Genomic DNA, 58413 nt, shown 5'->3' with positions numbered 1-58413 from the left:
ACTGGAGTGGGGTGAGATGTTTTTGATCCTTCAGGCTTTTGATTATGGGAGAAAGTCCTAGATCAAAGGGAACCTCAGAATCCTTTCTTTGTGTCCAACAATAGAGATCAAATGTGAATAGGAAAGGTCAAGTAAGGGTCATCTAGGAAATCTGATGGAGGGGGAGACAGTGAGGGGTGAGGGGATAGGATGGCCACAGAAGGACGAGTGGCTTGAGTCCCTCAAATCTGGATTCTGATTAAGGGCCATGAAGGACTGAACAAAAGGGACCTCTGAAAACTTTCCCTGCTTTGGTTATAACCTAGTGTGCCATTCAGAGGCCATTTTTCATCCCCTAATTTGTACTAGGGCTAGGTCTTTTTGAGATTTTCAGGGTCAAATTTTTCCAGTTCTTGATAATATAGTCATGGGGTGAGTCTGAGAGAGGCTCTTGGGACCTACCAGAATCAGCTCTTAGCCTGCATGCCGTAGAATGGGAGTTCTGAGAGTCATTGGCTGACAGATCCCCAGTGATCTCTCCATGAGGGTAATGGCACAAAATGGCTGTCCCAACAGTCAGGTCTGATGGTGAGAGGTGACGCCTGGGAATTGTGTAGCTAAGGCACCATGTGTTAGTTCTAGGAAACCTAGAAGACCTCCTATAACTAAGACCAAAAGAGATGTTCTATTCACCAGTTGGGATTGGAATGCAAAAGTAGGAAGCCAATAGATACCTGGAGTAATAGGCAAGTTTGGCCTCAGAGTACAAAATGAAGCAGGGCAGAGGCTAACTGATTCGGCCAAGAGAATGCACTGGTTATAGCAAATATCCTTTGTCAACAACCCAAGAGACGACTTTACACATGGACATCACCAGATGGTCAGTACTAAAATCAAATTGATTATATTCTTTGTAGCTGAAGATGAAGAGGCTGTACACAATCAGCAAAAACAAGACCTGGAGCTGACTGTGGCTCAGATAGATCATCAACTTCTCATAGCAAAATTCAGGCTTAAACTAAAGAAAACAGGGAAACCACTAGGCCAGCCAGGTATGACTTCAATCAAATCCCCTATGAATATGCAGTGGAGGTAATGAACAGATTCAAGGGATTAGACCTACTCAACAGTGTGCCTGAAGAACCAAGGATGGAGGTTCATCGTATTGTACAGGAAGCAGCAAACAAAACCACCCCAAAGAAATGAAAAGCAAGAAGGCAGTGGTCATCTGAGAAGGCTTTACAAATAGCTGAAGAAAGAAGAGAAGTAAAAAGCAAGGGAGAAAGGGAAAGGTATATCCAACTAAATGCAGAGTTCCAAAGAATAGCTAGGAGAGACAAGACAGCCTTTTTCAATGAACAAGGACTATAGCTAGAAGAAAACAACAGCAAGGGGAAGATTAGAGTTCTCTTCAGGCAAATTGGAAATATCAAAAGAATATTTTGCCCAAGTTCAGTCACTCAGTCGTGTCCAACTCTCTGTGACCCTATGGACTGCAGCATGCCAGGCTTCCCTGTCCATCACCATCTGCTGGAGCTTTCTCAAACGCATGTCCATCACGTCAGTGATGCCATCCAACCATCGCATCCTTTGTTGTCCCCTTCTCCTCTCACTTTCAGTCTTGCCCAGCATCATGTTCTTTTCCAATGAGTCAGTTTTTCACATCAGGTGGCCACAGTATTGAAGTTTCAGCTTCAGCATCAGTCCCTCCAATGAATATTCAGAACTGACTTCCTTTAGGATGGACTGGTTAGACCTCCTTGCAGTCCAAGGGATTCTCAAGAGTTTTCTCCAACACCACAGTTCAAAAACATCACTTCTTTGGAGCTCAGCTTTCATATAGATCAACTCTCACATCCATACATGACTGCTGGAAAAACCATAGCTTTGACTAGACTGACCTTTGTCGGCAAAGTAATGTCTCTGCTTTTTAATATGCTGTCTAAGTTGGTCATAGCTTTTCTTCCAAGGCTTTCCTTTCTTCACCTAAAGATGAGCACAATAATGGATAGAAATGCCTAGTAGACATTGAAGAGATCAAGAAGAGATGGAAAGAATACATGAAAGAACTGTACAAAAGTATCTTAAGGAACTGGATTACTATGATGATGTGGTCAGTCACCCAGAGACAGACATTCTGAAGAGTGAAGTCAAGTAGGCCTTAGGAAGCACTGCTGTTAATACAGCTAGTGGATGTGGTGGAATTCCAATAGAGCTATTCAAAACCCTAAAGGATGATGCCATCAAGGTGTTGCATCCAATATGTCAGCAAGTCTGGAAGACCCAGCAGTGGCCACAGGACTGGAAAAGGTCAATCCTCCTCTCAATTTCCAAGAAGGGTAGTACAAAAGAATGTGCTAACCATCGGACAGTTGCAGTCATCTCCCATGCTAGTAAGGTCATGCTTAAAATCTTGCATGCTAGGCTTCAACATTATGCAAACCAAGAACTTCCAGATGTCCAAGCTGGGTTTAGAAAAGGAAGAGGAACCAGAGATCAAATTGTTAACATTCACTGGATCATAGAGAGAGCAAGGGAATTTCAGAAAAACATCTACCTCTGTTTCATTAACCATGCTAAAGCCTTTGACTACATGGATCATAACAAACTGTGGAAAGCTCTTAAAGAGGTGGGAATAGCAGACCATCTTACCCATCTTCTGAGAAACCTGTATGCAGGTCAAGAAGCAACGGTTAGAACCCTGTATGGAACAATGATTGGTTTAAGATTGAGAAAGGAGTATGACAGGGCTGTCTGCTGTCACCCTGTTTTGTTTAGCCTATATGCTGAGCACATCATGAGAGATGCTGGGCTGCGTGAGTTACAAGCTGGAATCAAGATAGGCAGGAGAAACGTCAACAACCTCAGATATGAGGATGATACCATTCTAATGGCAGAAAGCAAAGAGGAAGTAAAGAGCCTCTTGATGAGGGTGAAGGAGGAGAGTGCAAGAGCCAACTTCAGACTAAATATTTAAAAAACTAAGATCATGGCATTTGACTTCATTACTTCATGGCAAATAGAAGGGGAAGAGGTGGAAGTAGTAACAGATTTCCTCTTCTTGGGCTCTAAAATCACTGCAGATGAAGACTGCAGCCATGAAATCAGAAGACAGCTGCTTTTTGGCAGGAAAGCTATGACAAACCTAGACAGTGTGTTGAAAAGAAGAGGCATTACTCTGCCAACAAAGGTCTGCATAGTCAAGGCTATGGTCTTCCCAGTGGTCGTGTGCAGTGGTGACAGCTGGACTATAATGAAATCAGAATGCCAAAGAACTGATGCCTTCAAACTGTGGTGCTAGAGAAGACTCCTGAAAGGTCCATGGACAGCAAGGAGATCAAACTAGTGAATGTTAAGGGAAATCAACCCTAAATATTCATTGGAAGGACTGATGCTGAAGATGAAGCTCTGGTATTTTGATCATCTGATGCAAACAGCTGACTCATTGGAAAAGTCCCTGAGGCAGGGAAAGATTGAGGGTAGAAGGAGAAGAGAGCATCAGAGGATGAGATGGCTGGATGGCATCACTGATGCAATGGACATGAACTGGGGCAAACTTCAGGAGATGGTGAGGGACAGGAAACCTGACATGCCGCAATCCATGGAGTTGCAAAGAGTCAGACATGACTGGGTGACTGAACAACAACAAGGAACCATGTGACTTGGACAGGGAAAGACAGAGATTCCTGGGAGTAACTGGGTGACTCACCATTTGGTGATTCCCTGAAACATGGAAGGCACTCTCAGGATGGCTCAGAGGCAACAATTAGGTACTTGTAAATCAATCCAGACTGAAAGGGAATGAAGTGAAAGAGACAGGGAAGATAGGCTGAAGAATCTGTCTTACAATCCTATAGAGGAGACAGTGGCCAGGGGTGGTGGACTGTGATTTGTTTGAACCAATATGTGCCTGATATGGTACACCGAAGTTGTCTTGCTAGGGGTGGATGCCCTTGCGGCCTTATCCATTCCATGACCTCCCCCCGCCCCCAACCCATTATCCTTTCACAGAAGCCTTCCAGTGACAGGTGCCCTAGTGGCTTTTAAGTGCCTGACCTGTGCCCGCACAATATTGATTGGCCTAGTTAGTCCTCAGTTGGAAAGTAGTAAACAAGAGAGACCCTCACTCCTTTGGGTGGCAGCTATGGGACAGATTGAGCAGTGGGGCCTTTGGAACACATCAGAGGGTAAACCTGGCCAGAGTTCCTCAGCTGCTTCCACAGTCACTTGCCTGTTCATAGAGGGTCCCTACGAGAAAGGAGAGGCAAGGAGGTGGGGAAGAGACTGCAAGTCCTTGTACAGGCTACCAAAATGTTGTGGTCCATGCATGGGTTGGAAAAGAATTTCCAGACATGAGGCAGATTGAACGGAGAATAAAGTTGATTAGAGTGGGAGATGCTGTTAGAACAGTGGACTGGTTCAAGGGAGAGCTAAACCTTTTCACAGGCTAGCTGCCAATTTGTATAGCCTCAAGATGCAGAAAATTCCTACTGGAATGGTGGCATTAGGTGACTGGTTAAGATGCTATAGGGTGGGTATTTTACCTAATGTGGGATCAGGCAATCAGCTGGTTTGGATCCAGAGGCATGGCAAGGGTTGCTATGGTGCCTGGTCAGTTCCAGAGATTTTTATCCTGTGACTTTGGTACAGAGCTCCACACCTGTGACCCTGGTATAGGGCTCCACAGTAATTATCAATATGTATGGTCCTATTACCATTTTCTTAATTGTTTTGGATTTATTTTTTATAGGTCTTTCCCTTTTCTTGTGTTTCCTGCTTAGAGATGTTCCTTTAGCATTTATTGTAAAGCTGGTTTGGTGGTGCTGAATTTGCTGAACTTTTGTTTGTCTCTAAAGCTTTTGATTTCTCTGTCAAATCTGAATGAGTTTTTCTGGGTAGAGTATTCTTGGTTGTAGTCTCTTCCCTTTCATCATTTTGAATATATCATGCCATACCTTTCTCTCTCTCTCTCTCTCTCTTTTTTTGCCTTTCATATTTTCTTTGTATTTCTCTTCAATAGTTGCTTGATCCAACATCTTTCTGTCTGCTCTATACAATGAAAATACAAACTAAATGAGAATAGAAAAAATAAATAAAGCACTAAATTGTACGAATTACAAGTCTGTTCCAAAATATATTTACATTAATAAAATACACATTTCAGTAAGAGATCTACAGTGAATGACTCTGCATCCTGCGAAGCTTCATAACACCTAGGCAGGGCTGACATTCGTGGGAGAAGCTAAGAGACTTCACACCAATCGCAGTTTGTGGGGGGTTTCTGATGGCCAATCTGCGAACTACACTGAGCATGTCATGAGCATCACCTGCAGGGACTGACGGGGGGGGGGGGGGGAGGGTGGGGAAGAGAAGCAGCTCTTACCTCGACGCTGAGTTCATTCTCATCAACAGCCTATTCAGTACAGTTTCAAAAAAGTAAACATGTTAAGGTAAGCAGACAACTGTTTAGAACCCCAGACACATTTTCTGGCTGTGTTTATGCAGAACTCTCCAGCTACAATGGGTGGTCGTGAAGAGGTTCTTCCTCACGACAACATGGTCACAGGACTCGGATGACCCAGCGGGACTGAGGGGAGCCGAGGACTGGGATACAAGTCCAGTTTTGCTTTGAGACACTCTTCTCATGCACAGTCCACGGCCCTGCAGTCCTCTCCTCCTACCATCTGGCATGGCACTCCATGTAGTCTTCAGCTTTATTCCAGAAGTCCTCCTTGTCCCACAAATGATGTTCTACAACTTCGATATTCAATGGATCATCAAAATTCAACAGATCAATAAACAAAGAGTTTAATCCCCAAACAACATGGTTCAGTGTCCTCGTAGGGGCCCAGCCAGTGCCGTCAACTGGATGTTCTCTCAGTAAACTGAGACATATCTCTCCTGTCTCTGTATGTTGAGGTGCCAGATCCAGGTCAAGCATTTCACCTTGGGGGGCACCATATTGTATGCATTGGGGACTTCAGTTTCTAACTGAAATTTTCCACCCTGGTAGTAACCCTTCTCTGGGGTGACAGTTAGCTGAAAGCAATGAAGCTTTTTGGATCAGGAAAATGCACTTTATACATACAAGGCAAATTAGCTTCAAGTTCTGCAACCTCTTTAACAAGCAGCCTGTCTCTCACAGACACCCACTGAGCGGAGTCAGTGGCTGTGGCTGACTCTTCAGCTTGCTTGCCAGCATCGACATTACTACTACCTTTGTCCTGGGCACCCCAAGACAGGCAAGGCAAACCCAGTGCCCAACACTATGCCCAGCTGGCCACAGGCAGCAAGCCATGGCCCCTCACAGCCACACCAGCTCTGGCCATGCCATTCCCTTCTTGCTTGTAGAGTTTCTGTTGAGGAATCAGCTGATAAGCTTATGGCAATTCCCTTGTATTTTATTTGTCATTTTCCCCTTGTTGCTTTTAATATTTTATCTTTGTCTTTAATTTTCATGTTTGGTTGCTATGTGTCTCGATGTGTTCCTCCTTGGGTTTATCCTGCCCAGAACTGTCTGTGCTTCCTGGACTTGGTTGACTATTTCCTTTCCCATGTTAGGGAAGTTTTCAGCTATTATCTCTTCAAATATTTTCTCAAGTCCTTTCTCTCTTCTTCTCTGGGACCCCCATAATGTGAATGTTGGTGCATTTAATGTTATGCCAGAGGTCTCTTAGGGTGGCTTTATTTTTCTTTTTCATTCTTTTTTCTATATTCTGTTTTGTAGCAGTGATTTCCACCATTCTGTCTTCCAGGTCACTTAACCATTACTCTGCTTCAGTTATTCTGCTATTGATACCTTCTAGTGTAATGTTTGGAGAAGGCAATGGCAACCCACTCCATTTGCCTGGAAAATCCCCTGGGTGGAGGAGCCTGGTAGGCTGCAGTCCATGGGGTCGCTAAGAGTCAGACATAACTGAGCGACTTCACTTTCACTTTTCACTTTCATGCATTGGAGAAGGAAATGGCAACCCACTCCAGTGTTCTTGCCTGGAGAATCCCAGGGACGGGGAAGCCTGGTGGGCTGCCGTCTATGGGGTCGCTCGGAGTTGGACACGACTGAAGTGACTTAGCAGTAGCAGCAGCAACAGTGTAATGTTCATCTCGGTTTGTTTGTTCTTTAGTTCCTCCAGGTCTTTGGCAAACATGTCTTGCATCTTCTCCATTGGTTTTCTGAGATCCTGGATCCTCTTCACTATCATTATTCTGAATTCTTTTTCTGGAAGGCTGCCTATCTCTACTTCATTTAGGTGTTTTTCTGGGGTTTTATCTTGTCCTTTTGTGTAGGACATAACCCTCTGCTTTTTCATTCTGATTGACTTCCTGTGATGTGGTTTTCATCCTAGCTGCTGTGGAATTAGTGTTCTTCTTGCTTCTTCTGTCTGCCCTCTGGTGGATGAGGCTAAGAGGATTGAGTAAGCTTCCTGATGGGAGGGACTGGTGGTGGGAAAAACTGGGTCTTCTTCTGGTGGGCAGGGCCATGCTTAGCAAAATTTCGATCCACATATTTGTTGATGGGTGGGGTTGTGCTCTCCCTGTTAGTTGTTTGGTCTGAGGCAAGCCAGCCCTTGGGTCTGTGAGCCCTATGGTAGGTTAATGGTGACCTCCAAGAGGGCTTATGCCAGCATCTTCAAGGACTCCTGCTCCCATGCCCCTGTCCCCATGGCAAGCCACTGCCAAACCACACCTCCACAGGAGACCCTCCAACACTAAGGGGAGGTCTGGTTCAGTCTCTCGTGGTGTCACCGCTCCTTTCCCCTGGGTCATGGTGCATGCAAGGTTTTGTTTGTGACCTCCAAAACCTCCTTTGTTTCCTCTAGTCCTTGGCCATCCTATAATCAAATCCTGCTGGCCTTCAAAGTCAAATTCCCTGGGGATTCCCAGTCCCTTTTTCAGATCCCCAGGCTGGGAACCCTGACATGAGACTCAGAACCTTCACAACAGTGGGAGAACTGCTTTAGTATTAGTGTTCTTCAGTTTGTGGGTCGCCCACCCAGCAGGTATGGGGTGTGATTTTATCATGACTGTGCCCCTTCTACCATATCACTGCAGCTTCTTCCTTGTCTTTGGATGTGGGATATCCTTTTCTGGTGGGTTCTAACATCCTCCTGTTGATGGTTGTTCCACAGCTAGTTGCAATTTTCATGCTGTCACAGGAGGAGATGAGCATACATCCTTCCACTCCGTCATCTTGAATCACCCAGCCTGTATCTTACTACTTTTTATATCATATATCCTAGAGATATTTACTTATCCTCATTGGAAAAGATTCCCTCTTGCACTATGCCATGGTTTATTAACTTGCATCCTAAAGATGAACACCTGGGTTATTTCCAATATTTCCTGTCTTATTTTCAAGTGAGATCTAGAGTGGGAGTTTCATTCATGCCAGGCTGCTCTAATCAGGACAAGGAAAATGGCAAGAGGTGGTCAGTACACAGGAGATAAGAAAACCAAGGATAACCAGAAAAGAGCAAAAAACCCAGAAAATTTAGAGAAAATGAGAGAATTAAAAAAAAAAAAGGCAAAACAGGATATGGGCAACCACACAAAACAGGAAGGAGACAGAACAGAAGGAGAAAAGGGAACAAAAAGAGAGGGTGAGATGAATGGGGAGGGATGTGAGTAGGGAGAGAGAAGAGACAGGAAGAGGACATCGGAGCTTGGTAAATATGCTTCCGGTAATCAGAGAGGATCAGAAGTCCCCAGGCTAATCCTCAATCCCTACAGAAACCTGGTGGGCCCAGTATACCAGGCCAGCCACGTATATCAGCAGGTTGAGGGCTGTCAGAATGGCCACAGCCAGTTCCTCATCCCAGGTGCAAATGTAATAGGTGAGCCCATCGACACAGTCCATGTAATTGGATCGCTGGGGCTGCCCGCCAAACTTCTCATTGAACTGGTAGAGCAGCCAGAGGACCAGAGCGCTGACATAGAGCAGGATGGAGAGCAGGGTCAGCAGAAACCGGAAAATGGGGAAGGTCACAGGCAGCCTGTATTCCCATCCAATCAGGTTCCCCAGAATCGTCAGGGCTGCTGGGAAGAAGCAGATGGAGTGCACAGCCACGCACCACTCCAGGGCTGGCTGGTGCAGGCACAGGGAGGTATGGCTAAGGAAGGTGAAGATGAGACAGGCCACAAAGGTCTCCAGCACTTTCAGCAGGCCTGGCATGGTGTGCACATAGCAGGGGATCTCACTGAGCTCATAGTACTGCCACAAGCAGGCCACTTCCGTGGCATAAAGTACAGAAGCAACACAGGAGAAGGCAGTGGCCTTGATGGCTCGGTCCCGGTAAGGGCCATAAGGCAGGAAATGGACATGAGTGGTGGCATAGATGATGAAGGCCAAGAGGCAGAGGAGGGCAGCGTAGCAGGCGTAGATGACGGGTAAGTTGTACCAGAAGAAAGGAAAGCGGGACTGGAGCTTACACAGCTCTACAATGGAGATGATGAGGGTCATGGCGAGACAGAAGCACCAGATGGACATGGACCAGTTACCTACGGCCCCCTCAGGATGCCCATGTTGACCACGAGGGAGAAGGCCATGCAGGTGCAGAAGAGCTGCCGCAGGCGGAGGAGGCAGCACGTGACGCCCAAGGCACCTTGTCTCGAGACGTCACTCTGAAGAACATGGTGTTGTGATGGTCAAGCAGGTCACAGTCACCAACATGGCAGTCGTCTTCCCTGAGGACCCATCAGAGAAAGATCCGGCTCTGGAGGTGAATTAAGTCAGATTCCTGGAAAAGGCTCAGAGTCCTGTGATGGCTGAGGCCCGGGATCTGTGGAGTTAGAACCAGTGGCTCAGACACCTGGGATAACAGAACAACTGCTCCAGAATTATATTCCCCACCCATCACCCTTGACATTGTCAGGAGACCTGTGTTATCCCAAACCTTCTACTGGGTTAGGTCTGACCTCAAACCATTAACGTTTTGGACCTCTTGTGCTATGTGAAATTATCTATGGGGACCCAAGGCAAAACGGTCCTTATATTCAATCTGAAAATTTCAAGCCTCTCCAAATTGAAAAAGATATTTTTATGTTATTTGGTAAGCAAATTTGATCAAAATACACATGAGACAATTTATGGTCATTATTTACATCACTTACTGTTAATGTTCCAGACTGCAGTTGCTGAAACTCTAATGTGCTTCATTAGAAGGTGCTTTCAGACTCTGGGGTGATGCTATGTTCTATAGAGAACTATCTGGTCATCTGTCTGAAGCTGAAAAATTATGAGCTCTAGAGCATACTTGACCCCAAAGATAAAGGACTGTGGATTCTACTGCTATTCCCATGTATTGATGAGGGTTAGCTGAGAGACTCAGGTGCCTTCCCCAAGGTCAAAGGTTAGGAGTGAGAACCCAGATAAAAACACCAAAGCCATGGTTTGGGCACTTTGCTCTACAGCCCACATGTCATCAGGGCCGTGGGTGGGAGCCTAGGACCAAAGCTCGGGGCTCTGAGACCCGACACACCTTCAGGGCCATGGCCTCCTTCCACAGCAACTTGGAGACACACGTGCCCCAGACCTGTCCTCCCTACAGCCATCACTTGAAGGAGCTGCCATCTGAGGGGACACAGCCTCACCTGGAGGAGGGCAGCTTCAGAAGTGAACAGGGTGGAGCCATGGGGTGAGAGCAAGACCGTGGGGACAAGATGATGCGGGAAGTAGGGACTGTTCTGAATCCCCTCTCCTAATTTCCCCATCACATGTGACCCTTGCCCACTGGGGAGGGGAGACTTCAACCCAGCATGACTCCAGGGTGGGGCCTCATGGAGGAAACACAGAATAAATTAACATAATGTTTGGCTCTTAAGGTCCAAAGCTGCCATCCAGATGGGAGTCTAGAAAGATTTAGGAGTAGTCCTACCTGTGAGGATTCTCCTGGACTGGGAGACTGGTTAGCAGCTTCCAAGCTGGGAAGAAGGGATTAGAAGTGAACAAGGATGCTGTGTCTGAGGCTGATGCATAGTCTTTCAGGGCATCCCAGGGAGGGGGTGGGGATGGACAGATGATTGGCCCCCTTTTAAGGGCAGGAGCTGAGAGAGGAGGCCCCTGCAGGACCCCTGAGAGGCGACAGCCGTGAGGATGCACCCGGGACTGGGGTGGGCGGGGGGCAGAGTGGAGGTGACTGGGGGATCCCAGGGTCCCAGGGGCCCTGAGGCAGCCCAGCAGGGGTCTTCTGACCCAGAAGGGATGCAGGCATGGAGCCAACCTCCCCATGGAGGAGGGGCCTGGACTGGAACTGAGACAGGAGAACAGGGGCCTGAAGGGGCTTCAGGGCTGTGACAGGGACACGTGGCCAGAGTGGCAGGGCCCCTGGAGACCATGGAATTGCCCAGGTCACCTGCCCAAGACAGTCCCGCCAGCCAGGGCTGCAGTCCCACTCACACAGGGGCTCCTTCAGGGTCCAGTGTTTGGGGAGTGAGCCCACCCCCTCCTTAGGGACAGCTGCCCTGCTTCCAAGGGACTATTTGCTGAGAGGCCCCAGGGCGGAAGGGCCAGCAGCCTGAGCCCCAGCCAGCTTCCTGCCATCAGGGGATTATTATATCACCTTTGCTGATAATAAACCCTGGGACAAGCTGAGGCTGAAAGAGAAACACAGAGCAAACCTGAGACCCTCCCTGGACTCACAAAGCTCCTTGAGCCCCAATTGCCAGTGGAGCCCTGGAGCCTGCGGGCCTCCCAGTGGGCACTGCCAGGGTGGGGAGGGGCACTGGGGTGAGGGAAGCAGGGGGTGTCATGCTGCCTACCCCCAATTTGATCCCCACCTAATTCCAGGTACAGTTCCACCTAAGACTACAAAAGATCTTTGGATCCTTTTAATGCTACAAAGGGAGGGGTGGAGAAGCAGAGGTGTGGGATTCCAGCTGGGTGACCCTGGGTAAGGCCTGTGACCTCCCTGGGCCTTAGTTTCCCACCCTTGAAAAGTAGGAAGTTTACTTGAGTCTCCCCAGCAACCCCTCCTCCAGTAAAGCATCTGCCTACAGTGTGGGAGACCTGGGTTCAACCCCTGGGTTCAATCCCTGTGTTGGGAAGATCTCCTGGAGAAGGAACTGGCAACTCACTTCAGTACTCTTGCCTGGAAAATCCCATTGATGGAGGAACCTGGTGGGCTACAGTCCATGGGGTGGCAAAGAGTCGGACACGACTGGGCGACTTCACTTTCACTTCTTTCACTTTCCCCAGCAACCCGTCCTCCACTGTAATCTGTGAGTGTGGACATGGTGCCCCCATCAGAACACAGCCTAGATGTGGCTGAGCCCTGCCTGCCCAGCAGCCAGGCGTGTGGACTGGAAGACAGGGAGCCGGGAAGGTCATGGCCCGGACAAAGGAAGGAGAAGGAAGTGAGATGGACACTCGGTTACAGGGAGACGTGGGGCCTGGAGGAGATACTTTAGAGGTGGAAGATACTGGGGAAGTTACTCATTAGAGCCTCAGTCTTCCCATCTTTGCAATGGAATTAATCCCAGCTTTCTGTCAATTAATGAATAAAAGCATGTGGAGGACCCATCAGAGGATCTGGAACATGGCACACTCAATCCATGCCCGCTACCTGTCCCCCTCCCCCTCACAGAGGACCCAGAAGGCCCTGGCCCCACTCTGGACATCAGCACATGCAAGCTTGATTTGTTGCAGATCAGGGGCTGCAAACCAGTTTGTACTGCAGGTGGTCCAGGGATGTGCTTGGTGTTTCGTCACAGTGTTTTCAGGAAGAGATGGTGTCGAATCAGTATTATTTCTTCCCTAAGTGTTGGTGGCTGCAGTGGTTTAATTTCACATGAAAATCCAGATTCCCAGCTGCTTTTGAAGCCTCAGAAGATTTGGAGTCAGTGGGCTGTGTGCCCTCAGGATGGGGGGAAAGCGAATGGAGCTGAGCAGCTGCTATGTCCTTTATGTTATTTTTCATTTTCATCTTTGTGTAATTTTCTATATTTTCTTATTCTCAAGTATAATTGACATAAAGCAGGACTATGAGTGTCTCACATGTGCTCAGGTTCCCCACCTTGGTACGGCCAGGCTTCTTGCTTCCTCACAGGAGTGTCCACCCCTCTATCCAGGGAGCATCCGTGTCCTCAACTGCATGTACAGCCTTCAACAAATTTCACATGCTCTGATGTCATATGTAGACGTGTGTGTATATACATGTACATATGCATGTAGTGAGTACCTGTATCTTTTTTTCCTGTTTTATAAACACAAGACCATATCATCACACAGCATCTTGCTTTTCCACCACCCCAGACAGGTGCAGCTGATCCTCTCCAGGGGCCCTAGTCCTCTCCATCCCTTTACTTATTTCCTTCCCTCCCAGCTCCTGTGAGTGTTTGGACTGACCATCCTTCTCTAGATCGGTGGACCCTCCCCTGTGAGTTTCAGACACTGGGGGACACAGGGGGTCCTGGATGCATGTGGCCATCATACTCTGGAGCAGGAGGTCAGGACGCTTTCCTGGAAAATTTATTAAAATTATGACATAGAGTATACTTTTCATTTTTAAAATTTCATCTTGGCTTCCTAGGGCCACTGCAGCAAATTATGACAAGCCAGGTGGCTTAAAACAACAGAAATATGTTCTCTCACAGTTCTAGGCATCGTAACTCTGAAATCAAGGTGTCAGCGGGGTAGTGCTGTCTCTGATGCCCAGGGGAGGGTCCTCCTGGGACCCTCTTTTAGCTTCTGGAGGCCCTTTAGCTTTTGGCTGTGTTATCAAATGCAGGCTTGGCTGCTCATCTCTCAAGAAGCCAAATACTGAGAGATGAGTGCTGGGCTCTGTATGGGATAAGGTGCCACTCCTCTGCTGTGAACACAATCATCACCCACGCCCTGTGTGTCAGCCCATGTCGGATGGTGGGTTGAAAAAAATACTAATGAACCATTTTTTGTGGAAGAGCTCGATATGGAAGAATGGCATTTTTCCAGTTTAGTAGGTGCTAGGTGGAAAATGGGGCATAAAATTAAGCAATGGCTGTCCAAAAGGCAATCCTAGTAGGGATACCCCAGTGGGTCAGCTGGTAAAGAATCACCTGCCAATGCAGGAGACCCGGGTTTGACCCTTGGGTCAGAAAGATCCCCTGGAGAAGGGAATGGCAACCCACTCCATTATTCTTGCCTGGGAAATCCCATGGACAGGCTACAGTCCACAGGTGGGCTGCAGTCCACAGGTGGGCTACAGTCCACGGGGTTGCAAAGAGCTGGAAATGACTGAGCAGGCAAGCACGCAGGGCTGTCCTACTGCACTCAGACCTCCTGCAGGGAACTGTCCCAGTGAAAATCTACTCCCCCCCTCCCCCACCGTCCCGGCCCTGTAGGGAACACACTCTGGGCAAACTGAGTATCCTGTCGGGTCTTAAAGAGAGAGACTACTTCAAACCTCCTTTCTTCCTCACGCTGTGGGGGCACTGAGGTTCTCCCCCTCTCCCCCGACCCCACAGTCCGCCCCCCCCCCGCCGTTCCTGCCCCCTCCTTCCAGAGACTGGGGGGAGGGAGGCTGAAGGCTCCAGGCTCCCCCTGCCTGAGGCATCAGGATAAGAACCGCAGGATTTGGGCTCTTCCTCTTCTTCCCCATCTCAGTCAATGGCACTGCCTTCCTGAATGCTCTTCACAAAATACTTCGAATCCACCCACTCTTCTTCATCTCTAGAGCCACCTGGTCCAGATCCATCCATCCCCTCACCTGCTCTACTTGCGTCCTCTATTTCCATCCTTTACCTCAAAGATGAATTTGAAATAAAGTCAAAGTAAGATATTTCGAAGGCTTCTCTTTGTTCCCTTAGGATGGAACACAGACTCTAAAACGTCACTTCCAAAGGCCTGCGAGTCCAGACTCCTTTCTACTTTTCCTGCCTTATTGCCTCCCTCCCTTCAGGCACTGAGATCATCCTCCAGTTCCTCTTGGTCATCTCAGGGCCTTTCCCCTGACATGTCTACACATCCCCTAACCCTGTGCCCAGTCACTCCAAACCTCAGTTTGCTCATCCAGAAAATGGAGATAATAGCCTTCAGCAGCAACAGTCTGACAAGGTGACTTATTTCCCCTATTTCATTTTATCTTCAGGGATATTATTGTTGTCATCCCCATTTAACAGATGATGAGACTGAGGCTTAGAGAGTACATTAGATCATTTTACTCAAGGTCATATACTTACTCCCTGACAGAGCCTGGATTTGAATAAACATCTGTCTCCCTGCAAAACTCACCAGGTAATAGAACCTCAGGAAATGCTGACATTTACTGAATGCTGACCCCCTTCTCTTGGGTCCAAGAATCATCTTCTGCCTCCTTTGGGTCTTGATCTGGCTGCAATGCCCTCAACTTGTCTAGACTTCCTGTTAATAAGCCAGCCAAAAAATGCCAGAGAGTGTGGAGACTTAGAGAGATGCTGACTGGACCCTCACTGGATTCTCCTCAGCTCACTGGCCTCCCTACAGGAACCTTTAGACAGGAGCCAGACACACAGACAAGGGCCACATGGATTGGCCATCTGCACTGGCCCCCAAGGCAGATAGCCAGGTCTCTGAGAGCCCAGGAGGGAGTGGCCCACTTCTCTCTACTCATCGGAGGATTGAGGAAGGTCGACTCTGTGATTTTTTCCAAGAAGCTGGTCTAGAGCGATGGAATGGAAACATCTGTGCCCCAGGCTCTGTTCTGGATGCAGCTCAGGACACAGTCTGGTGGAGGTGAGGGGGTGGGGGGAGCGGCTGGGAGGGGGGTACGCCAGCTGGAGTCACCCTGCCTGGAGGAGGCTCTGGCCAGCTGAGGAGGGAGCCTCTGGCCACTGCCCCGGAGACAGGGAGCCCAGGCCAAGCAGGGAGCAAGCGAAGGGCCTGAGGCTTGGGCGCCAGGGGTCTTCTCCATCAACTGTGTGTACTAACGGGCTGGGGCACCAGATCCCTGCATCCAAGGTGCCTCCCTTCCCTCTGCCTTTGGAGACAGGTCTGTGAGGGCATCTCTCAGCTTCTCCCCCAGGCTTTCTCCTTGGGAATCAGACCCACATGAGACTGCAGAACTATGGTGTACTCTGGGTCTGCCTCTCTCTTCACTCTGGGCTTCTGTTTCATCTTCCCCTGCTTATGGCCAGCCCCTTTATACACTCTGCAGAAAGGACTTTGCATTCCCTAAAGGAACCAGCTCCCTAAACAGGGGAAGACCACTTGGGCTGCTGATTCGGACTCTGAAGAAGTGAATAGTCAAGGATGTGCAGGAATAAGGGAGTCTGGGAAACCTCAGACTATGGGTCCACCTGGAAGCAGTTTGTGTTTTTGACAAGAATCACTGGAGAGTTGGACCCCTGGGAAGTGACTGAGGAAACTCAGGTTGTGAGAGAGAAACATGGTCCCCACCAAGCAGAGGTCGTGGGGAAGGAGGGTCTGTGTAATCAGGAAGGATGTGACCAATAAACAGGGCCCAGCAGCCAAGAGGAAACAAGCAGAGAGGGTGGACAGAGGGGAGAGAGCCGGCTGCCATCTCCACCTCTGAGTCTCCAGGACTGGCAAGTCCAGGCGCCCCGGAAAGAGGGGGGCTGGGAGGGACCAGGGTCTCTGGCACCCCTCCCCACTCTAGCAGATGAGGAAACTGACTCAGCAGCAGTGAGTGCCCTCCTCAGGGGGACGGGGCAGGTTTGTGCAGAACGAGGGTGGACGGGGCAGAATCCCAGCCTGGAGGATGCTGCTGCCACACTTGTCACAAGCAGCGTGGGGCCATGAATGGACAGCTGGCCTGGGGACAGGACACCTGGGTCCTGACTCTGACTCTGCCACACACAGGGTGACTCTGGACAACTCCTGCCCTCCCTGGGGTCCAGCTGCACCTCCCCTATGATGAGAGGGTTGAACTAAGTAGAGGACCTTCACACTCTCTTTTGAGATCCACAGTGAGGGGACTGGACCTTGTCTTGGATTTGTGAGAAATGACCCTTAACCTCCCAACAGGAGGGATGGTGTAGCCACCCTCATGAACCAGGAGGTTTGGACAGTGAGCCCCTCAGGTGAGCCAACCCTGGGCAATTTTTGTACTAAAGCACAGAAGCATCACCATCTTCCTGCGAAGTGAGCTCCCAGGGTTGTGTTCTATATTTTTCAGAAAAATAGTAGAATATGAGATTCTTCCATCCAGATTTGTGGGGGTCAATGCATATTTGCTTTTATCAATGAAAAAATTAATCAATAGTTAAGTTAGAAAGAAAAGGAAAATTTTATTCAAAGTAACCTGAGGAGTAAAGCTGCTGAAACAGTCTCTCAGGAAGCTCTGAGAACTGTTGAGAAGAGTACGTGGGGAGCAGTAGGTATGTGACTTAGAGGAAGGGAGACATGCCACCGAGCACACACCTTGTTACAGGTTACTGCTCTTCCAGGACAACAGCCATCTTGTCTAATGGTTTTAGTGCTTTTCTAAATATGGGATGAGATGGCTGGATGGCATCACCGACTCAATGGACGTGAGTTTGAGTAAACTCTGGGAGTTGGTGATGGACAGGGAGGCCTGGCATGCTGCAGTCCATGGGGTTGCAAAGAGTCGGACATGACTGAACAACTGAACTGAACTGAACTAAATATGGGAAGATGCAAAAATGTGTTATTGAAAATTCCTCTTAAAACATCTATCTGAGGGCTGGTTCCCCCAGTTTTCCCAGAGCACAAAATGCTTCATCCTGATTTTGGCTTTGAATTCTTTTCAGGGTAGACTGTACGTCAGCGACCACAGGGGCTAATGGCTTTGTGCTTGTAGAACTGGGTGGTGGGCAACATTCTCTATTACAGTCCCCTCCTTTTCTGTCTTAACTTCAACCAAAGTTTGGGAGACATTTTGGACCAGTCTGTCCCAGGGTGCTAAGAATGTTCATTCCCAGGTCATTGAGGGATTTCTTTGATAAACCACTCAAGTGCTATTACTCATCTAGTTCTCTTAATAGTGAACAAAAGCATCTGGACCACCTATCTTTCTAGTCTATCAGCTTCCAGAAAATGGTTTCCACTTTCTGCTTCTTCCCATATCTATTGTCACACTATTACAGTCAAGGATCTTATAGAACTATGCTGCTGCTGCTGCTGCTGCTGCTGCTGCTAAGTCGCTTCAGTCGTGTCCAACTCTGTGTGACCCCATAGACGGCAGCCCACTAGGCTCCCCCGTCCCTGGGATTCTCCAGGCAAGAATACTGGAGTGGGTTGCCATTTCCTTCTCCAATGTATGAGAGTGAAATGTGAAAGTGAAGTCTCTCAGTCGTCCCCGACTGTTAGCGACCCCATGGATCAGGTCAATTGTTTCAAGTAGTCTAGGCACCATTATTTTTTAACCATAAGGTTGATAACACATTTGTTAGTGCAAGAAACGAAACTCTTGTAAAATAGGCAGAAAATAGCTAGGGACGCTAATCATGTAATAAGTAAGCAGTGTTATCTTCTAGTTACATGGCTGGGACCAGAGGAATAAAGTGATCTTTATGGCTGAGCAGGTATTTCTGCCGTCGGGGTGGGCTGGTTAATACAGATGCACAATGTACGCTGGAGGGGAGTGCAGTGCAAAGTGCAAGTCACTGTCGTGTCCGACTCTTTGCGACCCCATGGACTATATGGTCCATGGAATTCTCCCAGCCAGAATACTGGAGTGAGCAGCCGTTCCGTTCTCCAGGGGTCTTCCCAGCCCAGGGATCAAACCCAGGTCTCCTGCATTGCAGGTGGATTCTTTACCAACTGAGCCACAAGGGAAGTCCCTAGAAAGAAAGTTTTCCCTGACTGGGAATCTAACCCTGGCTGCGGTGGTGAAAGCACTGAATCCCAGCCACTAGACCACCAGGGAGGGAGGAACCCAATTGGGCAGAGAAAAATTTTTATGCTTATACTTTTCTTATCCTAGCCTAAAAATATGAGTCTTACTTCATTGTTTCTTAAGATTTTCCTGCCATGGGAACCTCCCCCTGGGAGCCCTCCACCTCCACCCAACCTGCCACTGGATGAAAATCACACGCTTCATCCCAGCACAGGACTGAGGGGCAGCAGTGGGGGTCCTTCCCCTCCTCTCCCCACCAGCTCTGCTTGCCTGGCTTGCCTGCTGACACTAGATGCTGGGCTCTGAGCCTCTGAGGTTGAGAGCAAGAGAGGAAGAAGGCTTGTGATGCCGTCCAAGCCACCAGTTACTGCAAAGGACTGCTGGTCTCGATGCAGGCGAGCACAGACACACACACACAAACACACACACTGAGCATGCACACAGGCACACAGTTTAAAGAGAGGCATCCAGGTGCTGCCCCCTTTATGGGTTAGGGGGACAGGATGTTGGCACTGGGGTGGGGCCCAACCTCTTGTGGGCCCACCCCCTAGGTCATAGCCCCAGGCTCTGGTCCAGGTACGGGCAGAGAGTCCCAGAAACCTAGGTTTGGCTGAAGATGGAAATTGGCTAGGACACTTCTGAGCCCTAGGCAAATTTGAGAAAATTACAGTGTGTGGATTTTGGTTTTGCGAAGGTGAGGGACAGAGGAGGGCATGAGGGGGTGTTTATTTTCTTTTATCTTTATGTGTATGCTCAGTCACTGTTGTGCCCAACTCTTTGTGGCTCCATGGACTATAGCCTGCCAGGCTCCTCTGTCCATGGGATTTCCCAGGCAAAAATACTGGAGTGGGTTGCCATTTCCTCCTCCAGGGGATCTTCCCAACAAAGGGATCGAACCTGCATCTCTTGCATCTCCTGCATTGGCAGGCAAATTCTTTATCACTGCACCGCCTGGGAACCACCTGGGAAGCTTTTTAATATTGAAATTATAAGGGCTTTGTGAACATAGGCGAAGGAACAAGGCTATTCTCTATGATTGACAGCAGGGACTGATAGGAACTAGAAGCTCCAAGGGATACTTTGAAAATTATATATATTTATAGAGATTATATTATGTCTGAGTCCCAGAGAAACAGGAAGAAGCAGCAGAAAGCAATTGGCACAAGAAGCATGTGTGTGTCCCCTCACGCTCAACTAACGCATTTCCCTTGACTATAAAAGCAGCAATCCCACCACCCCCATCCACCTGCCCAAGAAAATTAGAAAATTCCCTTTTAAGAATAGAGTCCCCCAGTAATTTTTGACCTCCCGACTAGAAAAAAAAAAAGAAAAGAAAAACGAGAACACCCAGGCTAACATCCCTTTAAGGGTGCAGTGGCCATGCTCTTCTCCCCGCAGAGGCAGGACCTGCTGTTTTGATCACTGAGGCAGGAGGGCCACATTGCTGCCCCTCACCAACACTGCAGACAGGTGTCTGCAAGACCCTGGCTTCTTCGGTAGCTCCTTTTTTAATTCCCTTGACAGTAGTTGGCATGGAAGTCATCTCAACTTCCTCTAAGATGCCATCTAGGCTAGGGATCCCCAATTCTCGGGCCACGGACAGGTACTGGTCTGTGACCTGTTAGGAACTTGGCTGTACAGGAGAAAGTGAGCAACGGGCATGACCTAAACCATCCTTCTGCCCTACCCCAGGGAGAAATGGAAAATTTTTCTTCCAAAAAACTGATCCTGATGCCAAAAATGTTGGGCTCCGTTGTTCTTGGTAGTGTTTTAGTAAGCTAACAAAAATTCTGGAGACAATCTTAAGTGGGGCTGAGCACCAGGCGGGGCCCAGGAGTTCAGGGTCTCTGCTTTAGACTCCCACTCACGGGGAATTATTGACCTCCAGAGATTTATTCCTTAAATAGATGAGAGGCACACTGTACACTCTCCCCTACTGGGAGAAAGTGGGCCCAATGACTAGCTACTTATCCCACCCCCACATACACACACCAACTAAGGCACCGCCAAGGGGCAGACACACTTTGGCAACAAGGCCCCTCCAGAGGCCGAGGGTATAAACAGCTGCACAGAGGGCTGTGTGCTGTGGAGTCATGAGAAGGAAGGAAGAAGAGAAGGAAGAGAAGGAAGGATTCTCAGGCCCAGATGCATCAGAAGAAGGAAAATGGGGAGAGGTGATCAGGACACAGACAAGAACACCAAGGATGACCCGTTAAAGGACAAAAAGCAGAAAATGTAGAAAAGATGAGAGAAGCAAGAGAAAGAGGCAAAACAGGACTTGGGCAACCACCCTAAGCAGGAAGGAAACAGAGCAGAAGGAGGGAAGGAAACAGAAAAGACAAATGGGGAAGGATGCGAGGAGGGAGAGAGGAGCCACAAAGAGGATGTCAGAGGATTGCAGAACTTGGTAAGAAGATGGAGTCCAGAGCCCCTGGGCAGAGCTCAGTACCTGATAAAAATGAAGTGGATCCAGTATGCCATGTCAGCCACGTGAATCAGCAGGTTGATGGCTGTCAAGATGGCTACAGTCAGTTTTTGGTCCCAGATGCATAGTGTGGAGGGAAGCTCATCGCTGCAGCTCACATCACTGGACCGTTGGGGCTGCCCGCCAAACTCCTCATTGAACTGGTAGAGTGGCCAGAGGACCAGGGCACTGGCGTAAAGGAGGACAGAGAGCATGGTCTGCCCCAACAGGAAACGAGGGAAGAAGGTGCGTAGTCTGCTCTCGAATTTGACCAGCTTCAGCAGCATGGCCACGGCCCCCAGCGTGAAGCAGATGGAGTACACGGCCACACACCACACCAGGGCTGGCTGGTGCTGGTGCAGGGAGGTGTTACTGATGAAGGCGAAGATGATGCAGGCCACCGATGTCTCTAGCAGCTTGAATAGGCCATGAATGGTAGCAAAATAGAAAGTGGTCTCAGGGAATAGCAGCCAGAGAAAGGCCCCTTCTAAGGCATAAAGCACACATGCGATGCAGGAGAATGCAGTGGCGGCAGTGGCCTGGTCCCGGAAGGGGCCGTGAGGCAAGAACTGGATGTAAGTGATGGCGTACATGATGGAGGCTGAGAGGCAGAAAGCGGTGGCAAGGCAGGCATAGGTGAAGAGAAAGCTCTTCCCAGAAAAGGGGAGACTGGGCTGGTACTCGCCTAATTGGACTATGAAGGTGATGAGGGTGATGACAAAGCAGAAGCACCAGATGAACATGGACCAGTGACTAACAGCCCCCATTCTGGTGCCCAAGCTGGCCACCAGCGAGAAAGCCGCACACGTGGAGAACAGCTGGAGCAGGCGGTAGAAGCATAACCTGACTCTATCAGTGTCCATGTCGGCTACACCACGAGGAGGTCCTGATGGTTGTTCAGGTCACCGTCACTGGTATGGCAGTGATCTTCACTTAGAATCCACTGGAGAAAGATCCAGGTTCCGAGGCAGATTAAATCAGATGACAGAGAAAGGCTCAGGGCCCTGTGATGGCTGAGGCTTAGGATCTGTGGAGTTGGAACCAATGGCCCAGACACTTGGGTAACAGCACAGACGCTCCAGAAGGATTCTCCCCACCCATCACCCTTGACCTTGTCACAAGACTTGTCTCATCTCACAGCTGGGTTGGGTCTGGCCTCAAACCATGAACATGTTTTAATCTCTTTATGCTGTGTGCCATTATCTATAGAGACACAGGGGAGGGTGCCCCTTATCTGCAATCCCAATGTTTCAAGGATCTGAAAAAAAAGATAATGTTTAAAAAAATATCTTTGGGTAGAAAATTTTACTAAAAGACACATGAGACTATTTGCAGTCTATATTTATTTCACTTAGTATGAATTTCTAAAGTTCTTTTGCACAAACAATAATGTATTTGGTTACAACGTGTTTTCAGACCCCAGTAGGGTGTCATGTCGCGGAGAGCAGATACACCATTTCACCTGTTTGAGGTTGAAAACTTCCAAATTCTGAAGCATATCTGAACCCAAGGTTTTCAGAAAAGGGATTGGGAATTGTCCTGCTGATCCCATTTTACAGATGACAAAGTCCAATCAAGTGCCTTGCTTAAGGTCAAAAAGTGCAGAGTGGGAACCCAGATAAAAATGCTAAAGCTGTGAATTTGAACCCTTGGCTCTACAGCCTATACAACAGGGCAGGGCCCGGGGGTGGGAGCCCAGAACAGAAACTTGGGGCTTTGGGACCCAGGACCCACCTTCAGGGCCATGGCCTCCTTCCACAGCACCTGAAGACACACGCGTCCCAGCCTGGCCTCCCAGGAGCCATCACTAGAAGGAGCTGCCATCTGAGGGACACAGCCCCACCCGGAGGAGGGCAGTTCCAGGGTGAATAGGGAGGAGCCATGGGGTGAGGGCAAGGCCGTGGGGACAAGATGACGTGGGAAGCAGGGGCTATTGTGAATCCCCTCCCCGCCCCCTCAATTTCGCCCTCACATGTGACTCTTCCTCATGGGGAAGGGAGACTTCAGCCCAGTATGACCCCAAGGAGGAGCGTCTTGAACAAACTGCAGAATAAATTAATGGGTTTGGTTCTTAGGGCTTCCCTGGTGGCTCAGATGGTAAAGACTCTGCCTGCAATGCAAGAGACCAGAGTTCAAACCCTGGGCTTGATCCCCTGGAGAAGGGAATGGCAACGCACTCCAGTATTCTTGCCTGGAGAATTCCATGGACAGAGGAGCCTGGAGAGCTACAATCCATGGTGTCGCAAAGAGCTGGTCACGACTGAGTGACTAACAATTTCACTTACACTTCTTCTCGGCTCTTAAGCTCCAAAGCTACCATTCAGGTGGGAGTCTGGAAAGATCTAAGAGTGGTCCTACCTGAGCAGGATTCTCCTGGTCTGGGAGACTGGTTATCAGCTTCCAAGCTGGGAAGAAGGGATTGGAAATGAACAAGGATGCTGTGTTTGATGCTGAACGGAGCCTTTCAGGGCATCCAGGGAGGGGGTGGGGATGGACGGATGATCACCCCCTTTCAAGGGCAGGAGCTGAAAGAGGAGGCCCCTGCAGGACCCCTGGGAGGGGACAACCCTGAGGATGATCCTAGGACTGGGGTGGAGACAGGGGGCGGAGTGGAGATGACTGAGGGGATCCCAGGGTCCCAGTGGCCCTGAGGCAGACAAATGACCCTTAACGCCCTGCAACAGGAGGGATGAAGCAGCCACCTTCATGAACCACCAGGCTTGGACAGTGAGCCCCTCCGGTAAGCCCATCCTGGGCAATTCTTTTACTAAAGCACCGAGGCATTGCCATCCTCCTGGGAAGTGGGAGCCTAGATTTGGGCCCAATTTGATTCAGTAAAATAGTATAACATGGGATTCCTGCACCCAGACTTGTGGAGGTCAATGCATAGTTGCTTTTATGGATAAAAAATTAATCAGTAGTCATTCTAAGGAAGGAATAGGAAATTTTATTCAAGCCAACCTGACAATTACAACTGGGGACACAGTCTTCCCGAGGAACAGGCATCTATTTAATGGTTTCAGTGCTTTTCTGAGTATGAGAGAATGCAAGAAACTGGATTCATGAATATTTCTCCTGAAAATATTTATGTGAGTTTCAGTTTTGCCAGTTTTCCTGAAGCACAGAGGGCCTCATCCTTATCTTCACCCTGAATTCCTTTCAAGGTGGATTGTAAGTCAGTAACTGCAATTGATAGTGACTTGATTCTTGTTGAACTGGTGGTGGGTAACATTCTTTACTCACAATCTTGTTCCTTTTGGTCTTAATTTCAACCAAAGTTTAGGAGGCATTTTTCACCAATTTGTCTCTGGGTGCTAGGAATACTCATTCCCAGGTCAGTCAAGAATTTTACTGATAGACCACTCAAGTGCTATTTCTCATCTTGTCTTGGTAACAGTGGCCTAATCCCCCAAACCACCTGTCTCAAGAGTCTGTCAAGCTCTAGAAAATGATTCCTTCCTGTTGTTTCTTCCCATATCTAATAAATGTAAGAGTGAGTGAAGTCGCTCAGTCGTGTCCGACTCTTTGCGACCCCATACACAAGTAATTTTTACTTTCCTGGAATTTCTGGTTACTATCAAACACTGCTGTCAATCATAGAGAGAAGCTTTGTCCTTTCTCCCACATCTATAATGTTCTTTCCTTAAGCCTCGATACAAAGATTTTTAAAAATAAAATAAAACTGACATACCCTAATTGATCCAAATTTTCTTACACCTCAGAAAAACTGGGCAGATTTTTGTTCTCACACAAATCACCATCTCTGTGAAGTCTTCCCACAGTCTCCCCACTCCCAACTTTCCCCAGAGCCTGGGGACATGGCCCAGCCCAAGACAGCTAGCAGTTGCACCCCCTAAACTCGTAACTTTCTGACCCCTAGCTCTTAAAAGGCCCCCACCAGCACCTGCATGACTCTATCTAAAGGTGTCTTTCTGACCCCTAGCTCTTAAAAGGCCCCCCCAGCACCTGCATGACTCTATCTAAAGGTGTGTGCCTGAGTGCATGCTCAGCGTGTGGTCGTGTGTGTTTGTGTTCATACATGCCTTGACACCAGGAGCCCTTTAAAGTAACTGGTGGCTGTGAAGTCATTCCAAACCTTCTTCCTCTCCTGCTCTCAGCCAAGCCCAGCGTCTTGCTCCAGCCTCTTGAGCAATCCTGGCTCAGTGAGCAGAGAGCCAGAGAACACACCTGTCCAGCATAGGTCCAGGCCACGTCGGTGGCATAAACCACAGATGCGGGAGAATGCCGAGGCAGAGCTGGTGTGGTTCCAGAAGATGCCTTAAGGCAAGACTGAAGGTAGATAAGGGGGTTATTGATGGAGGCTGAGAGGCAGTAGTGGGTGACATAGCAGGCCCAGGTGATGAGCAAGTTGTCCCAGGAGAGGCATAGGTGATACTGGGGCCCAAATAAGTCAACTATGAGAATGCAGAGGGTCACAGTGAAGCAGAAGCACCAGATGAACATGGGCCAGTTACTTAGGTCCACCGTCCAAGTGCCCACTCTGGCCACCAGGAAGAAGGCCACGCAGATGGAGAGCAGCTTCGGGAAGTGGAGGGAGTAGCCCATGATGGTCAGAGAGCCCAGGCCGGAGGATGGTGAGAAGGAGGATGTGATGGTCCTGTGGGTCACTGTCGGAGGACTGCACTTTGATCCTCTGGAACAGACACCTGAGAAAGATCTAGATCAAGAACAGATCAAGTCAGATGCCTGGAAAAGGCTCAGGGCCCTGTGAGGTCTGAGGCTCAGGATCTGTGGAGCTGGAACCAATGGCTCAGACACTTGAGTAACAGCACAGCAGCTCCAGAATGGTTCTTCCCACGCATCACCCTTGGCCTTGTCAGGAGACTTGTCTTATTTGGAACCACACGGCTGGATTGGGTCTGGCTTCAAACCGTGAACATTTTAAAAATCTCTTTGTGTTTTGTACCATTATCTATGGAGACACAAGGTAGGATGGTCCTTACCTGAAATCCCAATTCTTCAAGGCTCTAAAAGTGAAAGTCGCTCAGTCATGTCTGACTCTTTGAGACCCATGGACTATACAGTCCGTGGAATTCTTCCAGGCCAGAATACTGGAGTGGGTAGCCTTTCCCTTCTTCAGGGAATCTTCCCAACCCAGGGACTGAACCCAGGTCTCCCACATTGCAGGCGGATTCTTTACCAGCTGAGCCACAAGGGAAGCCACCAAGTATACTGGAGTGGGTAGCCTATCCCTTCTCCAGTGGGTCTTCCCAACCAAGGAGTCAAACTGGGGTCTCCTGCATTGCAGGTGGATTCTTTACCAACTGAGCTATGAGGGAAGAATACTTTTAAAAAAGGTTCCTTAGAAAATTTGACCTGAGCAGATAGGAGACACTTTATGGTCTTTATTATTTTACTTAGTGTGAATACTTAAAAGTTCAGTGACAGAAACACTAATGTATATGATTATAAGGTGCTGGTCTCCCAGTGGGCCCTGCCAGGTGCTGGGGAGGGGCACCAGCTATCAGGGATGCTGGCAAAGTCTTGCTGTCTGTCTGCACATTTGTTCCCAACTTAACCTCCATGAAGTAAGCCTGTGATATATATTTATGGTTAAAGGACAAGTTTGGGTCCATTTAATGGCATAGAGTGAGTTCTTGGGGAAGGAGAGCCATGGAGGTTCCTGCTGTGTGACCCTGGGTAAGACCCGTGCCCTCTCTGGGCCTCAGTTCCCCCACCTGGAAAGCAGCAGCTTTTCCTGAGTCTCCCAGCAGCCCCTCCTCCACTCTAATCTGTGAGCCTGGACATGGTGCCCCCATCAGAGCACAGCCTGGATGTGGCTGAGCCCTGCCTGCCCAGCAGTCAGGCGTGTGGACTGGAAGATGGTGATCTGGGAAGGATACGGCTGGGACAAAGGAAGGCGGAGGAGGTGCAAGAAGGGCAGAGAAGGAGGAAGCTAGTAGGAAAGACACTCAGAGTGACAAGGAAGTTGCGGCTCTGTGAGGGGACCTGTCACACGGTGCACCCAGCCATGCCAGCTACCCCTTCCCTTCCCCTCCCCCTCACAGAGGACCCAGAAGGCCCTGCCCCACTCTGGACATCAGCACATGCAAGCTTGATTTGCTCCAGATCAGAGACCAGTTTGTACTGGAGGTGGCTCATAGGTGTGTTAGGTTTTCCTTCACAGTGTATAGAGTATCATTTCTTCACTAAGTGTTTGGCAGCTGCAGTGTTTTAATTTCACATGAAAATCTACATTTCCAGCTCCTTATGAAGCCTCAGGAGATCTGGTGTCGCTGGGCTGGGTGCCCTCAGGAAGGCAAGTGGATGGAGCTGAGCAGCTGCTATGCCATTTATATTGTTTTCCATTCTCATCTCTGTTTAATATTTTCTCTGTTTTCTTATGTATAACTGACATCAAGCAGGACCGTGATCATCTCCCATGTGCCCCTTTCCCCTCTTGGGTGTGGCCAGGCTTCCTGCCTGCTCACAGGAGTGTCCACCCCCCCTACCCAGGGATCATCCAGGTCCTCAACCTTATGGACAGCCTTCAACACATTCCACAGGCTCTGAAATCTTATGTAGACATGTGTGTACATACATGTACATGTGTCTGTAGGGCATATTTGTGTTTTTTTTTCCTGTTTTATAAACATGAGATTTTGTCATCACACAACATCTTGCTTTTCTACCACCCCGACAGCTGCAGCTGGTCCTCTGCAGGGTCCTTCATCCTCTCCACCCTCTTTACTTATTTCCTTCCCTCCTGGCTCCTATGAGTGTTTGGACTGACCCACTTGTCCAGGTCAGTGGATCCTCCCCTGTGAGTCTCAGACACAGGAGGACCCAGGATATGACAAGGGGTCTTGGAATCTGTGTGACTAACATGCTCTAGAACAGGAGGTCAGAATCCATTTCTGGAAACTTAGAGAAAGATATGACAAAGACTCCATTTTTCACTTCTGGTGTTCATCTTGGTTTCCTTTACCTATATCAAAAAAAAGTATTACTATTTTGATTGCTTAAAACAACAGAAATTTATGTCCCATAGTTCTGGAGGCCAGAAACCTAAAGCCAAGTTGTCAGCAGGGCTGTGCTGTCTCTGATGCTCCAGGAGGGTCATTCTTTTGTTCTTTTAGCTTCTGCAGGGCCCTTAGCTTGCGCTTCTCCGGTGTCTCAGATAGTAGAGTCCTCCTGCAATGTGGGAGACCTGGGTTCGATCCCTGGCTTGGGAAGATCCCCTGGAGAAGGGAACAGCTATCCACTCCAGTATTCTGGCCTGAGAATTCTATGGACAGAGGAGCCTGGCAGGCTACAGTCCACAGCTGGACAGGACTGGGCGACTTTCACTTTCACTGCCTTGTGGCACTAGTGGTAAAGAACCAGCCTGCCTGTGCAGGGGACATGAGAGAGCTGAGTTCAGTTCCTGGGCCAGGAAGATCCCTTCTAGAAGGGCACAGAAACACACTCCAGTATTCTTGCCTGGAGAATTCCATGGACAGAGGAGCCTGGCAGGCTATGGCCCATAGGGTTGCAAAGAGTCAGACACGACTAAAGCAACTTTGCATGCACACTTGCACAAAGGGAAAACAGGAGAAAAGAGAGTTATCGGAGTGGGGTGGGCAAGGCTGCTCTCTTTGGTGGGTGGAGATCAGGATGCTCGATGGGTGTGACATTTAAGAAGATACTGAATGAAATGAACAGGTTCTATGATGACGACTCCCTAGTTCTTGCCTCCAGAGCTGATCTCTCTTGGGATCCACAGTCACACCCAACTGCCTCCTGATCTCTTCCTCTGGATGTTTCAGGACATGTCACACTCAACATGTCCAGTCCCACCTCTTCAATCCCCCACCCCCAACATACACTGATCCTCCCTCATCTTTCCCATCTCAGTCAATGGCACCACATTCACAGATGCTCTTCCCAAAAATACTCGTGAACCCACCTACTCTTCTTCATCTCTGGAGCTACCTTCTTCATCTCCAGATCCATCCATCCCCTCACCTGCAGCTTCTAGTTGATTCCTCTATTTCCATTCTTCCCTCAATGTCTGCTTGGACTGAACTCAAGCTAGAACACCTTTGAAGGCTTTTCTTCACTCTCTTGGGATGAAACACAAACTCTAAAACATCACCTCCAAAGCCCTGCAAGCTCAGACCCCTTTCTACCTCTCCAGCCTCCTCACCTCCCTCCTTCCAGCCACTGAGAACGTCTTCCAGTTCCTCTTGGTCATCTCAGAGCCTTTCCCCTGGCATGTCTACACACCCCCAACCCTGAACTGAGACCAGAGCTCAGCCTGGCACACAGTAGTCCTGTGCTTAGTCAATGCCAGTCTAAGCCTCAGTTTCCTCATCCAGGGAATGGAGATAATCGCACCTGCTTTTGGACATGACAAATCCTAATTACATCCTGCAAAGAATATCACTGACAACTTAAGCAGAGAAAAACTGTCCTAGAAGCCTGGTGGGTAGCTTGGAGAATTATTGGGGAGAAACCAGGCTTAGACCAGGCTCAGATGAGGAAGGAGGGGTGCTGGGCAGCCACAGCCTAGGGAAGTTGGTCCAGGCACTGTGGCCACTGGAAGCAGACAGCAGATGCTACTGCAGGCCCTGCAGAAGGAATTCTGATCTGACTTGTGTCTGTGTGTCACCTACTACTTATATGTGTGTCCAGACACCACTTGGGGGCAAGTCAACTATTTATCTGGCCTCTTAAGTTTCTTGTGTGTCTGAGGCCTAGTCTCTCACCAAGACTTACATGATGAGGACATCTTTAAGTACTGTCTCAGGTTCTCAGTTGTCCCTCCCTGGAGACATCCTTCATGCAAGGACTTGGGGTTGTTAGGAGGAATACATGAGATAAAACATGTCTAGTAATTCTCAAACATTTCCCCTAAAGGCAGAAGAGTTGGAATGTATTTTGATTGGGAGGTCTAGCCTAGAGTCTGATCCTGTAAGCTTCTGTAATATTCATTCAACAAATACCTCAATGTGCCATGCTCTCTTCTCAGCATTGATAATACTTTAATAGACTCACCCAGCAGTAAGTGCCCTCCTCAGGGGGACGGGGCAGGTCAGTGCAGAACGAGGGTGGACGGGGCAGAATCCCAGCCTGGAGGATGCTGCCGCCATACTTGTCACAAGCAGCGTGGGGCCCTGGATAGACAGCCGGCCTGGGGACAGGGCATCTGGTCCTGACTCTGATTCTGCCACACACAGGGTGACTCTGGACAAGTGCTGCCCTCCCTGGGGTCCAGCTGCTCCTCCTCTATGACGAGAGTGTTGGACTAAGCAGAGGACCTTTATACTCTCTTTTGAGCTCCACAGTGAGGGGGCTGGACCAGCCTTGGAATTGTGACAAATGACACTAAACTGCCAACAGGAGGGATGGAGCAGCCACCCTCATGAAACATGAGGCTTGGACAGTGAGCCCCTCAGGTGAACCCACTCTGGGCATTTCTTTTACTAAAGCAGAAAGGCATTTCCATCATCCTGGGAAGTGAGATCCCAGGGCTATGTTCAATTTGATTCAGGAAAATATTGGCTCATGAGTTTCCTGCGCTTAACTTGTGGAGGTAAACACATACTTTCTTTCATGGATGAAAAAATAATAGTCAATCTATTAGAAAAATAGATGGAAATTTTATTTCAAGCCAACCTGAAGATTGCAACTGGGGAGAGAGTTCTCTCTGTCTGTTCCGAGGATATAAGAGGGGGAGGAGAGTACCTATATGACTTGGGGGAAGGGGGACATGGCAACCAGCACACAGCTTGGTAGAAGGTTACTTCACTCAGGAGGAACAGATATCTTGGTTAATGCCTTTAGTGCTTTTCTAAGTATGGCAAGATGCGAGAGACTGGGCTCCTGAAAATTTTTCCTGGAGATATCTACATATCTGAGGGCCGGTTCTGTCAGTTTTCTCAGGATACTGAGTGCCTCAGGCTGATCTGAATTCCTTCCAGGACTGATTTTAAGTCAAGGACTGCAGTGGTTAATGACTTGATTCTTGTAGAACTGGGTGGTGGGCAACATTTTTATATCACAATCCTTTGCCTTTTGGTCTTAATTTCAACCAAGGTTTGGGAGACATTCATAACCGGTTTGTCCCAGGAGACCAGGAATGCATTCCCAGGTCAGGAGAAGATTTTGTTGGTGGGCCTCACCTAGTCCTGTTAATAGTAACCTCAATCCTCTGGACCACCGGTTTTACTAGTTTGTCAGATTCCAGCAAATATTTCCCTCCTGTTGCTTCTTTCCCTCTCCAGAGTCATACTGTTACAACAATGGATCTTACAGTGCTATACTTCAAGTCAATCATTTCAAGTCATCATTATTTCTATCTGAGGCTCAATCATATATTTTTTTAAAGCAGGAAGCAATTATCTTAGGAAAAGCACAGAACACAAATAATATGGCCTATGACATTAACCCAGTCATAAGTAAGTAGGGATGTCTTCTAAGGAGTTTCATGATTGGGGCCTGAGGAAGAAAATTTGTCTTTACGGTGGAGCAAGTAGCTTTGCCCTTGAGGAGTTCAGGTTAACACATAATGCAGATAGAGGCACACTGCACACCAGAGGACAGAGAGGAGGCTCGAAGAGCAAAGTAAAAATTTTGTCTAAATTTTTCTTGTCTTGCCTTAAAATATGGAAATTACTACATCTTACCATTTTTTTGCCATGGGGATCACCTCCTGTGAGCCCTCCCCATCCACCTTATCTGCCTGTGGGTGAAGATCACATGCTTCATCCCAGGACAGGAGTGAGGGGCAGCAGTGGGGGGCCTTCCCTGCCCACCCCCACAGCTCTGCTTGCCTGGCCCCTCTGGTCCTGGTGACGCCAGGATGCTGGGTTCTGTGGGTTTGTGGATGGGAACAGGAGACTTTGGGACCGTCACAGCCACCAGTTACTGCAGAGAGCTGCTGGTCTCAGTGTGCTCATGCCCAGGAACACATACACTGAGAGTGCACACAGGCACATCCCTTTATAGAGGGGTCTCCAGGTGCTATCATGGCCCCTTTAAGAGCTAGGGGGCAGAATGCTGGGCGTCGGGGTGGGACCCAGCCGCTAGATCTCCAGCACTGAGCCAAGCCCTTAGGTTCTGGCTAATATGGAAACTGGGAGGCAGTGGGACAGGTGTACAGAGATGGTGGTTTGGGTGAGAATGGAAGTCTGCTTATTTGCTTCAGAACTCTAGGCAAGTTTGGGTCAATTAGATTGTTGATTTTGTGTGTTTTTTTTTTTTCTTTTATCTTTCTATTTAGGTTGTTTAAAAAGACATTATGGATGAGGGAGAAGGAACAAGGCTTCTCTCTATGATTCAGAGCAGGGGCTGATGGGACCCAGAAACTCCAGGGAATTCTTTAAATTTATATACATTTATGTAGATCACGTTATATATGAGTCCCAGAGAAGCAAGTAGGAACAGCAGAAAGCAACTGGCACACGGAAACTTGCTTCTGTAACACAGTCAGGCATTGGAATTACGTTTACTGTCGCAGCAATAATATCCACCCACCCAACCCACCTGCCAATCGAAAAAGGGTTGAAAGACACTTCCCTTTAAGAATAAGATCACATAGTAATTTGGCCCTTGATCAAAAAGAAAAGGAACAAATAAAAACAGAAAAATTACACAGGCTGAAGAAGAACTAAAGAGCCTCTTGATGAAAGTGAAAGAGGAGAGTGAAAAAGTTGGCTTAAAGCTCAACATTCAGAAAACAAGATCATGGCATCTGGTCCCATCACTTCAGGGCAAATAGATGGGGAAACAGTGGAAATAATGGCTGGCTTTGTTTTTCTGGGCTCCAAAATCACTGCAGATGGTGACTGCAGCCATGAAATTAAAAGATGCTTTTCCTTGGAAGGAAAGTTATGACCAACCTAGACAGCATATTAAAGAGCAGAGACATTACTTTGCCAACAAAGGTCTGTCTAGTCAAGGCTATGATTTTTCCAGTGGTCATGTATGGATGTGAGAGTTGGACTATAAAGAAAGCTGAGTGCCGAAGAATTGATGCTTTTGAACTGTGGTGTTGGAGGAGACCCTTGAGAGTCTCTTGGACTGCAAGGAGATCCAACCAGTTAGTCTTAAAGGAGATCAGTCCTGAATATTCATTGGAAGGACTGATGTTGAAGCTGAAACTCCAATACTTGGGCCACCTGATGCGAAGAGCTGACTCATTAGAAAAGACCCTGATGCTGGGAAAGATTGAGGGGAGGAGGAGAAGGGGAAAACAGAGGATAAGATGGTTGGATGGCATCACCGACTCAATGGACATGGGTTTGGGTAGACTCGGGAGTTGGTGATGGACAGGGAGGACTGGTGTGCTGCGGTTCATGGGGTCACAAAGAGACGGACATGACTGAGCGACTGAACTGAACTGAACTGAACTGAACTGAACTGAGTGTGCAATAGAGTATTTCCTGTCATATCAGTAAACAGGATGTCACAGTCTTCCAGCCCTCTAAACGTGAATTTCTGAGCCCAGGAAGAACAATGCCTGCTAGCCAGCAGCTACTGAGTTGGCAACACGAGCTGCTGCCACTCCCTACCATGAACAAGGAACTAAGGATGTGAATAATCAAATCTCTGGATGCTGGCCCCAGACAGCTGAGATGTAAATGAGAGGAATGATTTTAGTAAGCTCAGACTCTTGCATCTTCTCACAGAAAAGCGTTAACTTCTTTACCTTGAGAGATCTGGCTTTCCTTAATTAACAATAATCCTTTGATGTTTAGACTACCTGCTCCTTGTTATAAGCTTAAATATAACCTGACTCCTGCCCACCTCCCAACCCAGCCTCCTCAAAACATGTCTCTCAGGGTCACTTGAGATGCTGGCTGCCGGGCTTGAAGTCCTAAAATCTCCCATCAAATAAAACATAACTCTCATCTTCTAGGTTGTGACTACTTTTTAAAGTTGATACTAGCTAACATCAGCTTTAAGTGGCTATTTTTCTTTAAGTGGCAAGGTCCACGTTCTTCTGCCTGCAGAGGCAGGATATGCAGTTTTTAGCTCTGAGGCTGAGTTACATCCCTGCCCCTCTGAAATACATCAGAGGTTGTCTTCAAGAAACTGCAGTTCTTTTCCAGCTCAATTTTTGACTCCCCATAGTGTGTGTGGGAATGGAAGCCATCTACCTCTTGCTAGCTTTAAGATGAGGTCTAGGCAGAGGGTTTTAGTGAGCCCACAAAAATTCTGGGACCAATCTCAGGTGAGACTGAACAACAGGCAGGGCCTCTGGATCCAGGGTCTCTGCTTTAAGCTTGCAATTCACTGAAAACTATTGACCTCTGGAGTTTTTTCTTTTAACTTAAAGGGGAAGGGCACTGTACAAGGCCCTGTCCTGAGAGAAAGGGGGTCAAATCCTTAGCTAGCTCTACATACACCAAACACACACACAGCAACTAAGGCACTATTAGGGAGATAGACATCCTTTGGCAATGAGGCCCCTCCAGAGGCCCAAGGTGCGAACAGCTGCACGAAGGGCTGTGTGCTGTGGAGTCAGCACCTTAGGAGGTGGGGAGGGGTGGTGGGCAGAAAAGGAAGGAGTCTCAGGTCCTGACAGTGAAGGAGGAAACAGACAGAACAGGCTCCATCTTGAAAGCAGCACTCCATCTTGGGCCGGACTGTGGGCTTTGAGCCCAGTATCTATGGAAACAACATACCAACTGGAAAACCAGACCCCACCCCACCCCTCCACCCGCCATGGAAGAGCCCCAGGGCTCGTACCTAGACTCTCCCAATAGAATCATAAATTCTATTATGCTTACTGGGCTATAACCACAGGCCTATTGATAATTGTCCACTGTTAACTACCCAGGCCTATGGCATATGAATCATGGGTTATCTTTGTATCTTTCTTTTCCTTTGTTCAGACTAGTTTCAAGGAATTTGGGGAGGTGGGATTGGGCATGTACACTTAGGGTATGTAGAGTTTTCACAAAAATTGGTCCAGGTCCTTGAGTAAGAGGAGACTCTGCCTTGGGCCCGCCGGTGTAATAAACTGCACTCCACTACCTGCATTGTCCTTCTGAGTGAGTTTGTTTCCTGGAATGCGTGGCTATGACAATAGATCAGAAGAAGGAAAATGTCCTGGTCAGGTCAGAGGAGATGAGAAAACCAAGAATAACTGAAAGAGGGCCAAAAAGCAGAAAATGTAGGAAAGATGAGAGAAGCAAGAGAAAGAGATAAAACAGAATGTGGGCAAACACACAAGACAGGAAGGAGACAGAGCAGAAGGAGGGAGAGAAACGGGAAAGAGAGTGAGGTGCGCGGGGAAGGGCGGGAGGAGGGAGAGCACGAGCCAGGAAGAGGGCACCAGAGGACGGCAGAGCTCAGTAAGAAGAGGGAATCCGGAGCCCCTGGGTAGAGCCTCGGTCACTGACCACAGTCAAGATCACCAGGTCCGCCACATAAATCAGCAGGTTGACGGCTGTCAGGATGGCCACAACCAGTCGTTGGTCCCAGACGCACAGGTAGGAGGTGAGCTCATCAATGCAGCTCAACTCGTTGGACCGCTGGGGCTGCCCACCGAAATCCCCGTTGAACTGGTAGAGAGGCCAGAGGACCAGAGCCGTGGTGTAGAGGAGGACGGCGAGCACAGACTGCCCGAACCCCAAACAGGAGTAGGGCAGACTCTCGTCACAGTCACACCGGTGCCGCAGCATAGCCACAGCCCCCAGGATGAAGCAGATGCAGTATACAGCCACACACCACACCAGGGCCGGCTGGCGCTCGCTCGGGTAGGTGTTGCTGAGGAAGGCGAAGATGACACACGCCACAAAGATCTCCAGCCTCTTGAGCAGGCCTAGCAAAGAGCAGGAGGGCTCACCAGTCCGGGCACAGGTCCAGACCACTTCGACAGCATAAGCCACAGAAGCGATGCAGGAGAATGCAGTGGCAGCAATAACATGGTGTCGGGGGGAGCCATCAGGAAAAATCTGAAGGTGGATGATGGGGTAAATGATGGCGGCCGAGAGGCAGAAAAGGGCGCAGTAGCAGGCAGAGGTGATGAGAAAGCGGTCCCAGGAGAAGTGAAGTTTATCCTGGAGTCCACATAACTCAGCTATGAGGGTAAGGAGGGTCACGGTGAAGCAGAAGCACCAGACAAACATGGACCAGTTACTTATGTCCACACTCCAGGTGCTCTCCCTGGTCACCAGGAAGAAGGCCATACAGGTGGAGAGCAGCTGCAGGAAGTGGAGGAGGTAGCTCTTGTTGGTCACAGAGTCCAAGCCTGAGGACAGTGACGTGGATGACATGATGGTCATGTGGGTCTCCGTCAACGGAATGGCCGTGGTCCTTGCAAAGAACTCACCAGGTAAAGATCCAGCTCTGGAAGTGGATTAAGCCAGACGCCTAGAAAAGGCTCAGGGCCCTGTGACAGCTGAGGCTCAGCATCTGTGGAGTTTGAACCAATGGTTCAGACACCTGGGTAACCGCACAGCTGTTCCAGAATGGTTCTCCCCACCCACCACCCTTGGCCTTGTCAGACTTGGCTTATCCCAACCTCACAGCTGGGCTGGATCTGGCGTCAGCCCATAAACATTAATTATCTCTTTCAGCTTTTGCCATTACGCTCAGAGACACAAAGTAGAATTTTCCTTATCTGTAACTCCAATCTCTAAGGCTCTGAAAATTATAAAAGTTTTTAAAAATTTATTTCATAAGAATATGTGGCCTGAATGGACATGAGACAATTTATGGTCTTTATTTCACTTGGTGCAAAAGTTCAAAAGTTCAGTTGCAAAAACACTAGCATATTTGACTGGGTCTTCCCAGCTGGAGCTATGGTAAAGAATCTGCTTGCCAGCGCAGGAGATGGAGGAGACATGGGTTGATCCCTGGGTAGGGAAGAGTCCCTGGAGTAGGAAATGGCAGCCCACTCCAGTATTCTTACCTGGAGAATCCCGTGGATGGAGGAGCCTGTTGGGCTGCAGTCCATGAGGCTGCAGAGTTGGGGATGACCGAGCACTCACAGAGAACCGAATGTGTTTGATTAGTAACTGCTTTCAGACCCCAGTAGGGTTTTACCTCCTATAAAGTAGATGCACCATGTCACCTGTCTGAAAAACTCTGACTCTGGAGCAGATCTGACCTCAAAGTTTTCAGAACAGTGATTGTATAAATACATTGTCCTCCTAATCATCTGACAAAGTGAAAATTAGGCCCAGGGAACCAAGTGCCTCAAATAATATTCCATGGATAGGAGCGAGGACCCAGATAAAAACACCAAAGCTGGAAGCCTGAACACTTTGCTTTACAGCCCACTTGGCACCAGGGCCCATGGGTGGGAGCAAAGGAAAAGAGCTTGGAGTTCTGGGACCCAGGACATGCCTTCAGGGCCACGGCCTCCTTCCACAGCAACCTGAAGACATATGTGTCCCGACCTGTCCTCCCTGGAGCATCACTAGAAGGAGCTGCCATCTGAGGGGACTCAGCCCCACCTGGAGGAGGGCAGCTCCAGGGGTGAACAGGGAGGAGCCCTGGGGTGAGAGCAAGGCCGTGGGGATGAGATGACATGGGAAGTAAGGGCTGTTCTGAAGCCCCTCCCCCAGTTTTGCCTTCACATGTGACTTTCCCATTGGGGAAGGGAGAGCCCAACCCAGCATGACTCCAACACGGAGTATCATGGGGGAACCGCAGAATAAATTAACATAATGTTTGGTTTTTAAAGGGCTTCCCTGATAGCTCAGTTGGTAAAGAATCTGCCTGCAATGTAGGAGACCCCAGTTAGACCCCAGTTTAATTCCTGGGTGGGAAAGATGTGCTTCTTGGGGTTCCCTTGTGGCTTAGCTGGTATAGAATCAGCCTGCAATTCGGGAGACCTGGGTTCGGTCCCTGATTGAAGCTGCCATCCCACTGTGAGTCTGGGAAGATCTAGGACCAGTCCTACCTGAGTGAAGATTTTAGGCCTGTGAGACTGGTTCAGCTGTGTTATTCTTAGTCGTATCTGACTCTTTTTGGCCCCATGGACGGTATCCCTCCAGACTCCTCTGTCCATGGAATTTCCCAGGCAAGAATACGGGAGTGGGTTGCCATTTCCTTCTCCAGGGGATCTTCCCAAACAAGGGATCAAACCTGCGTCTCTTGCTCTGGCAAGCGGATTCTTTACCACTTAGTCACCTGGGAAGCCCCAACCCCACCCTCAGCTCCCAGTTAGCAACTTCCAAGCTGGGAAGAAGAGATTGGAAATGAACAAGGATTCTGTGTCTGATTATGATGTGGAGCCTTTCAGGGTATCCAGGGAGGGGATGGAATTGGACAGATGATCTGGCCCTTTTTAAGGATAGGAGCTGAAAGAGGAGGCACTGAATGGACCCCTGGGAGGGGACAACCCTGAGGATGTGCTTGGGACTGGGGTGGGGTTGGGAGTGGCAGACTGGAGATGACTGGGGGGTGAATCCCAGGGTCCCAGTGGCCCTGAGGCAGCCCAGTAGGGGTCTTCTGACCCAGAAGAGATGCAGGCATGGAGACAACCTTCCCATGGAAGAGGGGCCTGGACTGGAACTGAGACAGGAGAACAGGGGCGTGAAGGGGTTTCAAGGCTGTGACAGGGACACGTGGCCAGAGTGGCAGGGACCCTGGAGACCATGGAATTGCCCAGGTCACCTGCCCAAGACAGTCCCGCCAGCCAGGGCTGCAGTCCTGCTCACTCAGGGGCTCCTCCAGGGTCCAGTGTTGGGGGAGTGAGGCCCCTCCCAGCCCGCCCCCTCCTCAGGGACAGCTGCCCTGCTTCCAAGGGACTATTTGCTGAGAGGCCCCCAGGGCGGAAGGGCCAGCACCCTGAGCCCCAGCCAGCTTCCTGCCATCAGGGGATTATTATATCACCTTTGCTGATAATAAACCCAGGACAAGGTGAGGCGGAAAGAGAAACACAGAGCAAACCTGAGAATCTCCCTGGCCTCACAAAGCTCCTTGAGCCCCAATTGCCAGTGGAGCCCTGGAGCCTGCGGGCCTCCCAGTGGGCACTGCCAGGGTGGGGAGGGGCACTGGGGTGAGGGAAGCTGGAGGATCACACTGTTCCTTAATTTTTCCCAACTTACTACCAAAATGACCCTATGATTAATACTTAAGAGTAAACGACAACTTTGTGTCCATTTAATGTCACAGTCATGAAATTAAAAGACACTTGCTCCTTGGAAGGAAAGCTATGACAAACCTAGACAGTGTATTAAAAAGCAGAGACATTACTTTGCTGACAAAGGTCTGTATATCAAAGCTATGGCTTTTCCAGTAGTCATGTACGGATGTGAGAGTTGGACCATAAAGAAAGCTGAGCACCGAAGAACCGATGCTTTCAAACTGTGGTGCTGCAGAAAACTCTTGAGAGTCCCCTGGACAGCAAGGAGATCAAAACAGTCAATCCTAAAGGAAATCAACCTGAATATTCATTGGAAGGACTGATATTGAAGCTGAAGCTCCAGTACTTTGGCCATCCGATGCATAGAGCCAACTCACTGGAAAAGACTGTGATGCTGAGAAATATTGAGGGCAGTAGAAGGGGATGACAGAGGATGAAATGGTTGGATGGCATCGCTGACTCAATGGATATGAGTCTGAGCAAATTCTGGGAAATTGTGATGGACAGGGAAGCCTGGCATCCTACAGTTCATGGGGTCACAAAGAGTTAGACATGACTTAGTCACTGAACAACAACAGCATGTTTGGTTGCTGTACAACACTTTAATTTCACTTGAAAATGTAGATTTCTACCTCCTTTAGAAGACTCAAAAGATCTGGTGTCACTAGGCTGTGTTCCCTTGGTGATACAGCTGGGTGGCTGGAGCTGAGCAGCTATTACATGATCTATGTTGCTTTCCATTCTCATCTCTGTTTAGTTTTCTATATTTTTCTTATTCTCAGGTGTCATTGACATAAAGCAGGTCTATAATTATCTCTCATGTTCCAGTTTCCCTTCTTGGGCTTGGCCAGGCTTCTGCCTACTCACAGGAGTGTCCACTCCTCCATCCAGGGAGCATCCATGTCCTCAACCTCATATACAGCCTTCAGCACATTTCACATACTCTGAAATCATATATAGATATGTGTGTACGTACATGCACACACGTTTGTATGGGGTACCTGTAGATTTTTTCCTACTTTATAAACATGAGCTTATGTCATGCACAGGGCATCTTGCTTTTCCAGCTGTTGGTTGTCTCCAAGGACCTTAGTCCTCTCCATCCACATTACTTATTTTCTTCCCTCGTGCCTCCTGGGCGTTTCCACTGACCCCCCTTCTCTAGATCACTGGATCCTCCCCTGTGAGTCTCAGACACTAGAGGACCCAGGATATGACAGCGGGTCCTGGGATCCTTATAACCACCATATGGGGCAAGCTTTTCTGGAAACTTTAAAAAATATGACAAGGATTATATTTTTAATTTCTGTTATCTGGGATATAGAAAGAAATTTTGCAACTTAATAATAAGTAGGCAAACAACCCCCAAAAATGGGCCAAACTTCCTAAGAAGTTTTAGTGTATCTTACTGATTTAAATGGGAGAATTTTTTTAATCTTTCTTCATATATTATAGAATTCTAACAACAAAGTTTTCATTTGGTATTTTATCCTCTATACAAATTTAAGCCTTGCCTCTGGGATCTGGGTCTACGAGAATGGTTACTGTTTCACAAAAATGAAAATTAATATAAGAGATAAATGTTTAGATGCACTAAATTCACCTAATCACCAATTGTGCTCTTTTGGAAAAGTGTATAAATTGTGTCAACTGATAGTTGTGCTGTGTTGGAAAAATGAGAGTTCATATAAGAAATAAGTCATGGAGTTTAAAAGGCATAGCTTGATTGTAAAAATAGGCTGAAATATTTTATAAAGACTGATACCTAAATGGTAGGTAAACACATTTTAAAAATATTGAAACTCATTAATAGTGAGGAAAATGCAAGGTATAACCTCAATGAGATATCACTACACACCTTAACAAATGCAATGATTATTTTTTAAGAAACAGTGAGCAGTAAGACAGAAAACACAAGTCATTGTCAACTGAAGAGGATCTAAACTATCACAAGGAGGAGTTTTATCTTTTAAAAGAAGTGTGAGATTTTTGAGAAGGGTAACGATACAATTTTAAATAAAGTTTCAGTGGACCTCTTTGGTGTTGCAGTGGTTAGGACTCTGTGCTTCCAATGCACAGGGCACAGGTTCAATCCCCGGTCAAGCAACGAGATTCCACATGTGGCATGGTCCTAACAATTAAAAAATAATAATAAATAAATTAAACTGGCATACTGTAACTGTTTAAAATTAATAAAAATAAAGTTTCAAGAAGATTAATCTAACACATTTATAGAATGGCTAATTTAATAAAATGATGTAACATGAAAAAAATCTAATAAAAACATAGTATTTCTTTTAAAAGAAGGTAAGTATTGAAGTCATTAAAAATCTGATGATGTAAGATAAATAAGCAAATCGGATTGACCATTTGACATGTTTAAAAAGTTGGAACCAAACTTATCTTGCAGAATCTCCAGGAGTTTGTTCTATTGTTTGAATATTTTTACAGGACCTTCCCCTTAATACATTCTAACTTAGTATAAAACAATAGTTGTAGACAATTCGCTGGAATATTATCACATAATAAAAGACAATAATGCCTTAGTCTTTCTATAATTCACTCATTTTAACTCTTCACTATCTGACTATTCCAGATGTTCAAGCTGAATTTAGAAAAGGCTAACGCTAAAGCCTTTGACTGTGTGGATCACAACAAACTGTGGAAAATTCTTAAAGAGATGGGAATACCAGACCACCTGTCCTGCTTCCTGAGAAATCTGTATGCAGGTCAAAAAGCAACAGTTAGAACTGGACATGGAACAACAGACTCGTTCTAAATTGGGAAAGGAGTACATCAAAGCTGTATATTGTCACCTTGCTTATTTAACTTTTATGCAGAATACATCATGTGAAATGCCAGGCTGGATGAAGCACAAGCTGGAATCAAGATTGCCGGGAGAAATATCAATAACCTCAGATATACAGATGACACCACCCTTATGGCCGAAAGTGAAGAAGAACTAAAGAGCCTCTTGATGAAAGTGAAAGAGAAGAGTGAAAAAGCTGGCTTAAAACTCAGCATTCAAAAAGTTAAGATCATGACATCTGGTCCCATCACTTCATGGCAAATAGATGGGGAAACAATGGAAACAGTGGCTGACTTTATTTTGGGGGGCTCCAAAATCACTGCAGATGTTGACTGCAGCCATAAAATTAAAAGATGCTTGTTTCTTGAAAGGAAAGCTATGACCAACCTAGACAGCATATTAAAAAGCAGAGACATTACTTTGCCAACAAAGGTCCGTCTAGTCAAAGCTATGGTTTTTCCAGTAGTTGTGTATGGATGTGAGAGTTGGACCACAAAGCTGAGCGCCAAAGAATTGATGCTTTTGAACTGTGGTGTTGGAGAAGATTCCTAGGAGTCCCTTGGACTGCAAGGAGATCAAACCAGTCAATCCTAAAGGAAATTACTCCTGAATATTCATTGGAAGGATTGATGCTGAGGCTAAAGTTTCAGTACTTTGGCCACCTGATGAGGAGAACTGACTCCTTGGCAAAGACTCTGATGCTGGGAAAGTTTGAAGGCAGGAGAAGAAGGGAACAACAGAAGATGAGATGGTTGGATGGCATCACTGACTTGATGGTCGTGAATTTGAGCAAGCTCCGGGAGTTGGTGATGGACAGGGGGGCCTGGTATGCTGCAGTCCATGGGGTCGCAAAGAGTCAGATGCTACTGAAAGACTGAACTGAACTGAAGCTGGCTACTTAGTTTTGCAAAGTTAATTTTTTGTATTTGGCAAGACATTCTCAATGAAGGAAGCAGTGCATTGATTCGCTGGCCCAGCCTCCTTCACCTGGGTCATGTCTGTCCTGCCACTGCAGCTGGACCATTAGCACAAACTCCAACTCTAAACTTAAACTCCAGGCCCCATTGTCTGGCACTGGTCATACCCCTGGATCTTTGGACAATGTCAAATTACTATAAAAGTTTGTAAATGTTCATTCACTGTGTGTACTTATCTCATTGTGAACCAGGAACAGTTTGCAACTGGTACTACTCCACAAACTGCATTTTGAGGAGCACTGTACAGAGCTCTCTCTCTCTAGGAAATGATGGATGAGCCCCAGGCTGGAATATAATGTAGAGAGATGAACTAAAGTTCTAAAGAGATCCCTCCACTAAGGGATTCTCTGATGCTGTGCTTTGGAAAGGTGACACGCTGGGGAAATTAAATGCTCAGAGAAGGTACCAGATCTTTCTGAACCTGCTTCTTCTGATGCCAAGAAAGATCACTGCCCCAGACGGGCAATCCGGAGAGATCTCAAGTCCATGTTCCCTCACTTACTCAGTTTGGTTTAGGAACACTGGTAGAGCCTACTTCTAAGGAGTTAGGCGGGAACCACCCAGTTAGGTGGGAACCACGCGGGAACCACGCGGGAACCACTCTTTAATATTTTCTGCGTGTAAATCCCTTTGACTCTATGATTGTCCCAGGAATATGCATTCACATACGTTGGAAATGGTGCATCCAGTTACAGGGCTCTTGTAGATCTCCTGGAACCCGTCCCAGGACATTAGTGGACCCACGGGCCTCAGGGTAGGAAGCAGCCTTGGAGAAGTAAGTCAGGTGACTCCTGCACTGCCTTTCCTTCAGGTGTGGATGAGCAGAATCCTGGGGTCATACTTAGGGCTCCCCCTTGTGGTTCCTTCCCACAAATGCCAAAGGCTCCCAGAAAGATAAGAGAGTCCTCTGGAGGCGGACCAAGAGGTCTGAGCCCTGACAACGATGTCCACACTCACCTTCATGGTCCCCTTTCCCTGCTATGATTCAGGAGTTTGGGGACCCCCATCACAAGACCCTCAGAAGATAACTATTTAAACCTTTGGGGAAGGTGGAGTGCTGCTGGATCCTCTAAAATTTGGATCATTCCTCAGGGAATGAGGGGCTCCTGAATGAGGGCTTCGTTGGGGGAGGGGTAATTCTCACAGGAGAATCCAGGGATGGGAGGAGTGAGCAAGGTTTATGGAAGAGAGAAAGTGAGAGAGAGAGAGTAGACTCTGGCAAGGAAAGACCATCCCACCCTTGGGTACCATATTAAGCATTTGGAACTCAGTGGGAAGCCATGCTGAGATGTAATCAGATGTTCACTTACAGAGAAGCTTCTGGATTTCCCCCCAGAGAGCAAAATGGCAGATATGCAATACAGTGTGGGGAAGGTTCAAAAACTGAGAGGGATCCTGAGCTCAACTAGCAGGCCGTTCAAAACCCCAGGCAGGTGCAGGCACATGCTGGGGGCTGGGAGCTCACCCAGGTAGAGGGGGCCAGGGAGGCGGGCTGGACACTAGGAACTGCGGCCACACGTGGGCCCTTCCAGCTCAGTAGATGTTGATGAGGCACTTGCTCTGGGCCAGACTGGACCAGAGGCTGAGGACCCAAGTGAGCAAGGCCCGGCCCATCCTTATGAAACTCTCAGGTGAAGGAAGGGTGACCCATGACCTGACCATCAGCACATCCACGGGGCATGTCCACAGAGGAGAAAGCAGGTGTCCTGAGCGGGGATGGAGGACGAGGGGCAGGCAGGACACAAGATCCGAGTGGAGGGTGAAGGGTGTGTTTTAGTGGAGGAGGCGGGAGAGGGGGCCCAGGAAGGAGAGAGCCCGAGCCCAGGCCTGAGGAGTCGGGGTTGGCTTGTCTGGGGAGCAGGGATGTGCAGGAGATGGGAGATGGGGCTGAGTTTGAGCCCCTCTGTAGGGCTTGTGGCACCAGGGACCGAGGACAGAGTGTTATCACCTGGATTCACTGAAGAGCCTTGTTCTCAACGTGCTGGGCAAGGAGACTTGTGGGAGTCAATGTGTAGTTGCTTTTGTGGATAAAAAATTAATCAATTGTCAATCTAAGAAAGAAACTGAAAATTTATTCAAGCCAACCTGATGATTATAACTGGGGAGACGGTCTCTCAGGAAGTTCTGAGAACTGTTCGGAGGAGGTAAGACTGGAGGCTTTAATGTGTATGTGACTTGTGGGGAGGGGGACAAGCAATCAGCACACAGCCTGGTAAGAAGGTAACTTCACGCAGGAGGAAGAGATATCTTAGTTAATGGTTTTAGTGCTTTTCTAAGTATGGGAAGATGTGAGAAACTGGGTTCAGAAAAACTTCGCCAGAAGATATTGACCAGAGGGCTGGTTCTGCAAGTTTTCTCAGAGCACAAAATGCCTCATCCTGATCTTCGCATTGAACCCCTTTCACGGTGGATCATAGGTGATTGCAGTGACTAATGACTTCATGCCTGTAGAACTGGGTTTGGGCAACATTCTTTATTACACAGTCCCCTCCATTTCTCTCTTATTATCCATTTTCAGAGGCATTTTTTGACTGATTTGTCCCAGGGTGCTAGGAATGCTCATTCCCTGCTCAGAAGACAAGTCTGTTGATACACCACTCAGTGTGCTGTTACTCACCCAGTCCTGGTAAACAGCAGCCAAAAGCCTCTGGACACCTGTCCTGCTGGTCTGTCAGCTCCAGGAAATGGTTTCCATTTTTTGCTCCTCCCCATGTCTAGGGTCACAAGATTACAGTCATGGATCTTATAAAGCTGAATATTATATGAGTAATTTCAAGTAGTCTGCTGCTGCTGCTAAGGCACTTCAGTCATGTCCGACTCTGTGCGACCCCATAGACGGCAGCCCACCAGGCTCCCCCGTCCCTGGGATTCTCCAGGCAAGAACACTGGAGTGGGTTGCCATTTCCTTCTCCAATGCATGAAAGGGAAAAGTGAAAGTGAAGTCGCTCAGTCGTATCTGACTCTTAGCGACCCCATGGACTACAACCTACCAGGCTCCTCTATTTATGGGATTTTCCAGGCAAGACTACTGGAGTGGGGTGCCATTGCCTTCTCTGTCAAGTAGCCTAGTCATCATTAAATTTCATGACAAACACAATCACAGAACTATTAATGCAAGAAATAAGAATCTTATAAAAACAGGTGGAATACAAGTGATAAAGTGACATTAATCTGATTCTAAGTATTATACTATATGTGTGTTAAGCTGCTTCAGTCATGTCTGACTTTGTGCGATCCTATGGACTATAGCCCTTCAGGCTCCTGTGTCCATGGGATTCTCCAAGCAAGAATACTGGATGGAGTGTGTTGTCATGCCCCCTCCAGTGGATCTTTCCCACCCAGGAATCGAACCCACATCTCATATCTCCTGCATTGGCAGATGGGTTCTTTACCACTAGAGCAACCTGGGAAGCTGGTCGTAAGTATCAGGTTGGTACAAATATAACTGTGGTTTTTGCATTATTGAAATTTGCTGTTTGGTATTGGAATACATTCTAAATAAATGTGGTTATGCTATGCTACTGCTGCTGCTGCGTCGCTTCAGTCATGTCCAACTCTATGCGACCCCATAGACGGCAGCCCACCAGGCTCCGCCATCCCTGGGATTCTCCAGGCAAGAACACTGGAGTAGGTTGCCATTTCCTTCTCCAATGCATGAAAGTGAAAAGTGAAAGTGAAGTCGCTCAGTCGTGTCCGACTCTTAGCAACCCCGTGGACTGCAGCCCATCAGGTTCCCCTGTCCATGGGATTTTCTGGGCAAGAGTACTGGAGTGGGTTGCCATCACCTTCTCGGTGGTTATGCTATATATAATTTTAATTGCACATATCTCATTTTATGTTTTTTGCTAATGACTTACTACTTGCTATTTATTTTATATTTATTTAGAATATGGAAATGCTGTTAGACAAAAAGCAAATTCAAGTGATTTTCTTATTTGAGTTCAAAATGGGTCTTAAAGCAGTGCAGACAACTTGCAACATCAACAACACATTTACCCCAGGAATCGCTGATATACAGTGCAGTGATGGTTCAAGAAGTTTTGCAAAGGAGACAAGAGCCTTGACGATGAGGCACATAGTGGCCGGCCATCAGAAGTTGACAATGACAACTGACAGCAATAATTAAAACTGATCCTTTTACAAATGTACAAGAAGTTGCTGAAGAACTTGATATCAACTGTTCTAATGTCACTTGCCATTTGAAGATATTGGAAAGGTGAAAAAGCTTTATAATTGGATGCCTCATGAACTGACCAAGAATCAAAAAAGTCATCCATTTGAAGAATCTTCTTCTCTTTTTCTTCACTCTCTTCTCTTCTCTTTTTCTTCTCTCTTCTTCACTGTTTCTCGGTCAGATTGTGGCATGCCACAAGTGGATTGTAGGGGAAGTGGGACGGATGTTCAAGAGGGAGGGGTCATAAGTACGTGTGTGGTAGATTCATTATTGTTGTACGGCAGGAAGCAACACAACATTGTAAAGCAATTATCTTTCAATTAAAAATAAACGTTTTTTCTTAAAGTAGATTGTATATGACAGCCAGCAATGACCAGCGCAGAGGCTGGACTGAGAAGCAGCTCCAAAGCGCTTCCTAAAGCCAAACCTGCACCAAAAAGAGGTCAAGGTCACTGCTTGGTGGTCTGCTGCCCGTCTGACCCACTACAGCTTTCTGAATCCCGGTGAACCCTATACATCTAAGAAGTATGCTCAGCAAATCAATGAGATGCACCCAAAACTGCAGTGCCTGCAGCTGGCATTGGTTAACAAAGAGGACCCAATTCTTCACAACAACACCCGACTACACGTCGCACAAGCAACACTTCAAAAGTTGAACAAATTGTGAACAAGTTTTGCCTCATTCGCCCTGTTCACCTGACCTCTCACCAACTGACTAACACTTCTTCAAGCATCTTTTTACAGAGAACACACTTCCATAACCAGCAGGAGGCAGAAAATGCTTTCCAAGAGTTTGTTGTATCCTGAAGCACGGATTTTTATGCTATAGGAATAAATAAACTTATTTCTCATTGGCAAAAATGCATTGATTGTAATGGTTACTATTTTGATTAATAAAGATGTGTTTGAGCCTAGTTATAATGATTTAAAATTCGTGGTTTGAAACTGTGATTGTGTTTGCACCAACCTAATATGTAGGCAGCATTATCTTCTAAGGAGTTATTAAAAAAAATGTACCTTTTTGGTGGAGCAGGTATTTCTGCCCTTGGGAGGGCTGGTTTGCACACAATGCCCACTAGAGGGGAGGGAAGCTGTCAAAACCAGCAGAGAACATTTTTGTTTAAATTTTTCTTATCTTGTCTTAAATTATGGATTTTATTTCATTCCTTCTTATGATTTTCCCCAATCCAACAAAGGCCGCAGGTGCTGATCACTTGACTCATCCCAGTACAAGAGTGAGTGGCAGCAGCAGGGGTCCCTCCTGCCCCTCCCCCACCGCTAGGTTTTCCTGGCCCCTCTGGCCCTGGTGAGGCTTTGTGACTGAGAACAGGAGAGTTAAGGTACCTTCCAAACCACCAGTTACTGTAAAGGGCTGCTCATCTCAACGCAGGGGAGCAATGAGCACACACACATACACACGTGTGCACTGAGCATGCACGCAAGTAGGCACCTTCCTAGAGAGGCATCCAGGTGTTGTCATGGCCCCTTTAAGAGCTAAGCGACAGGATGTTGGCACTGGGGTAGGGCCCAACACCTTTTGTCACAACCCCCAGGCTCTGATCCAAGTTGGGGTGGGGAGTCAGTGGGAGGGGCTTCCGGAAACCTAGGTTTGGTGAGGGTGGAAATTGACTAGGACTCTTTTGAGCTCTAGGCAAATTTGGAGCAATTAAAGTATGTGGATTTGATTAGGGTAGTTTTAAAAAATTTCTTTTATTTCCTGTTTGTATTGAAATTGAAAAGAACATTATAAATGTGGGAAAAGGGACCTGGCTTATTTTTATGCTTGATAGCAGGGGTGGATAGGAACCCAAACTTCCGGGAAATTTTTAAGATTATATACATTGATCTAGATCATATTCTGCCTGAGTCTCGGAGAAGCAGGAAGCAGCAGAAAGCAACTGACACAGAGAAACACATGTGGGTGTCACCTCACACTCAAGCAGTGCAACTCCTTTGACAGTGGAAGCAGCAGCCTCCACCTTGTATAAACCCTCTGCCCAAGAAAACTGGAAGAGACACTTTTCCTTTAATAAGGTCACCCAGTAATTTTTGACTTCCTGATCAGAAAAAAATCAAAAGGAAAAACTCCAGGCTAACATCACCTTTAAGGCTGGCAGGGCCATGCTCTTCTCCCTGCCGAGGCAGGACCTGCAGTTTTGATCACTGAGGCAGGAGGGCCACATCATTGTCCCTCTCCAACACTGCAGACAGGTGTCTTCAAGTCCCTGGAGATCTTCACCAGCTCCTTTTTTTTGATTCCCCAGAGATTGGTTGGAGGTAGAAATCATCCCAGATTCCTTTAAGGTCCCCTCAAGGCAGCCAGTGTTCAATACACTAGGAGAAATTCTGGAGCCAATCTCAGGTGGGGCGGAGCACCAACTGGGGCCCAGGAATCCAGGGTCTCTCCTTCAAGACACTTGCTCAGTGGAAATTACTGAAGGCCAGAGGATTTGTTTGTTTGTTTTTAGTTGAAGGGGCAGGGTACTATATAACACCCTCCACTGGGAGAAAGGGGACACAACCTCTCATTACCCACTCCATTCCCAAGCCCACACACACACACACCCCAACTAAGCCCCTGCCCCCCAGGGAACAGATATGCTTTGGCAACGAGGCCCCTACAGAGGCCCAGGATGTGAACAGCTGCACAGAGGGCTGTGTGCTGTGGAGTCAGCACCTTAGGAGGTAGGAGGGGGCTGTGGGGAGAGAAGGAAGAAGTCTCAGGTCCTGATGGATCAGAAGAAGGAAAATGGGCAGAGGTGGTCAGGACACAGGAGAATAAAGAAAAAGACACCTAGAAAAGAGTTTAAAAAAACCCCACAAAATGTAGAATAGATGAGAGCAGCAAGAAAAAGAGGCGAAACAGTGTGGCCACCATACAAAATAGGAAGGAGACAGAGCAGCAGGAGGGAGGGGAACAGAAAAGAGAGGGAGATGCATGGGGAAGGATGTGAGGAGGGAGAGGGGAGCCAGGAAGAGGGCATCAGAGGACGTCAGAGCTCCGTGAGGATACCTCCTATAAGCAGGGGATCAGGAGTGCCCAGGCTGGTCCTCAGTCCCTACTGAACCTGGCGGGCCCAGTACCCCAGGTCGGCCACGTAAACCAGCAGGTTGATGGCTGTCAGGACAGCCACAGCCAGGCACTGGTCTCAAGCGCACATGTCATAGGTGAGGTCGTCCCTGCAGTCCCCATCCCTGGGCCTCTGGGGCTGCCCGCCGAGCTCCTCGCTGAACTGGTAGAGCGGCCAGAGGACCAGAGTGCTGACATAGAGGAGGACAGAGAGTATTGCGATCACAGCCTCAACAGGCGGCTTGTGTTCCCATTCACCCATGTTCAACAGGGCGGTCACTGCTGCCAGGATGAAGCAGATGGAGTGCACGGCCACGCACCACTCCAGGGCCGGCTGGTGCAGGTACAGGGAGGTGTTGCCCAGAAAGGCGAAGATGACACCGGCCACGAAGGTCTCCAGCACCTTCAGCAGGCCTGGCACGGTGAGCACATAGCAGGTGGTATTCGTGATCTTGTAGCCACTCCCCGTGCAGGCCACTTCCATGGCATACAGCACAGATGTGAGGCAAGAGAAGGCAGTGGTGGCAACGGCCCGGTCTTGGTGAGGACCATAAGGCAAGGACTGGATGCAAGTGACGGAGTAGGTGATGGAAATCGAGAAGCAGACGAGGGCCGAGTAGCAGGCATAGGTGACGGCGAAGTTGTTCCAAAAGAAAGGAACGCGGGACTGGATCTTACATAACTCAGCGACGGAGGTGGCGAGGGTCACAGCGAAACAGAAGCCCCAGAGGCACAGGGACCGGTTGCCTATGGCCCCCTTTCCAACGCCCGTGTCAGTCACCAGGGAGGAAGCTCCGCAGGTGGAGGAGCGCTGCGGCAGGCGAAGGCAGCAGCACGTGACACGCAAGGCCCCCTCTTCTGGGACGCCCGCCGGGTGGACACGGTGCTGTGATGGCCAGGCAGGCCACAGGCGCCAGCACGGCAGCGGCCTTCACCGAGGACCCACCAGAGAAAGAGCCACCTCTGGAGGCGGAGTGAGTCAGGGGCCTGGAAAAGGCTGCGCAGCCTGGAGTGACTAAGGCTCAGGATCTGTGGAGTTGGTACCACTGGCTCTGACCCTTGGGTAACAGCACAGCCGCTCCAGATCGATTCTCCCCACCCATCCCCCTTGACCCTGTCAGGAGACTTGTCTTATCCCAAACCTTACAGCCATGTTTGGTCTGGCCTCAAACTGTGAACACTTTTTTATCTCTTTGTGCTGTGTGCTATTATTTACGGACACACAGTGTAGGATGGCCACTATCCAGGCTCTGAAAACAGAAAAGGAATTTTTAAAAGTTTCTTTGGTTACAACACTTGACATGAATAGACATGAGACAATTTATCTATTTAATTCCCATACCGTGAATATTCAAAAGTGTAGTTGCGTATTTCGTTGTTTATGCATTTCGTTATGTTACTGTGTTTGATAACAAGCTGCTTTCAGACCCCAGTGGGCTGTGGTGTCATGTACAGTAGATGCCCCGGGTCACCTGTCTGGAGGTGAAAAATTCTGAATTCTGGAGCATATCTGACCCCAACGGTTTCAGAAAAACGTCTGTGGAATGTACTGCTAATCCCATTTTACTGATGAGAAAACTAAGGCTGGGAAATCAAGTGCCTTCCCTAAGGTGGCATGACTGGCAAGTGGAAACTCCGTATGAAACTACCAAAGTCGTGGGCTTGAACCCTTGGCTTTACAACCCACGGCCCTGCTGACGCTTGCGTGGTCCATGGGTGGGAGCCCAGGACCAAAGCTCAGGGCTCTGGGACCCAGGACACCCCTTCAGGGCCACAGTTTCCTTCCACGGCAACCTGAAGACACACGCATCCCAGCCTCTCCTCCCTGCAGCTGTCACCAGAAGGAGCTGCCATCTGAGGGACACAGCCCCACCTGGAGGAGGGCAGCTGCAGGGGTGAACAGGGAGGAGCCATGGGGTGAGAGTAAGGCTGTGGGGACGAGATGACATGGGAAGTAGGCCCATGTTCTGAAGCCCCTCCCCCAGTTTTGCCTTCACATGTGACTGTTTCCCATCAGGACAGGGGTCCCCAACCCAGCATGACTCCAAGGTGGAGCGTCATGGGGGAGCCACAGAATAAGTCGGCATAATGTCTGTCTCTAGCTCCAAAGCTGCCATCCAGGTGCGAGTCTGGAAGAATCTAGGAGTAGTCTTATCTGAGTGAGGATTTTCTTGGCCTGGGAGACTGCTTAGCAGCTTCCAAGCTGGGAAGAAAGGATTAGAAATGAACAAGGATGCTGTGTCTGATGCTGATGGGGAGCCTTTCAGGGCATCCCAGGGAGGGGGTGGGGATGGATGGATGATCGGCCCCCTTTAAGGGAAGGAGCTGAAAGGGGACGCACCTGCTGGACCCCCAAGAAGGGACATGTTGAGGATGCATCTGGGACTGGGGCTGGGGTGAGGAGCGGGGATAGAGTGAAGATGTGCAGACCCAGGGGGGCGATTCCAGGGTCCCAGTGGCCCCGGGGCAGCCCAGGAGGGGTCTTCTGACCCAGAAGGGATATAGGCATGGAGCCAATTTGAAACAGGGCTTCAGGGCTGTGACAGGGACACGTGGCTAGAGTGGCAGGGACCCTGGAGACCATGGAATTGCCCAGGTCACCTGCCCAAGACAGTCCGGCCAGCCAGGGCTGCAGTCCTGCTCACACAGGGGCTCCTCCAGGGTCCAGTGTGGGGGGAGTGAGGCCCCTCCCAGCGCACTCCCTCCTCAGGGACAGCTGCCCTGTTTCCAAGGGACTGTTTGCTGAGAGGCCCCCAGGGCGGAAGGGCCAGCACCCTGAGCCCCAGCCAGCTTCCTGCCATCAGGGGATTATTATATCACCTTTGCTGATAACAAACCCTGGGACAAGCTGAGGCGGAAAGAGAAACACAGAGCAAACCTGAGACCCTCCCTGGACTCACAAAGCTCCTTGAGCCCCAATTGCCAGTGGAGCCCTGTCATCACACAGCATCTTGCTTTTCCACCAGCCCCTGACAGGTGCAGCTGGTCCTTTCCAGGGGCTCCTCTTCTGGAAACTCATTTTGGTTTCCTAGGGCAACTGCAGTAAGTTAGCACAAGTTTGGAGGCTTAACAGAATTGTATTTTCTCACAGTTCTGGAGGTCAGAAATTTGAAATCAAGGTCAGCAGAGCTTTACTGTCTCTGATCTTCCAGAGGAGGGTCCATCCTTGGCTCCTTTAGCTTCTGGAGGCCCCTTTGCTTTGGGGGCATCTCTGCCTCCACCTCCACGTGCTCCTCTTCTCTCAACCCTGTGTGTGTAAATTCTCTGTCCTTTATCGTATAACGATGCCAGTGGAGCCTCAGGAGCAGCGGACAGGGCCCACTGTGGACGGACTGAACTCCAGAGACATAGATTGGGTTTTAGCTGTAAGTGATGAGGCCTCACTGACATTCTGTAAGGATGGGCTGATCCATCAGAGGCCCACTCTGGCATTAAAACTCTGGTTGTAGGAGAAAAACTGAATCAAGTCCACCGAGAAGCTGGGCGGCCAGTTTGGAGGCTGATTATACAGTCCACGTATGGGATGGTGGGCCTTGAGGGAAGACACTTCAGGGGTGGAGGGCAGGGGCAGATTTATGAAATATTTGGGAGCAAATATTAACTGGTCTTGATGTGGGGAGGGGCCATGATTACTGACACTTGATCCCTCAGGGACAGCTGTGACCTCACCTCTCCCTTCTGCTCCCTTGACATCTTGGGCTCCATCACAGGTGCTCCCGGCGCCCCACCCCTCTCTCTGAGCACCACCCACTGAGAACTCTGGGAAGGGAGGTTAAGAAAGGGGGATCCAGCCGGAGCTCAGGGAGGTGGCCTGGGCTCCTGCATCTGCGTCTCCTTGAGGCCCCTCCAGAACACATGCTCATCTCTCACCTGCACCTGAGGCCCGGCTTGTGTGCTTCTAGAGGGATGAAATTTATTAAAAAATGGATCTCTCCCCGAGGTTCACCTGAGTCAGGAAACCTTGTCTGGAGTGATGGTCCTCCTGAGGCTCAGCCTCTCTCCTTCTGTCTGTCCCTCCCCCTCCTCCTCGTCTCCCATTGTCTGAGTGTCTCAGGTCCACTTAGACCATCTCTTCCCTGTGCACCTTCTCGTCCTCATCCAGGCCGATAGCTTTAAGATTTCACTCAGTCGGCAAATGATGTTGTGTACAGGGTGTGTGCCGAGCACTGTTCTAAGCACTGCACAGAGAGTAGAGGAAAGAACTAGTAATTCTGCCTTCGTGGAGCTTACACTGTAGTACAGGAGATGGAGAGTGTGCAAACCAATATGTATCAGGTCTTTATCTCCCTGATAAAAGGAAAACAGGTGAAGAGAGAGTTATTGGAGTTGAAGGGGGTGCGGGGGGTGGGCAAAACTGCTATTTTATTAATAGGTAGGTAGAGGTCAGGATGCTTTATCGATTTGACACTTGAGAAGATACTGAGTGAAGTGAACACGCCATGTGATGACAGCTCCCCACTTCCTGCCCCTGGAGCTGATCTCTATGAAGACCCAGAACTGTGCCTAACTGCTTTCTGATCTCTCCCTCTGAATGTCTCAGGACACCTCACATCCACCAAGTCCAATCCCACCACTGGAACACCCCGCACCCCCACACACTGATCCTTCCTCATCTTTCCCATATCAGTCGATGGCACCTCGTTCGCAGATGCTGGTCACAAAATACTCCTGAACCCACCCACTCCTCTTCATCTCTAGAGCCACCTGGTCCAGATGCATCCATCCCCTCCCCTAGATGCCTGCAATAAGCTTCTATTTTCATTCTTTTCTTCAGCGTCTGCTTTGGAGTAATTGCAATGCAAATTAAAACCCAGTGGAAAATTACTCAAAATTTTTAATATCTTCCTTACTGTTGATTTTAATTGTTAACCCACAGTAACTTTAAACTTAGGTTTTCTATGTTTAAAGCACAAAACTTCATGAAAGTTTTTCTTAACCTTATTTACCCTGAGAGATATTCTAATGTATCTTAACTTGATTTCTGGTCTTAAATATAGCTTCCACTTAACAGAGAATTTTTTAAAAATGTAGGTGCTATTCAATTTCAATATGCATACTTTTAAACTATTGCTCTGTAATAAAGAAAGATTTTGCAAATAAAACAAACAAACAAACAAACAAACAAAAAACCCAGTGGAGTAAATTCAAATGAAGGTGCCTTGAAAGCTTCTGTTTGCTCCCTTAGTATGAAACACAAATTCCAAAAGATCAAGCCAAAGCCCTGCGAGCTCAGACTGCTTTCTACCTCTCCTGTCTCCTCACCTCCCTCCCTCCAGCCACTGAGAACTTCTCCCAGTTCCTCTGGGCCATCTCAGGACCCTTCCCCTGACGTATCTACACACCCCTCAACCCTGAACTGAGACCAGAGCTCAGTCTGGCACATGGTAGAACCATGTTCAGTCAATGCCACTCTAAGCCTTAGAGATTCCTGCACCCAGACTTGGTAAGGTCAATGCATACATGCATTTGTGGATGAAAAATGAGTCAGCAGTCAACCTAAAAAAGAAATGGAAATTTTATTGAAGCCAACTTGAGGATTCTAACTGGGGAGACAGTCTCTCAGGAAGCTCTGAAAACCATACTAAGGAAGTGGGGGAGACAGTGTGTATATGACTTGGGGTACATGCCACCAGTACACAGCTTGGTGGAAGGTTACTTCACCCATGAGGAAGAGATATCTTGGTTAATGTTTTTGGTGCTTTCTAAGTATGGGAAGATGCAAGGAACTGGGTTCATTGAAAGTCTCCTTAAATTGTCTAAGAATCTGAGGGTCGGTTCTGCCAGTTTTCCCAGAGCACAAACCACCTGATCCTGACCTTTTCCATGACTTCCTTTCAGGGTGGACTATAGGTCGGTGACTGCAGTGGCTAGTAACTTGGTGCTTATAGAACTGTGCGGTGGGCAACGTTTTTTATCACACCATCCCCTCCATTTCCATCTTAATTTCAACCAAGATTTGGGGGAATTTTGCCCATGTTGGCCCCGGGCTTTAGGAGTGCTCATTCCCGGGTAGGACAAGGATAACTGACATACCACTCAGGGTGCAAGTGCTCATCTGGTCTTGGTGACAGTAGCCAAAATCCTCAGGATCTGCTAGTATTGTCAGCTCCAAGAAATATCCCCCTCTTCTTGTTTCTTCTCACATCTAGAGTCACACTGCTGCAATACAATCTGATGGAACTGTATATGAGGTCAAGTGTTTCAAGTCACCTGGTCATCATCATTTTTGTCTAGGCTCAGTGTTACATTTGTTAATGCAAGAAACAATACTCTTGTAAAATGGAAGAATAGGAGCAATATATTAATAGCTACTGACATTGATAAGGTCATAAGCAGGTGGTGTTATAAAAGTCACATGGCTGGTATAGAAGAACCGAACTGGTCCTGATGGTTCAGGCATCTCTGCTCTTAGAAGGGCTGGCTAACACACACTGCAGATGTGCCCTAGAGGGGAGGGAGGAGGCCCAGGTGGGCAGAGAAATTTTTTATGTTGATATGCTTTTTGTCTTGCCTTAAAATATGAGTTTTATTACATTGTTCCCTAAGATTCACCTCCTGGGAGCCCTCCCCATCCACCCCACCCGCGCCCGGGTGAAGAACTCATGCTTCATCCCAGTAAGGAGTGAGGGGCAGCAGCGGGGGGCCTTCGCCTCCCCTCCCCCACAGCTCTGCTGGCCTGGGGCCCCTCTGGGCCTGGTGACGCCAGGATGCTGGGCTGTGAGGCTGATGGCTGAGAGCAGGAGAAGAACAAGGATTGTGGTGTCCTCCTGGCCATCAGTTACCATAAAGGTTCCTGGTCTCAATGCGTGTGTGAGCACAGACATACAGGCACACACACAGGCAAACACACACACTGGGCCTGCACGCCGGCATGCACCCTTATGTACAGTTACTCGGGGTCTCGTCCTTCAAGAGGTAAGCGGACAGAGGGCTAGTGTTGGGGGCACAGCTGCTAGTTGTCTTGGGCTGGACCGTGCCCCTAGGTTCTCAGGAAAGGTGGGAGTAGGGAGACATTGGGAAGGGCTCCCAGAGATGGGGGTTTGGGTGAGAATAAAAATCTGCTCCGTTTTTCTGAGTTTTAAGAAAATTTGGGGCAATTAGGGTACGTTTATTTGTGCTTTTTTCTTTTATATTTGTGTTGAGGTTTAAAAAAGAAATTATAGATTTGGGAGAAAGGACAGGCTTCTTCTCTCTATGAACAGCAGGGTTTGATGGTATCCAGAAATTTCAGAGAATTAAAAAATACATGTATATTTACATTTATGTAGATCATGTGACAGGTGGGTCCCAGAGAAGCAGGAGGCAACAGCAGAAAGCAGCTGGCACATAGAGACACACGTGTGTACAGCACACACTCAAGAAATGCAGGTTCTTCAACAGTAGCAGCAGCAAGACTCATCCACCCAACACCACCCCCCAGACAAACACTTGGAAAGAAACTTTCCATACAAAATATAGTCTCCCCATAATTTTTGCCCTTGAGACAATAAAAAGGAAAAGAAAACATCCCAGACTAACATCACCTTAAGGTTAACAGAGCCATGCTCTTCTCCCTGCAGAGGCAGAATGAGCTGTTTTATCACTGAGGCAGGAGGGCTGCATTGCTGCCCCTCAACAGCCCTGCAGACAAGTGTCTTCAAGTCCCTGTGCTTCTTCACCAGTTCTTTTTTTGATCCCCCAGAGAGTAGCTGGGATGGACAGTATCAAACACCTGGCTTCCTCTAAGATGGCCTCTAGGCAGTGGGTGTTTAGTGAGTCTGCAAATATCTGGAGCCAATCTCAGATAGGGCTGGAGCACCCGAACTGGAGCACCAGGTGGGGCCCAGGGACCAGGGTCTCTGCTTCAAGATTCCTGCCACTGAAAATTATAGACCTCCAGAGATTTTAGATTAAGTTAAAGGGCAGGTGCCCTGTGTACTCCCCTCCCATGGGAGGTGGGGGTGCTGAATCACACAGAGGGCTGTGTGCTGTGCAGTCAGCACCTTAGGAGGTGGGAGGGGGTGTGGGCATGGAAGGGAGGAGGATCAGAAGGAGGGAGACGGGGAGAGGTGGTCAGGACACATGCTGCTGCGATTGTTCAGTCACTAAGTCGTGTCTGACTCTGTGACCCCATGCGGC

The 58413-nt window shown here is 48.4% G+C and overlaps 2 protein-coding genes and 2 pseudogenes across 2 annotated transcripts; all 4 read right to left on the bottom strand.

The window, feature by feature from the left end:
- Nucleotides 1–5093: 5093 nt before the first annotated feature.
- LOC138423719 (NEDD8-conjugating enzyme UBE2F pseudogene) lies at nucleotides 5094–8169 on the bottom strand (annotated as a pseudogene).
- Nucleotides 6663–9618, bottom strand: LOC138423718 (myeloid-associated differentiation marker-like; annotated as a pseudogene).
- LOC138423879 (myeloid-associated differentiation marker-like) lies at nucleotides 7233–24889 on the bottom strand. The gene is made up of 2 exons (XM_069560264.1): nucleotides 21199–24889; nucleotides 7233–9758 (listed from the first exon to the last, which is right to left on the bottom strand). Exons 1-2 carry the CDS (start codon nucleotides 22074–22076, stop codon nucleotides 9728–9730), a joined length of 909 nt encoding a protein of 302 aa, XP_069416365.1. The 5' UTR covers nucleotides 22077–24889; the 3' UTR covers nucleotides 7233–9727.
- On the bottom strand, nucleotides 24141–36597 carry LOC138423876 (myeloid-associated differentiation marker-like). Its single transcript, XM_069560257.1, has 2 exons — nucleotides 35568–36597; nucleotides 24141–25891 (listed from the first exon to the last, which is right to left on the bottom strand). Exons 1-2 carry the CDS (start codon nucleotides 36450–36452, stop codon nucleotides 25685–25687), a joined length of 1092 nt encoding a protein of 363 aa, XP_069416358.1. The 5' UTR covers nucleotides 36453–36597; the 3' UTR covers nucleotides 24141–25684.
- Nucleotides 36598–58413: the final 21816 nt, after the last annotated feature.

This window comes from Ovis canadensis, chromosome 18 (assembly GCF_042477335.2).
Source record: "Ovis canadensis isolate MfBH-ARS-UI-01 breed Bighorn chromosome 18, ARS-UI_OviCan_v2, whole genome shotgun sequence".
Lineage (NCBI taxonomy): Eukaryota > Metazoa > Chordata > Mammalia > Artiodactyla > Bovidae > Ovis > Ovis canadensis.
This window is presented reverse-complemented; position numbering and strand designations above follow the sequence as displayed.

Excerpts from the sequence above, each read along its gene's own strand:
- LOC138423879 (XM_069560264.1), bottom strand. The coding sequence starts at position 22,076 with ATGGACACTGATAGAGTCAGGTTATGCTTCTACCGCCTGCTCCAGCTG. Across the intron at positions 9,759-21,198 it reads ATCCACTTCATTTTTATCAG|ATCCCGGGCCTCAGCCATCA; the intron begins GTACTGAGCTCT and ends CTAACTCCACAG.
- LOC138423876 (XM_069560257.1), bottom strand. The coding sequence starts at position 36,452 with ATGACCATCATGTCATCCACGTCACTGTCCTCAGGCTTGGACTCTGTG. Across the intron at positions 25,892-35,567 it reads ACCTGGTGATCTTGACTGTG|ATCTTTCTCAGGTGTCTGTT; the intron begins GTCAGTGACCGA and ends TTCTTGATCTAG.